This window comes from Pholis gunnellus (assembly GCF_910591455.1).
Source record: "Pholis gunnellus genome assembly, chromosome: 17".
Classification (NCBI taxonomy): Eukaryota; Metazoa; Chordata; class Actinopteri; order Perciformes; family Pholidae; genus Pholis; species Pholis gunnellus.
This window is the reverse complement of record NC_136544.1, coordinates 16,068,931-16,141,019: the sequence shown is the minus strand read 5'-3', so window position 1 is coordinate 16,141,019 and position 72,089 is coordinate 16,068,931. Positions and strand designations below refer to the sequence as shown.

The following is a 72,089-nucleotide window of genomic DNA, read 5'->3' as shown; positions in this document are numbered from 1 at the left end:
TGATTTTTAATTCCTGTCAAGATCCCAAATATATCAAATATATGTCAGACTGAATTACACTGAAATGCTGTATGTGCGTGTGACGCTCGTATCTAGAACTTCTCATTTGATGGAGTTATACAGCTTTAGAAATGCTCTTGCATTTTAATATTTTACAGAACAGAGAATATACTGTATGTATAATGCTGTCCAACAGTGTGGGAAACATGTTTAATTCAACTTTGAAGCTACTCTTTGAAGCTCAAGGGGAAATTTAAGTGGAATACCAGGAACATTCTGGGTCGACGATTAAAAGGGGGAAAGAAAATCCTGAATTATATTATTTTCTGTCATTACATCTAAAGGTCTATCCCAGTAGTTTTGCATGTTTTATCCAATCCACAAACGTGTATACTTTACATCCCTGCATCCCATTGTTCAAGCCATCTTACTGTTTTAGACATTTGATTGTTCCAAGAATCCGTTGGTGCCCATTTATGTCTGTTTAGACTCTCCTCCTTCCGCAGATGAATGTGTAAACAGGCTTCTAGTGTCAAACTCTGCACACGCATCCTTTTGCACAGTAAAGCTCAAATATCCAAGTGACTTACGTTAACTCACCCAACATTTCTTAAGTACTTATTTAAACCCAAACCATGATCATTCTCCAAGTGTTTTTTTGTGCCTGGATATAACCAAACATCAACCACAGTGTTGTCACATCATGCAACAGATTTAACAGTTTTGGAAGGCATAGACCAACAATGTTGTCCTGCCAACAAGATCAGAAAACACTTTCTATGTGTTGTTGTTTATTTTGCAGGACATAGACTGTCGGGGCCTTAAAGGAGCTACAACTTACAAACACACTGGCACTATGTTGTTAACTAGAATATCAGTTTACACCTTTTTATTGTGTCCCTGACTCATCTCTCATAGGAGAGATGACCCTGACCTTTGCACTGGTGATTTGTGGTCGCTTGTCATTCGTGGCGACACTCAGGTCAAATTAAAGTGTATTCACCTTCAGTGTAAATCAATCAGGAGCCCAGCAGCATCATCATGGTCAGAGCTAAACCTGTAATGCAGTCCCATGCTTCGCGGGGTGTTGATGTTATTCACACTCGTTTTTTTTGTCCGTGCCATTTGGTATATGAGTGTGTGTATAGGGTGCTAATGAGGGAAGGGGAGGCGGAGGAAAGGGGTGCATGTGGAATTGGTAGGATACAGCTGGACGGAGTGGGAGACTGTGGTGAATAGGTAACCATGGTAACTCTGTTGGCTAAGATTTAAATGCAGAGAGAGAGAGAGAGAGAGCAAAAGGGGGAAAGGAAGTGTGTGTTTGTGTGCAGTGGAAAGAGAATGAGGTGGGGTTAAGGGTTAATACGCATCATTGCAGCAGGTTAATCTTGCAACAAACTGCGAGGTCAATGCAGCGTTTACCCCCCACCACTGGACACTACGGAGCGCCGCGCAGGGCGGGGAATGAATGGAGGTCCAGGAAGTAAGTAGTAGTAAGGAGGAAGGAGGTGTAAGGCAGCTGGGGATGGGGAGGGGGAGGAGGAGGAGGAGGAGGAGGGGAGGTTAAATGAATTTGCAAAAGGAGTTCGCAAAGAGGAAGAGAGTGTTCCTACTTTTAGAGAAGGAGGTGTGAGATAGGGGGAGGAAGATATCAAGGGAGATGGAGAACGGAAGACGAGAGATAGGATAAGGGAGGGAGAGTTACGGGTAGAGAGACTGTTGTAACATGTGACAGCAGTGAGGGAGAATACAATCAACCAGCCTCTAACCAGCTGTCAGCTCCAACTAGTCTCAGTGTCCTCTGTGGACTCTCGCTCACCACATCACCCCAACATCTGAGCATCTGAGCTTCCATCTTAACCTCAGCCTCCACCGGCATCGCTTTTTTTTTTTTTTTTTGTTTTGCACCTTTCGACTCCGCTCAGACGGCGTCTACCTGAAATAGCTCTGGCACTTAGTTCTCGCTGGTGAGAAAAAAAAAAGAGAGAGGAAAAATAAAAAAAGGTGCTGGAAATTAAAATACACTAAAAGGTGAGAGTCGATCCAAAAATAACACTTGAGGGCCTCTTTATCCGTTGGCGCCTCTGCCTTCGTCGGGATACAGATGAGGAGCAGTTGCAGGGCAGCACCAGCTGCTGTCCCCGATCACTGTTGCAGCGTTGCCTGCATGGTGTTGCAGTTGCCGTCCCGCTCCACCGGTGTCCTGGTCTGTCTGATCACAGATGCAGCTGCCTATATGATTTATCATAGTGTCATTGAATTACTGCGTTCGCCTTATTGATCAATCTCGCCCACACCCCCCACCCCTCTCTCTCTCTCTCTCTCTCTCTCTCTCTCTCTCTCTCTCTCGTCTTCCTCTACATCTCCACCTGTTTCATATTCCTCCCTCTGTATTGTCTTTTGCCTCAGTCGCTCTCTGCTTTAAATGCATCTCTGTGTTGTCATTCCCCTCCCTCTATCTCTGTCTGTTTTAAATTCATCTCTCCATTGAGCCCCCCCCCTCCCTTCCTCATCTCATTCTCCCTCTCTCTCTCTCTCTCTCTCACTGAGCGAGAGATCATTAATATTAATGTGTCTCTTCTTCTCTCCCTCCATATTTCCCCTCTTCTACTTTTTTTTTTTTACTACTGTTCTCTTTTCTGCTCTTCCCCCTATTTATACCTCTCTCTGGGTCTTTATCCCTCATCATCCCTTTCACTCAACCTTCCCTCCATCTGTCTCCATCTCCATCTCTTTCTTTCTCCGGCCCGCTCTCTGCAGCTGTTCAGTATTCATCTATTACTGTAGTGTTGATAATTCCCTTCTCTGCCTGCAGCCATACAGTCATCTATCAGATTAATAATCCCGCTCCCCTTCTCATTCTCTGTCTCTCTTCCTCCCCCCCCCCTGTCTCCTTTCTTACTGTGCCAAGTGAGGAGGCTCAGCGTGTCAAATGGTTTTGCATGTCAACGTCCCATCATTACAACCATCATCATTAATAACCGTATCTAGATTGCTGGATGCCCTCATTAAGGTTATTCAGGTCTAAATAACCTGCAGAGGGAGAGAGAGGCTCTCTGCCTCTCAAGGCTGGTGGAGCCTGACTTGAGCTGGCCATCTATTAGTGTTAATGTAGACTGCACCATTCACTACCATTCTCCAGCCCCTAGAGCATGCAATGCTGTGCTCGCACAGGAAGGGAATCAGCTTTTTAGTCTATGTTACCGCTCACTGGAGTCAGTATCTTATTGTTGTCAGTGTTTGGGAGTTAATCTGATGAGTATGAGTTTGATATACATATATCATTGTCTTGTTAATTGTTATTCCTTGGTATAGTTATTAACAAACGAGACCGCTGCTGAGATGACTGGAAGCCTCTATGTTAGGCCATGGGTTGTATTAATGCTTCTCAAAATGAGAGATGTCCCATAAACCCTGTTGCTTCCTGTCACAGAGTAACTTCTTTTACTGATAAGGACGTTTTTTTTTCTTTCTTTTACAACGTCGTCTGCCATGGAAAGAAACAAAACCTATTAAATCCAACATTGTTTCACACTTTGAAAACAGGGAATTGTAGTTTCAAACCCAAACATATTTATACCATGGGTATGTTTTTGATTTATGAGGACAATAAGCTCTGGGGTTCATATTAGTAAATATTTTTCTACAGATCAAAACCATGACTTTTAACGATCATCTGTTTTTTGATATTAAGTGCGTTAAATCATTTGTTGAACAAAGTGTGTGCATCAGTCTACAAACGTTCTGCTTCCTTTATTGTTTTTAACTTAGTTAGAGGCTGAAATTATGAGTTGATCTTTTAGTATTATTAGTAGTAGGAGTAGTAGTGTTATTGTTATTTAAGTAATTTAAATAAAGGTATTAAATATGTTCTTGTCAAAGCTTCACAAATGTGGTGCTTATTCCTGTCATATCATGTAAATTAAATTTACGACTAAAGTACGATTATCTAAAGTTATGCTGGGCAAATGTTATTATTTTGAGACATTTTATTGAATCTTATAGTATATTTGTTGAATATCTAGAATAACGTTAGTGTGTATCTATTTAATAATGTTTCTGAGCTGAGTTTTTGTTACGTGAACTCCTGAATCAGTTATTCCCCTCTCTGCATGCAAGAGTAGCAACAGGAGAGCATTTGGTTGCCTATATGATAAACCGATTATTTTAGAAAAAATGATTTTCAGCCCTAAACCCCGTGCAAAGTTCCAATTGAAGCTCTGCCTTGGGAAACTAGCTAAATATGTGATAGAGCTCATTTGTTTCACCGCAGTGATACCAATGTTTCAAAAATTAATGCCTCTCTGATTTATTCATGTTTCTATGCTAAATGCAGCGCTGTAAAGAAAGAAATACCATGTTGCCCTACTTTTGATTGCATGTTTCCATATTTCTTCATATGTCCTTGAACCATTAATTACAGAAATCGGCTTCCACCTGCTCTGGGTGTAGGATTTGATTTCTGACAAAATGTCTGCTTGTGGATTATGTGGGATTTGATATGAGCAGTGACACAGAAGTTCTAATGCTTCTCAAAGATTTCTTTGACAATCCCTCCAATGATAAGCTACTGTAGATGTCTACCTATTATTTGTTCTATTCATTCTCTTTCGGTGGAAACACGAAGCACAGTCTGTGTTCTATCTTTAATATCTGCTCTCTCTCTCTCTCTCTCTCTTGTTCTTTCACAGTAACTCCTGGGTTCTTCTCACTTCACAAAAAGCCTCATTCAAATCCCCAGACAACACGAGAAAAATGGAATAACATCTGTTTATCTGCATATTTCTATGTTCAAAAAACAAGAGGAAAAAACACAGAGATCGACAGAGGACAAAAGACATCTCAGAGGATGTGGAATTAGAAAGAACAAATTGCGTCTGGAGGACCAAAGGGAAAATAAACCTTTTCTCTCAAATCCACCAGCGTGGAGTCACCTCACCTGTACCTTCGGATTAAAGAGCAGGGTCATGTCCCAGTTGCCATGCGCATCGCCACGCTGACCTGCCTTCCCGGCCCTTCCCCCTTCCTCTTTCTATTGGCCCAGCTGCTACTGCGGCTCCTCCTCCCTGGGCCGGAGTTGGTGGGAGCCGCCTCCGCCTGCCCCTCCCTCTGCACCTGCTCCAACCAGGCCAGCCGAGTCATCTGCACCAGGCAAAACCTGGAGGAGGTGCCCGAAAGCATATCAATCAACACACGATACCTCAACCTGCAGGAGAACTCGATACAGGTAAATATTGGCTTGAGGGAAGTTACTCATCGGGTCAAATCATGTCATTTCTAACTGCTGGTTGTTCCTCATATGGTTGGTGTAATGGTTCACTCTTGTTTTTTATTACAGCTATAATCACAGCATAAACCACACAAACAGAAACACATTCTCAGCACATCTGTTGACACATCTTAAGTTATTGATTTTCATCTTTTGCCATTTTTACAGTTACCGATAAAAGAGTTCACAGAGCACACACACACACACACAAAGACAGAGAGATCTACGTTACGTGTTGCTTGTGTATGCATATTTGGGCGTGTATGCATATTTGGGGGTCTTTATCAGAGGGTTCATTTGTTTTTGCAGCCAGTTGTGGAAAGACAGAAACGTAAACGGCGATAATGGTGGAAAAAGGCACTTAAGCCTCCGCTGAACTGAGGGAATATTTTATGAATTGAAAGCAAGGCATAGTTCCATGACACCATGCAGCCTTTTGTATGCATTACCAATTTATCTATAGTCCCAAGACAGCATTATGTGGCTTTACAGCTGCAAGGGAAAATCATTTAAACACAGACCATCGATACAAAGCACATGAATCTCTACATTTATAAACAGAGTGGGATGATTTTACTCTTTGCAGCAGCATTTGAAGTAATTGGACCCATCCTCATGTTGCTGACAGTGCTTTGTTCTTTTGTGATTTAACATTCATTTCCACCACATTTTATCTCCGCTAATGAAAAGCAACGCGTATCCTAAACATTGTTAGAATTGTGCAGTGCATCTCTCATCATGTCAAACTTTTCTGTTCATTGGACAGAGCAGTGTGATGTCCTCTATTCCTCAGAGAAAACGTCTTATTATTTGACGTTAACGGAGCATAAATGGGACATCGTGCCACATGATTTGGTATCTGAGGTTTTAAGACATGCTGTTCACATGAAAGACGAATCAAAGAAATAATAACAATATTCGTTGCATTTCGTTTTTAGCCTAGCAATTCCGATTCGGTTTGTTGTATCCTGCAGCCCCACTTGAAATGATTAAAAATCTAAAAATGTTTTAACACCTGAAGGCATCCTAGATTCTCTGGCTTATTTTTTCCTTCACTGAGTACCCTGAGAGTAAAGCCTTGACAGCTCCCACCCCCTCTTAACATATCCACCCCTCCCTCTTGCACCCCCTCTTTGCCTATCACCCCCCCCCCCCCGCTCCTGCTCTACATACAGAAGAGGCAGTGGCCTGACTCCAGGAGTCTCGGTGTGTCTCACAGAGGGCTTTGGCCACACATATCTCAAACAATCACAGATTTAAGGGGCTTTTAGTCACGCTCACTTGCTGTGTATCTTTGCCTTCTCGCCAACTGAGCTCCAGTTGGGCTGCACCAATGCTAGTGTGTGCTGTCCAGGGCCTGCGTTTCTCAGAATCATGTCCGCTGGCAGAAACATATCTTTATTGGTTGTTCATTTGTAAAGTCGATCCAAAAATGTGTCATGCAGAATGTTTTAAGAGTGCATTAATTTATTTATGGTTTTGTCTACCGTGTTGATTTGGAGTGACGCTTCCATGTGAATATCAGCTAATTTTCAAGGGATTATAATGTGTCAGTTAGAAAGTCCCCTGAGTCTAACTGAAACATCAGTGTGAAAAGCACTTAAGTGTCTCGAGCATGCACTGAAATGAGGTTAGGGTTAGCACTAGGACAGAGTTTGCAGTAGGTTTACCATAGTGCTCTTACACCTGCTTCTGTTTGTTGAATATAAGCATTGAACTTCGCAGAGATATCTACTGAAACAAGCACACTATCCAGCTAGCCCCATGCTGTCCTGTCTTGTAATACTACTTCTACCTCTAGAGGTGATAGTGAGTCACTGTAGTGTCTAGAACAGGGGTCCCTAATAGGTGGACCGCGGACCTAAAACCGATAGATAATTGAGAATTATTACATTTTGACGGAGCGCTTCTATTTTAACCGGCGCATCTTTTTTAACCTTTAAGGCACTTGTTCAGCGGTGCAGGAAACACGCCGACCAATGCGTTGCAAATCACATCACGTGATGCAGCTCAGCCAATCAAATATGGGTATTCTGACAAGTTACCTGACTCGAGTGAGATGTACACACACCGTGACACACGGTGGGGAGACGAGGAAAGAGAAGAAAGAGCAGGAGAATTGCGCGAGTCAGAGAAGTCATTTCACATGACGTTCTCCAAAAAGAGAAAAGTGGTCGGAGAGACCAGAGTCTGTAACCATTAATGAACAGACTCTTATCGGTGAATTCTTCCCACGGACAGTTTAAAACCAGTAGGTCTCACATCAGAGACTGTGACGATTATTAAATATGAAGCGTCACTACGAGACAAAGTATAACTCTTTTGAGCGAACGTACCCTCTCACATCTGAAATTAATTCACAGAAAATAAACCTGAGAGCCCAATATGATCAGAATCATAACACATTAATTCACTGTCCAATGATATTAACAGAGAGAATAGAGCTGAAACAAGTGGTTTAATAACCACAGATAAAGTCCATGCTCACAGATTTCTCTTGTTAGAAGATGAGGAAAATACAATATCGTGGCTTTTTTATCACTTCACCCTGAATGAACTGAATTTAAAGCTGCAGGACAATTCAGTGAAATTCATTTTTCTAAAATGAATTACTTTATTTTAAGATGCACACTTTTCAAAAGCTTTCTGTTATGTCAGTTATTCTTTAATCCTGCCATTGTTTTACTTGAAATGAGAATTTATTTATGTATTTCTATGTATTATTTATAATCCATCCAGTTAAATTTGAAAACTGAGAATAATAATTGTTAAAATATAATTGATGTGTACTTTCTTTATTTGATTTGACAGTTGTTGACTACACAGAGACGTTGTTACTACTGCTAGGCTTCTTGAATATATATATATATATATACAGCACTAAATAGCGCAAGTTAGATATTATTGTAATGTTCCGGACCTTTGCCCGAGGAGATTTTCTCAATCTGGACCTTTTGGAATTTTAGTTGAATACCCCTGGTCTAAAAGAGGTAGAGCTGCCCCGACTGCTGCCCGACTCCCACCTTGATCAGCAAACCTTCTGTTGCTGCAGTTACACAGCTTAGACCCAGTGCTCCCCCAGCCCGCTGTGACTTCAGGCACCGGGCTTTTCGCCGGCCGAATCTGAGCTGCCACAGCCGCTAACTGAAGCTTGATCCCTGGAGCCGCGTCACGCTCCTATCCGGTCCAAAGCAGCTAAGCAGCTAAGCAGTCCCCCGTTGTTGGGGAGAATGAAACAGAAACACAAGCTGTTTCCTTGACTCTGCCACTCCGGATTCATGCCAATATAACAACTATCAAAACGTAACGTTACACTGATCGTACATCCCTGGGGTAGTATGACAGTAAACACACAGATAGCTGACTTAAACTATAGGCTAATGCCACACATGAAGATTATACGATTACAGTGTTATTTTGACGGGCTCTTAGAGTTTTTATAGTTTACCCTGTTGTTCGATAGTTTTTCCATTTTTTGTTATATATAACTTATGAAAGTTAATTAAGATTAATTGTATGGACCCAGTAGTAGAGGTGAAATGCTGCCCCCTATTTCTTTGGAGCAGGTGACTCGGTTTACACGTTGCACCTTTAAATGTGTGCTGCAGAAATATACCATGGTTATACAGCAGGTTTTGGATGGAGCGAAGGAGTGATGCATATTGTTTTATCAATAAAATCCAATATGGAGGTCAGGGTGACCCTTGGAGTCAAAACAGAGGCTGGGAGACGCACATGTCTAACTGGCTGGTGTCGCTGTCAGCTGTCAGTGGGAGTCTGTCTGAAAAGCCCACCTCTCCCTGCAGACAGCAGCAGCAGTCACTGGGATGGAAAGATCAGCTGTTACCATTATGAGCAGAGAGATGAATAATTTATATTTGTATGGTTTGTTTATTTAAACATGCATTGAGTCATATTTGTGCCTGTGAATCATTCATTGACAATGTTTTGTAATATTTTGCTCATCTCTATATTTAGTAAATAATATGTTAGTATTAGAGCTTCATGTCTGTTACACATATACTCCAATAAGGTTATGAAGTAAAAAATCAACACAATAAATACAAATTGTATTTTTAGGAAATCTAAAAGAGGTATCAGTGTTTACCTGAGGGGTAAGCAGAGGGTGGGCGCTGCGCTTCTGTGGTTGTCACTGTCATTCAGGAGAGCAGTGGCCATGATCACATGCACTAACATGCAAACTAACAAAAATGGACGCCCCCCCCCCCAGCCTGGCTATGTCAATAAAGCACAGAGAAGTCCAGATTACAACACACACAGAGCGAGAGTGACTTCATTCTCTGCTCAGGTAGACATTACTCCACTACCTGACATTACCTGAAGGCCACCGTAGTTCTCCAACACACTTGTGAAAGTGCGGTAACGTGAGCCACTGAGTGCAAAACTGTGGTACACACTGTCCCTTTAAGTAATGACAGGTGAAATATTAATTCATATTTTGTATTGTATTTTGTTTGTCAATAAAACAGAAACCAGAGTCCACTTCAGATGTATATAGTTGGCTTACACGTATATGTGTAATCTACATGAATCATTCTAGATGTTGTACAGTAACTACATCATTATCTGTCCCTCCAGGTCATCAAGTCAGACACTTTCAAGCACTTGAGGCACCTTGAGATCCTCCAGCTCTCCAAGAATCAGATCCGTCAGATTGAAGTCGGAGCATTCAATGGCCTCCCCAACCTCAACACACTGGAGCTCTTCGACAACCGCCTCACACTGGTGCCATCACATGCCTTTGAGTACCTCAGCAAGCTGCGGGAGCTGTGGCTGCGCAACAACCCCATTGAGACTCTGCCAGGCTATGCCTTCCACCGGGTGCCCTCGCTACGTCGCCTGGACCTCGGTGAGCTCAAGAAGTTGGATTTCATCTCTGACGCAGCCTTTGTGGGCCTCGTTAATCTACGCTACCTGAACCTGGGAATGTGTGGGCTGAAGGACATTCCCAAACTGACAGCTCTTGTGCGTTTGGAGGAGCTGGAACTGTCAGGAAACAGACTGGAGATCATCCGACCCGGTTCCTTCCAGGGCCTGGTGTCCCTCCGCAAGCTGTGGCTAATGCACTCACAGGTGTCCGTCATTGAGCGCAACGCCTTCGATGACCTGAAAAGCCTGGAAGAGCTCAACCTGTCACATAACTCCCTGCACTCCTTGCCCCATGATCTCTTCACGCCCCTTCACCAGCTGGAGAGAGTACACCTTAATCATAACCCATGGATCTGCAACTGTGATGTGCTTTGGCTTAGTTGGTGGTTGAAAGAGACGGTGCCCAGCAACACCACCTGCTGTGCCCGCTGCCATGCTCCTCCATTCTTAAAGGGCAAGTACATTGGAGAGCTTGACCAGAGCCACTTCACCTGCTATGCGCCGGTCATTGTGGAGCCACCTACAGACCTTAATGTCACTGAGGGTATGGCTGCTGAGCTCAAGTGTCGCACAAGCACCTCCACAACATCTGTCAACTGGATCACCCCTAATGGCACACTAATGACCCACGGCTCTTACCGGGTGCGGATATCCGTCCTGCATGATGGCACACTCAACTTCACGAATGTCACTCTGCGAGATACGGGCCAGTATACCTGTATGGTCACCAATGCTGCTGGCAATACCACGGCAACTGCTGTCCTCAATGTCACCGCCGCTGACGCCAGTGTCAACTACACCTACTTCACAACAGTCACAGTGGAAACAGTGGAGACCCTAGGAGATGAAGATTCTGCATTGGTAGCCATCAATGAGACTTTCATCCGTGTTCACCCTGGGCCCACGCCCTCAGGTCACCTGTGGCCAGAAGGTGTTCCTACCACAGCCTCCTCTCTGTCAGCAGGCTGGTCCTCCTCCTCTCCTCGGGCCACCCGACCCACGTTCACTGTGCCCATCACTGAACCAGGCTTCTCGGGCCTGGATGATGTGATGAAGACCACCAAGATCATCATAGGCTGCTTTGTAGCCATTACCTTCATGGCAGCAGTGATGCTGGTGGTTTTCTACAAGCTGAGGAAGCAGCACCAGCTGCATAAACACCACGGCCCTGCTCGTGCCATCGAGATCATCAACGTGGAGGATGAGCTGGGGGCCGGGGCCAGTGGTCGGGGCAGCGGCATCTCAGGGGGCTCCACGGTGACGCAGGGCGGAAGCAGTGGAATAGGAGGGGGCCATAGCCTCAGGCTGCACCACCCAGAGATAGTCAACCTGCCGAACCTGGCCCGATCGGAGCACCTCAACCACTACTACAAAACCCATCACTTCAACAACAACATGATGGGCCTGGGCATGGGCACATGCTCTGGTGTGGGCCTCAACAACAACAACAACCCCTCGCCTTGCTCTCAGTCTCAGAACACGTCCATATCCTGTTCCCAGGTTCCAACCAGTGGAGGAATGGCCACAGGTGGCACCCTGCCCTCCTCTGTGCCCCTGCCCCAGTTGGGTCTCCACAGTTCTCTGAAAGGCCTCATGGGGAAAAGCCAGAAAGAGCCCCTGCTTTTTAAGAGCAGCTCCAAGGAAAATGTGCAAGAGACTCAAATTTGAGTAAAAGTGAGAGTGAAAGTAAGAGGTAAGAAAGAAGAGATGCTGGTAGAGAGAGTGAGACAGAAAGAGCCTGTGAGACCAGGTATAAGAGACTGATTGTAGCCTACTGTCTTCATGGACAGATTCCACAGAAGATTATATTTCACATAGACACTGCTTTATGTTGTCAATCTGTTGACTGAGATAAGCAGATACGAAGACTGAAGGAGGCAGAGTTTGATATCTGATCAGCGATAGTTCCACCAATAGCATCCGCACATAATTTTAAGCTTACTCAGACACAAACATACGATGTAAACCCACAAACATCAGAATCATTCAGTTTCCTGTGCAGCCTGCTATAGTCTTTGCCAAAGTCAAGATCAAGCCAACTCTTTTCATTTGCGTCCACAATCAAAGTGGAAAGCTATGAAATGAGCGATGAGCCTCTCTAGGTTTTCTACGGATTGCTTCGTATATTTCCAGACACATTCAGTGTATATATTTGGAGGGAGACATAATATTGTCCATTGAACATGTTGTCAGATTAGTGTTTGGCAGAGACGCTGAACAACAAACAATGGTTTGGGTGAGCTGTACGGTCCCAGGTTTCCAGGAAGCACTAAAACAAAACGGAGAAAGCTAAATTAGAGCAGTGCAGCGAATCTGTCCGGGACACACGTATCAGAATAATATTTTGCAGGGAGACAGAACAACAACTATTATTTTTTTTTCGAGCAGTTTCACTCTCACTTTCTCACCTTTTCTCCTCTTACACCTTACCGGCTGCTGTCTTCTTTGAAGGAGGAGAGAAACAGAGTGGTTATCATGGGAGAAGAAACATCCCATGGCATATAGAGGACAATGAGAGATATAAAAAGGACCGAAAGTACATATTATATATACCGTAAATATATTTTCATTCAAAGAAATAAATTATAAAGAATCTTTATCAGGCTTCTGACTGAAAACTACAACGTCTAAAGAATATGTAAAAAAAAAAAGTACACACCGCTGTTGTAGTGGCCCTCCCTAACAACTTTCCAAACTTGGAACAAGATGGCTGCTCTGTGCTGCATAAGGACACGAGTAGGACAGTGGCATCTGTTGAGAGGGAGCTAAAACAAAAACCTGGCAAAGTGTTTGAGTGAATTTCTTTTTTTTTTGTAGCCACACAAAGTGTTTCCCCTCTCCTGTCGCATTCACATGAACAGGGTCTTTGGAGGAGGGAGATCTCTACGCTCCACCGCAAAAATATGAAATGCGACTTCAGCTCTTCATCATTTGATATACAGTATAGCTATAGCATTAATAATAATGATCATAATGATAATAATGATAACAAGCTTCAGCTTTATTTGGCATAATGGTCATTTAGTGACGAACACATTAAGTGATCAACAATATGTTACAATATTTAACTGTACTTACTAAAAAGTCGAACATGCTAGTTTAGCATGCTCTCTAAAAAACACATTCGGTTTCAACTTATACAGTATCGCAATGATGATATGACACATTATTATTGTTATAATGTTATCATTATTATCATCCATATGACTATTGTTATTACTACTTGTGCCTACAAATAGCTGAGAAGTACTGTTTTTTCATTTGTAAATGACACTGAAGTAGTTTTGTGACTGATCTTGTTGGACTTTGGCTGATGAACGGCAGTGGGACGGACTCAGCGTGCCACTAAATGAACTCCACATGCATTAGCAGGAAATAACCTGGCCCTCAAAATGGCTTCCTCAGTCCAGCCCTCACTGACTCGTCTGCTCTGATGTCTCACGCAGACAGGACCTCTTATGTTATCACGCATTAAAGACAGGACATGGACCTTTGATGAAGACTGCTCCTTTGCAGGGGATTATTTCACAACTGTATCTCAGTGTTATCGTGTATGAGTGGATTTCATGGCAGCAGGGAGCTAAATGGACGACAGGCATTGCCAAGCATTTTTAAAGGTAAGCGAAGCTCGTTAGTGAAAGAGAAGGTGGCATACATTACAGTATATAGTGGTGGGTGGATTTTTTTCTAAAGAAAAAGGACAATTAAATGAAAAAAATATAGAACCTTATAGATCTCTTTTAAAAAAAAACAAAATTATTATGATAAGTGTTTTTCATTTTGGGTTTTTATCTAGTTTGAATATTTCATTTTTTTTTTAAATCAAGTGATATCTTTATTGTAATATTGTTATTGTTATTATAATTAGCTAATTACACTGGTTATAATTATGAGAGATGTTCTGTTAGCAGAGGTCACTTTGAAAATTAAAAAAACCTGGCACATAAAATGGCAGTTGAAGTCTGTGAAACATGATGGCTATTTTTCTTTTCTTCCCTTTCTGTTATAATCAACTCTAACTGTCGTGTCACTGTTTGTACCCCGTTGGCTCTGCTTCAGACGAGACGTAGCGAACGTGCAATGGTCAGCGCTGGCTCCTCTTTTTTTTTCTGCACAGGGGGACAGGAAAGGCCCTGCTCTGGTTTACAAGCTCAACCACACTCCCTCTGTGCTTTTCCTGAATGTCATCGCCATCGCAGTGCTCGGGAGTGCGATTGCGCTGTGTCAACACCTCGTTGCCATGGCTACACACTCAGACAAATGCGGCAAACGGCGTCACCACCGGCGCCTCTCAGGCACCCCGTTGGCCCCTGGGCTGTCACGTTCGTTTCAGGTCGCCATATCTCGACGAGCCGGCCAGTGTTCCTTCAATGGTAGCAAATCAATCAACCTGAGCATTGTACCCATGTCCTCACATACCCCCCCCCCCGTCCCCCCGTCCCCCGTCCCCCTCCTCCCCCAAACCTCCACATCCTGCCATCAGGTTTCCCTGGCAACTGTTGCCGCTGCGACAGCCCTTATCACAGCGTCTTGATTTGGGTTTCGAATGCTAAACAGACGGGAGCAGACGGTATGGAATTTCATCCATGTGTGCACGTACATCCACCTCAAAGATCCTTTCCTTGTTTCCTCGTTAATGTATTTAATTTGTTTACGCCAGCAACTATATTTCGAGTCGTGCAATTCACTTGCCACTATCCCCTATGCATTTGATTTGCAAAGGCCCCACACCATTGCTAAACGCATTTATGCACCCTACACTTGTGATGAACACTCATACCCTGCATCAGTCATTAACATATTCCTTTCCCAGCACAAGGGATCCATATTCCCCTCACAAGTTATTTACATATTCATCTGCCTCTGTGTGTGCAAATAACGGAGAAATTATCATGTGGGCATGCTGGTGGGTATGAGTGCTGTGTGTGAGTGTGTGCGTGCATGTGTACATCAGTGGCTGAAAGCAAGGACTGTTACAAAAAGCTATTTCCCCCTAATTCCTCAGATACTGTGTTCCCTGCCTATCGCCTGTAGTAGCTCATCACTTTGGAAAGCATTGTGTAGCCCCTATAGCACCTGTGAAGTGGCACAAACCAGAGGCCATGTGATTGAGGCTCGGTGGTAGAGAGAACAGCGGTTGAGCCGGAGACACGCAGTCACAGTGCTGCAGTGTCTGAGTCACAGAGCAATGAACACACTCCCAACACTCTAATGGAAATGCTGTGTTTACTGTGCAGGAAGGGACCCGCTCGTTCACCCATTCAGGGAATAGGTGAAAAACACCAGAATGTATGCGTGTGTGTGTGTGTGTGTGTGTGTGTGTGTGTGTGTGTGTGTGTGTGTGTGTGTGTGTGTGGGTGTAGAAGTGTAGGTGTGTCTTCTTGTTGGGTTTTGCGTGTACAGTTTTGGATTACAAAACGCCTGTTGTACTGTTGTATATGGCAAAGATATGGCAAAAGATGTTACACCATTGTTGATGCAATACTGCTCAGTGTGTGTGTGTGTGTGTGTGTGTGCATGTTCAGGTGGGCTCGCGCTAGCTAGGTTGTGTAAGGAGGGGAAGGGGGAGGAGGGGCGGTCAGACCTCCATTTTAAATCCCTAGTTTAAACCAGCTCTGTCTGTCTCCCTCTGCTCCAGGCTACTTTTATGATCCTCTCACTGACACTTTTTCTCTTCGCTTAAGCAGCCCCCCCCCCCCCCCTCTGCTTATTATTATATTATTATTACATATTATTACACCCAACTGATGAAAGGTCTATCTTGTCGATCTGCCACAACCAATCTAGGGTCAAGAGTCAAGTCTAGAGGCAGCTTCTGTCTACCGCTCAACCTCAGCTAGCTAACCAAGGTTAGCGTTCGCGTTTTGAACTGTGCCATTTGTTTTTATTGTTTTGCCCTGGCTCAGCTGTATACCAGAGTAACACCTGTTGGTGAAGCTTAAGTGATTCTTAATGTGAATTCAGTGGCTGTATTTATGGTTAATCGCCTTGACAGTGATGTGACTTTTAGTCATAATCATAACGATGCACATGAAATGATTTGCTGCTGCTCTCTGATGGCGCGTGAGGTTTTGCGTTAGCACAGATATACGGGCGATCCAGGTTCAGTCTTCTGCTGATTGCGGGCACACTTGTGCCGCCCCCTCAGGGTGGTGTCGCACACATGTTAACCTCGGCGCTACAAGGCTGTGTGAGCTTCACACGGCTTCATGTCTTTTCTGTCACCCCCTCCCTTCTTAAAAATAGCAGTGAAGCGACAGCAGAGCTCAATGCATTATTGATACTTATGGTGTCAATGATGCATGGCACTAGCGCTAATTTTTCTCCTGGTTGCAGAGGCCAAGAACATCAAACCGCTGTGAAAAGGTACGCATCGCTATTGCTATTATTTCTCACACGGCTGTCAAGACAGTGCGCGAGAGCGTAGTCGGACGTTGCAGCTTGTCTCCTCACATGATGGCTGCTGAGATTCTGTTAAAGTGCAGCAGTGTTTTGTGCGCCACTGTGTCACCGAGCCCCCCGTCCCCCCCCCACCCAGCAAGAGCAGCCATGTCTCACTATTCGCTGTGCTTCTGCTGTCAGGAGCTGGTTTCATCACCATCATGCTGGTCTGAAGGCCGATTTGATGGCACCAGTTTTAGATGCCCGGGTCATTCTGTTATGAGAAAAATAAGAGCTTTTTTTTTTATTTTTTTGTCACTGTAATGTTGCTTCTGCTGGGGCTTGAGTGGAGATGTGAACAGACATTTTTCTGTGTCATCACTGTGAAAACCCTGCCCTGAAGCCACTTATCAAAGCTTACCACACACACAACATGTGCACGTGTAAGAAGAACACACGGTCTCTCACTCACACACACACACACACACACTGACTGACTGAGTGATTTATTGATTGAGGTGGTGCTTTCTTAAACAATTTGCAGCTGAGTGCATTGGAGGTTAACACAAACCTCTCAACCGCTGCCGCCGTGCTTCAGTTTTAAGCGCGTGTGCTTTATATCCTGTGAAGGTGTCCTTAATTTGAGAATGGCCGTGACATTAGCACATGGCTTATTTCCTTGTTGCCTTGGTAACCATGTTGTTGGTCACAAGATGTCCGTTGTGGTCGTCCTGCGAGCTTTTAGCTACGTGGAGTCGGAGGGGGCCTCATAAGTGTGCGTGGGCTGTGACGTAGGACTGATGAGTGGTGTCTCATCCCAGATGACTATCTCCTCTGTGTCACTCAGTCGTGGGTCAGCGAGCCTGCGAGCCGCCGCTCTGAAGAAAACTGTGAAAAATCCACACAGTCATTGAAATAGTAAAATGGGACACGCTCACAGTCCATGTAATTGTAAAGTACCGATTAATGGGAATAGTAAAGCCGGAGCGCTGCTAAACATAGAGCTTCTTATGAATGCTTTATAAAGGAGGATATCAGCGTCGTCATGTAACTGATTACATTTCACATTTGGGCTGAGAAGCTCTACAAACCCTTTCAGAGCTCGGTGGGGTAAACTGAATAAAATGGCGCGGAAGGTTCAAAAGAAGGCTGTTTTTTTTCTGAGGTCCCTGAAAAGCTGACATTTGGAGACGATGCAAGGTTTTCACCCGACATCGACCATATTGCACTTTCAAATACAGATTTGTGTTTTGAGAACAATCTGGGATGTCGCGGCTCGTGTTGGGAGTTGGAGATACTCTTCTGGAGCAACTTCATGCCCTGAAGCGCTTTGGAAAACTCCCCTTCAGTTCTGTGATGTGTGCGGACTCAGGGACTTGTATCGAAATGTCCTGAACCATTCGTAACTATTAAAGGATGTGCTGACCCAGCAGCTGTGCTCCTCTCAGAGGACAGGCTGCAGTTAACTTTCCAAACGCACATTCCACCCTATCCACAGAGGCCCGGCTCCCAGATTTACTGTTTATGGGCACCTTGGCTCGGCATCATAATCACACTCTGCTGTGTCTGATGTTTGTTTGAAGCTGGGTGGGGGCCATGGAGTACATTTCAGCGCTTTGAAGTGTAAATTCAGGTCTGGTTGGAGCACCGTATGGAGGGCAGCGGGGAGATAGCGACAGCCATATGGATATAAGCTGGTGGTTTGATAATAGAGCAGTCTAACCCTTATCTGTCTGCTGAGGTGGCAGAGGCCCGGGAGGACGGGAGGTCGAACCCAGACCGGACGTCAACAGCGAGGGTCAGAAATTGTCTGGGCTCAGAGAGGTGAAGCCAGAGCAGAAATCAGCCCTGACCTAGATATGCCTCCTCAGCTGAGCTGTGAATAAGACCTGCAAAATCCTCCCAGTGAAAGAAGTTTAAAAAAAGCAGGAAACAGTTGTAAATAGTCATCAATATGAAATAAACTTTTACTGGAAGATATTGATTTTTCCTTACCCTTTTTTGTCTCCACCCCCACATGTCAGCAAGTGAGGCATGCTGCTTTTCTCATCTGTGCTGATTTATTTATCCGGTCTGGCCCTTAGTACCCTCATTTCATGTCTGCTCTCATTTCTGCTCCCGGTCTTTGTGACACCAACCTTACAAGTTATATTTTTACCCCCGATGCTCCTGAACGGCTGCGAACGACGTTCAGCAGGCGTGACAGCGGCCTCCATTGTACTCGAGCTGCAGCGTTTCTGTTCGTCCCCATCGCAGGCGGCGCCGCGTTCACCGGGCTCAGTCGGCAGTAGAAGCCCGCTTACCACGCAACGGCTTCAGTTGCCTCAGGCCTCCCCACCCTCTGAGCCCAGAGGAAATAGAGTGACAGGGGAGGACAGGGTGGACAGAAATAGAGAAGGAAAAAGGAGAGATAGATTGAAAAGAGACAAGGATGACAGGAGGAATGAAAGATGACACATCCTGTCACACCATATCTATGTAGGTTTTAGACCGAGTGTATTTGCATGTGTGTGCATGAATGCAACATGGCGTACACACACAGAGGCCCCAGCTCTGCGTGCTCAGCGCGTGTTTGTGTGACATCTGCATGAGCGGTATGTAAGTATGCATATTCATGCATACGTCCGAGTGGGTTGCGTGCGTACTCGTGTGCACTCGAGTGCGCACGGTATCCGTGTTTGTGTATCTGTGTGCGGCAGAGATAAAGACATGAAGGAGGAAGGGCCGCCGTGGTGCTTATATGTCACCCAGCGCCGGAGGGGAAATGACTCCTCTCTGTCCCCGACCCAGGGGAGGCAGAGGAGGAGCACAGCTGACTTCTCCTGCTTCTCTGCCTTTTTCTCACCCTCTCCTTCAGAAATGTAGCTAAAGCTTCTCCCTCTCTCTCTGACTCTCACACACACACACACACACACTCAAATGCGCGCTCGCTCACAGGAGTACGTCTCCCATTATCCCCCTTTCCTCCTCTTGTGCTTCTCATCCCGTTAAACCTCCTGTTCCCCTCCTCCGCTCTTCTCTATCTACCTCATGCTTCCCACCTCCTTTTTCTGCCGTTTTTCACCCCCCTGCAGCTAGATGTCAACTTGTGATTCTGTATTAACCCCTTGATCCCTTCTAACACACACGCACACACACACACACACACACACACTCTCCCACGCTCCTGTTAGCCTCTTGCACCACTCCGATCCCCTCTCAGGAAAATGAAAAATAAACCCAACAACAAACCAAGGCTTCTGATATTTCCTTCCCTCTGTTCAATTAAACATGGCCTCCATCTGCTTCCTTGTTTCACGTCAGCTTTTCTTCTGCAATATTGACTATGGTTGTTCTTGTGATTGTTTCTTAAGACTGTGTTTTAACCTGTTATAACCACAGATGTACGTGTTAACACTGGAGGAACATGTCACGAGTGTGTGTGTGTCTGTGTGTGTGTGTGTGTGTGTATGCGTGGAGTAGGGTGGATTTGTTCTGCTTCAAGGTTCTGTGCCAAAACTTTTTCAGAACATTCAATCTTTGTTCATGTGCCATACTGAGAAATTTATGAAATAAAAATAACGTTTTTTCACAAAATTCAAAGTGCAATTGGGGTGCTTATTTGTTACTGTAGGTCTATTAACTTAAAACAGTGTGTGCCAAAACAGCAGCAAACCTGCAGGTCATTGTGTCTGCATGTGTGTGTGAATTAATTTACGTGAATTCTTAACGTGCGCGTTCTACTACGATCAAGTTCTTTTCCTAGAGATCCTCCCCTCCTTTAGTCAGCGTCAGTTTATTCCTCAATGTGCCGCAGTAGTGTTGCAGTGTGTATGTGTGTGTGAAGGCATTGTGTCAGTGTGTTAAAGCTGATTTGACACTGAGGCTGTGGACCGGCTGGCTGCAGGGTGTGTATTGCGACCCAAGCTGCTGACCTACGCCTGCGCCCCACGTCTGTCCGCATGCGTGTGTGTCTTTGTGTTCATGTGGGTGCATGTCTGTGTGTGTGTCCGTGTGTGCGTGTTGTTCGTGGGATGCTGTTTAGCCTGCGGTGAACACTTAGCTTGTGCTGGCTGGGGGTTTGCCAAGAGGTCAGCTTCTGAATGCTACTGAGTCAGGGTTACAATTATTGGCTTATGTGTGTGTGTGTGTGTGTGTGTGTGTGTGTGTGTGTGAGTAGGGATAGGTCTGCAGGTTGGGGTCGGTGGGGTTAACATAGATTCATTTTGCCTTAACAGTGATTCTTCTGTAACATTTGGGGAACAAATTGTTTCATTTAACTATTTCAATATCTCAGCTCTGCAACAAAGGCATCACGCTCTGAAAGTGTTTGATGTTATTTCAGGGAAACTATTCCAAACCTATCACTAAACTTTGCTGCAAACCTGCTGACAGACAACTAATGATAAAAAGATTGAACGTGTGTGTGTGTGTGTGTGTGTGTGTGTGTGTGTGTGTGTGTGTGTGTGCGCCCTCACAAGCAGAGCTCAGTGTCCTTATTGAGACAATGCATAATATAAAAAATGCCCGGGTTTAAACTGTTCAATAATGTAATCTGGAATGAAACATAATCAATGACTCAGCAGGAGCTGCAGACACATAGTAAGACTTGAATGCCGTGAGACTCGACTTACTTAATTAAGAGTTGACTGACTTGACAAACGCTCAAGTCTTGTATTAATGGATTGTTAGATCTACACAGTGAGGGTATAACCAACCCTGTCGACTCCAAAATGACCTTCCCATATAGCTAAATGGAATTCTCACTTATGTTCCGAGTATTAAACACATGGTTTGCCACCTTTTAAATGGACTTACAGGGCTGATGGTAAATGTAGTCCACTGAAGAAATAGAATTCTCCCATTGTGAGCTATATTGGCCAAGAAAGCTGATCTTTCCGGCACCAGTGGCGATTTTGCTGCGTCTGACAAATAAACAAAATCAACTCACAAAACATCAATGAAGGAAATATTCAGCTACTCTGGCTTTGGTCGAAGAAAATCTTGAATTAACCGAGTAAAAGGTGAAAATATGCCGGCTCTATGCGCTGTTTTCCTTTTTTGTCTCTGTGCTGTGCTAAGCTGCCCCGCTGCAGCGGCTCGATGGCGGCTCTCACTCTTCACTTCTTCAGAGAAGACCATTATATAAAAAATAAAAAAAGACAAAATCGCCCTGCCGGTCTTGGTTGTCTCTTCCAGTTTATCTTCAGGATCCTGAAGAAACTTTCATGTAATGCACACACGGCTCTCTCTCTCTGGCCCGCTTGTCGTCGGTGACAGCATCCAAGAAAAACTGCGCATGCTGACATTCATTACAGCAGAATGTTTCCGTTTCTGTTGGCATCGGAGGGTGAGTCGTGTTTGCTCTCAGCAGCTCAGATTCTGGAGGGTCCCTGCCGACTATATCTTTCCAGCTGCAGCCTTGAGTGGCCTCTCTCCGCCTGAATACGGCTGAATCTCAGCCAAAACATCCTCAAATCTACAGTGGAAAAAAAAAATCACTGTTGAGGTTAGAAATGTAACACAAGCGATGACAACTGGGATGAGGAAGAACACATCAATAACAACTGCGGGAATTTTTTCACACTATACAATAGACTGGTATAGAGATACGGTTGGAAATCATTGAATTATACTTTACTGAAACAAAACAAAAACGCAAAAAAAAAAAAAAATACACTATTTAATTAACAATGTTGGGGGCCGGGGGGCACTGTGCAGTATCTCAGTCCGTGGGGACTTGGTTTGGGAACTGAAGGGTCGCTGGAACAAGTCCCTGCACGGACAAAATATGGAGTGTGGACTGGTAGCTGGAGAGGTGACACTGCTGGTGTCCCTTGAGCAAGTCACTGAACTCCAAGAAACGGCTCCGCGGTCAGTTGTACAGTAGCCGCAGTCGCTGCCCACAGCTCATAATAACAGTGCTGGTTAAGTGAAGACGCCTAGATGTCACTGTGTGCTGTGGTTTGTACAATGTGTGAAAATACGTTGATTTAGTTATAGACGTAAATCCAAATAAGTCACCGTTTACTTTTGGTTTCACGCGGGACACGAACAACAGTCATCTGGGTGAAAGTCTTTGTTTGACTTACACAACCTTCTTCTTCCTGTTGTAGGTCAAAAACAAAAAACGAGTTTCCCTAATAACGTTTCGTTGTATGGGCACGTAATTTGTAGGAAACCGGGCTGGTTCAACAAGACTCAAGGATCCGAACCCAAATGGGTTGCATTAAAACCTGAGAATCTTGACTTCTTGAGGATTTGACACTAAGACTTAAAAAAAACAGCTCTGCTCTTACTTTACATTTTTGATAGTTAGTCCGTATGGGCAAAAAAAACAAATCCAATGCATGTGGATGTTTCATCCTTACAAACTAGTTACCCTACATTTATAGACTGTACATTTGAACTATTTTAAAACATGCATACAATACAAAATCTACTGCATAAACTAAAAAGCTCTGACAGTTTTTACATGTAAACCAGGACGCATTTATTCTTTTTTTCCCCAAAGCTGGTAATCTAGCAATTTAGTTTTTCTTTTTTTTCTCTCTCTCTCTCTCTCCAAAAAATTCTGTAAATTCTGTAATCAGATCATTGTAATCCAGTTACACATTATGTATTACTCCTCCAGCCTTCGTGTGGGTGTGCGCATGAGAAGCAGCAGCAAAAAAAGATGCCAACAAACACTGTCCTGTTTTGCATGATGTCTGCGCACAATCCATGTTAAAGCAAACAGGTTTGAATTGCATTAGCATCATATAATTTGCATTACCATATTTAAAAAAAAAGAAAGTCTTACATGTTCTCTGCATGGCTGCGTGAGCTTCAGTGCACGGTGGAAGGTTAGTGCTCTTTCTACAGGAGTCATCTGTTGGAACTTTAAAATGCTGATGCGACAGCACCTCCATTCGCACACATGCTATCCAGCTGAATAGATTATGCAAAACCACCGAACAATTCTCACTTTCACCTTACCGACACTAGTATCTACATGACTCAAGGGTAGAGCAGCGAGCACGTACTTAAGATTGGAACAGACTGCATGAAATCCAGGGCAATTTATATGTGACAAAACAGTGAGGCTAAAGCATGCAGCTCAATCACAAGGCTCTATTTCTCTCTCAGCTCTAGTTAGGTCAAAATAGTTGTGATGGAAGGTGGTGGTGGGGGGGGGGGGGCTGTCAGGGAAGAAACACAAGCTGATGGAAGGACAAGGGGATCTGAGAAGGAGAAAGAGGAGGAGGAAGGGAGTCCTAATGATGAGCGGCAAGCAGGTTTCCGTTTTCTGCCCCCCCCCCCTTCTCATGAAAAGGCCAATTCTTTCAGTTGGCTGAAATCTAAGTGATTTTTCCCTCTCCTCTCCCCTTCTGGGGCTTGTCGCATGTCACTCTCCCCCTCGCTGCCATTTGTCTCTGGTTTTCTGCTCTGGTGCTCATGCGGCGTCGGCGTCGTGGTTACTCTGGGAGGTGAGCTTCGTCTGGAGGTCAAGGCTGGCATTAGTCCTGGATGTGAAGGTCAGAGGCAGAAAAAGGAGCCTCCGTCTTCTTTAATTCAGCCTTGTGTGATGAACGGTCCATGTCACCCCTTCCACAGCCCCCACGCGCTCTTCTCCTCGCCACTCTCCCGTTCTGCAGTGATACAGTTGTAAAGTGTAACCTTGGAGACAGGGGCTAATCATCCATCCCATAGCTACCCTTTCAATCCTTCTCCCTCCACCTCAGTGTCTCTTTACACCTCTCCTCATCACTTTTGCCTCCCACCTCCTCTCCACCTTTCCCCTCCTCTTCACCGCAACAGGCTATTTAGGTATTTCATTGGGTTTACAGTATTTTGTCAATTATCTGCCTACCTCTTTACCTCTCCTCCCTCCTTCTCCCCCCTCATCCTCCCCTCTCTTTGTTTGTCCTGTGGAAGGACGTTTGTTTTCCTGTGGGGGTAGAGGGGAATCGACATCGAGAGATGAGTTATTGATTAGAAAGCAGGTTGCAGCGGAGAGGTAATGCGGCTCAAAGAGAGAGAGAGAGAGAGAGAGAGAGAGAGAGAGAGTGAAGACAGGATGACACGTACAACCTATGACAAATCCTGCATACTGTAGCAAGGCAACATACCCACGCATGCCGATGTAACTTACAGTATATATATATAACATATGTGCGATGTGGTGTATGCACGCTGTTCCATGCACACATGATTAAAGGTGACACAAATTGTCCCTGTTTTGTGAAAATCTTTGTAATTCATTAATGTTTAACAAATTAGGAGATACATGGGTATCTGTGGGTGGAAATCAACATCCCATCAGGCTCTTAAAACTACTTGTTACTGCTTCACCTATATAATAATCGCAAATCCTTAAGTTTGATTAGCTTGTTTATTTCGATTAGTGTGTCATCATCAGTGCGAGCTGACCAAAGTGACTTTGCAGGTATTCGGATCACCTTTCAAACGAACCAACTGGTGATTGACATTAGTTGAGACTAAATGAACCAACACATTCTCACTCCCAACTAGTCAAATTCAAGACTCAACACACTCAGAGGAGAGTTAAAGTATTTCTTGAAGGCAGGGTGCGGTACACAGATAGCGGTCCAAAAACGTTAGGCAAGATCTGAGCAGAGCTGCTAGCTGTGGGGTTGGCCGACCCTTTCTTACGATGTCCAGTTTATCTGGAAATGTTCTTCTTGAGAAATCCGTTTCTCCTCCTTCAGCCATTGAGTGTTAAAAAAACAAAGCTAGGTAAAAAAAGAAATAATCTACACCAAGCAAAATGCCAAAAATGTCATGTCAATGTCATAACTTCTTACATATCTTTCAACTTGAACTATAAGCCCGGTGTATCTCATACAGACGCCGATATCATGCCTACGTGCACCGATATCAGACACCAAGGTCCTCTGTCCAAAAGTTGTATTTGACGAGTCGGGAGTGAGAACAAGATGTATGAACACGCCACTCATTGGCTTATCCTTAATTTATTTTTATCGAATTTGAAAACTGGAAATCGTGACAGCTAATCAGGAAACTATTTCATCCAAATCATTTTTTAATGGATTTGAGTCGACAAACAGGATGAACAGAAGGTAAATCCTGCTTTATTTTAGATCTGCAATGCTCAGGACTTAAGATGCAGTGAGTTGGCGCTCAGTTTAAATTGCTGCTGGTTTGTTGTCATAAACCACTTTCCATAATTTGCTGATTTGTCTGACTCTCAGCTACCAGAAATGGTTTCTCAGTGGATGTTTTTCGGACTAGTATCACAAGATTCAGGGTAGCTTTGCAAGGCGATGCATGTTGGTCAAGCTCAAAACAAGCCCGTTTATCTCAATTCCTGAACGGCAACACACAGGGGATATAATTTTCCACCTGACTGACGCATTTTAACTGCACCGTTAAGCTCGCCATCACATAATGAAAAACCTACACACTTTGGGCCACGTGTGGCTCACATACAAGGGCAGGTATGACACCAGCAGATTTGCAGTTAGGCAGCGCAGAGAATATGTCATCCCAGGAGAAGGTCGAAAAAATCCAGCAAACAACAGAAGATGTAATTTATAACAAGGATTTACCCAGGGACACTATTTCATGCACAGTTATCCATGAAGAGATGTCTTTTTTTTTTTCCTAAGAGCAAGCATATGTTCTGTCAGACACCGGTGGAGGCATCAACATAACACCAGTCCATCAGCCAACGTGTGTGTGTGTGTGTGTGCGTGCAGTAGAAACAGCTCTTTAAAGAAGGTGCCAGAGCCGTCTCTGTGGTGCTGCACAGTGTTTGCAGCATGTTGACTTGTGATTTGACGCTATCACAGGCTCCAGTCTGGACCCTGCGATGGGCTCGCGCCCACGCATCCGTTTTCCATCGAGTTCCTCAAATCCTGACATCCGACAGGACTCTCACAGAGGAGATGAGAGCGGCCCGATTGCAGCCTGCTATCTCGGATAATTATCTCTGATATTCAGCATTCCTGACTACAGCACAACAACGAGGAGAGTAACTGTACAAACAAACACGATGCGATTATGAATGCATTACCATCCAGCCGACAGGCAATCAACGCGCAAATGTCTTGTCGCGCAACCCCGCAGATTCCTGAGTCCTCTCAGGTTTCTAACACACTAGAGATGATTGACGTGCAAACAGAAGCCGCTCGCATAGAATAGAATCGGTTTGCCTCACCCCTCCCACCATCACCCCTCTACCTGCTTTTACTCTTACTCTCTGTGTCTCTTGCTAACATAAAGGTGCTGTGTATGTTTCCCAAGGTGAATTGGCTGGCTTGATGGCGCACGCCGAGACGTGATTGTGCACTTGTAGTACATTTTAAGATCCATGTACTGTGCAGCGTGCAACCTTCGCTCGTGCACATGGTCACTGCTGCCACCACTCCCTTCCATCCCTGTGCTGCAGCGCTAAACGATTCAAGTAGTTGCGGTAATGACTTGAGGCAAAGGAGGCAATGGTTGAGGTGAATCTCTCTCTCTCTCTCTCCCCCTCTCTCCCCCCCCCCCCCCCCCCCCCCCCCCCTCTCTCTCTCTCTCTCTCAGCGTCTTAAATCCATCGATTAGCTACAGAGGAGTACTGACAGGCAGCAGCCACTGCGGTCCTGCAGGGTTGCTTGTGTGTGTGTGCGCGTCGGCCCGCGAGTGTGAACAACAGATAGGGATACAGACAGCAGACACGGGGGCAGAGCCTGCAGTTGTGCACACCTATGCGAGGGAGTGCGAGAGCCTTATTTACTCCACTACTTGGTTTATTGAGTCAACCCCCTCAGTCAGGCTCTGATGCAGCTGCCTGCCAGCCTGCCACCCCGGCTGCGTGCTAAGTCACCAGGCTTTAGCTGCGTCCGTGCCCCCCCCTGCAGTTGAAGGCAGCCACAAAAGCACTTTCTTGTGCACATGCAAGCGTCGTTGACCATGCAGGGGCACGCCACCTCTGCGCCCGCACACACGCTGGACCCGCTTAAGCTTGGGACCTGTGACGGCAGCGATGGTGCCTAATGAGACGACATTATTTATAGTCCGGCGTGACAGAAGCGGCCTCGCCATTAGACTGATAATGAGTCACTGGGATATTGATGGATGCTTGTCTATATTGGTATTCACCAAGGAACCGGTGCCACTTCTCCGGGTTGCCGTGGATACCAATGTTGCCTGCTAAATGACCCAATAATAATAATGATAACAATGACTGCACTATGTGGAGATTGAGCTTTAAAACCACAGGGAGAGGGACGCCGGCCGGAGCGCGAGAGTAATGAGGATGGAAGGAGAGTGATGCAAATGAAAAAGAGGATATGAATGTGGGAAGAGGGGGGGGGGGGGGGGCAGACAGGGGGGGGGTCAGACAGGGGGGGGGGGCACACACACACAATCGATGATCAGTGAAGTAGCATTAGCATTGTTCACACATCCCTGAGCCTCCCCCCCCCCCCCCCCCCCCCCCACACACACACACACCAACCCCTTCCTCTTGCGGCCTCTCTGTCTTTCTTGCTGCAGTAGCGTTGCCATGGCGACCGAGAAATGTGGGAATACCTCTGTCCTTCAGAGAGAGAGAGAGAGAGAGAGAGAGAGAGAGAGAGAGAGAGAGAGAGAGAGAGAGAAGGAAGAGATGGAATGAGACAAAGGTAGCGAGGAAGTGAGGAAGGCAGAAAAGAAGGAAGATGCTGGGGCGCTCGTGGGTGGGGGAGCAGACGTTGCTCACTGGCCGCTGAGCGCACATTAAAAGCCTTGTTTGGCCCTTGAAGGAGCAGCTAAAGTATGAAACATTGGGATCTTAAACACTCGCGTACACACACAAACAATTGTGCGTCAGAGTCGGCGCCCCGCTAATGCATTCAGCTCCCATCGCTGGCTCCGGTTCCATGAAAGAGAGTTAGTGGAAAGTGTTTTTGAGTGAGTTTTTGTGTGCGCAGGCGCACACGTGTGTGTGTGTGTGTGTGTTCACCTGGCCTCTGTGTTGTGAAGCCATGGTTACTATGACAACTCATTTAGACTGAAATAGTCTCGGTGCCTTTTGCTTTCCGCTGCGTGGCATGTTTCCCTCTCCTTGTTTACCCTAAATTATTCCCCTCGTTGTCGTCTGTTCGTGCAGGTGACCGGTGCATTAGCCAGCTATAGTGAGGTGCCCCCCCCCCCCCCCCCCCCCCTCCCCCTCCTGTTGTTCCCTTTTGCAGCATCGCTCTCACCTTACTGCCAACCTGCTGCAAAGATCCTCCTCCAATTCATTTTATTGGCAGCTAGCATTTCCATGGAAACATCTCGAAACCATGGCAACTATTTGAATGGAGCCAAACGCTTTCAAAGCTGCTGCACTCGTCCCCTCGCTCTCCCTCTTTTCTCCCTCTCCCTCATGCTATCTTTACTCGCTCCTTTTTCTCCTCTTCGGTGTGGACAATGTTGCTGTCGCAGTCCACCTGCACGAGTGTATAAATACACATATGTATGTGTGTGTGTGTGTGATAAAGTACATATGCAACACAGCATGCGATTACTGAATCTGTGTGCTTCATTGTACTCGTGCATGGATTTGAGCTTTGATGGGTTTTGGCCGTGTGACTGTGTGAGCCGATTGTCTTTAACACACACGTGTAGGTGTCCATGCATGTTGCATCCTCTGCTTGTGCACTCTCTGCAGGAAGCAAACGTGATTATGGCCGAGTGCCTAATGCCTAAGCCTCCTCTCCTCCTCCACTACTTACCTTGAGCTTGTCCTTCCAAGTGTTTCAGTAGCATGCCTGTCTGTCAAACTTCTGACTCCTCCCCCGGGATGCAGCCTGATGATGTGAACCGGAGTAAGACTGAACTGACTGGCTGCCTGGGAGTCAAGTCACAGCAGGACTCTCCTGACTCGGCCTGGCATTACTGCAGCTACTGTGGTGGTGGAGTCCACAAGCATCCAGCCAGACGAAGGTTTGATTTGAATGCAGCAGTAGGTCACGTTAGTGCAAATCAAGTGAGACGCCACAGATTTGCCATATTTGAAGAGAAGTGTTTTCATTGCGTTTTTAATTCTTTTACAAAATATCTATATATTATGTACACCTAGCAAAAACGAATGTGACAGACCTGCAATAAATGCTCCCTTCATGAAGGTTGTGATGTTTGGTTGTTGTTAAAACTGTTGCGAATGGTGTCGATTTAACCATATGATGATTTTAAAGGATGTAGCGTATAGACCTGTTAAACTGTATTGCATTCAGACCAGTGTTTCTGGTATTTAGCCCACCCTCACTCATATAGATGGGGTGGACAAAATAATATGGTAATAATTTATAACCAAACATACTTTTACTGCAGGACTGTTGTATTTAACTCCATTAGTCTTAACAAGGAGTACCTAATATACTGTCACTATACATCAGAAAGTTGAGGAAATATGTGAATGTAATTAAGCAAATATATTTAATTTAAAGAAAGACCGCATAAGACCTATTTTTATCTTTTTTAAAGTTGGATGTCAGTGCCATGGATGAATTACTGTATGGACCCAGACTCAGGGGCCCCTCTGGCCTTCACCTTGAAAATGTCACTCAAAGAGACAAGTATACCAAACAGGGAGATACTCAAAATGACCACTGAAATACACAAAGAGATGCAAAACCGCTGCAAAGAGACACAAATAGACTCACTACGACTATGAAAATGGGCAAAAACAACCACGAAGAGTAACAAAATGACAACAAACAGATACAAAGCAAATACAAACAGACTCAAAATGACTACAAAGCAACATAAAACGACTACAGAGAGACACAAAAAGACTACAAAGAGACAGAAAGCTAATGCAAAGAGACACAAAATTACTACTAAGAGACAGAAAACAACTGAATAATAATAAAATAATAAATATATAATCAGAAACTAAGTCTATGTGTCTTGCCCCTGTGTAGGAGAGTGACGTGGGGTCCCATACTCACCTGGTAAATGCTCCTGTGCATCAGCATGTTGGTCTGCATATGTTGCCCAGAGAGTGGACCACTTAGGTAAACCCGACGGGTGCTCGGTGCACTTAGAGACATTGCGCTGCAGGATTCCTAGGTAGTTGAAACGGATCAAAACCTATACCATTCGTTTCCATTTGGATCTGTGAATGCGCCAATATGTATCTTAAAAGCCAAAGGTGCACCAGTTAGCATGAGAACCAGAATATGTTGTTCTAGTGGAAGGCAATGCTCACTTTAAGACACATAAAGCAGAGACATTCTGCTTGAAATGGCTTTCACTTCTTGTCAAACATATTTATTCCGATAGCCAACTCTGATGGATCCTCTTCAGATGAGACAGGGATGTTTAGTAGGATGTCCAACAGCATAATGATTTAAGTAGCTTGAGATTGTATGTGATAATGTACTGGAGCGTTTCCAAAAGAAGTTTAACAATAGAAGTCACAGCTTGACTGGACTGCATGGCTACAGTGAGCTGGATCTGACTTATCATCTAAGAGCTGTTTGAAAGTTGTTTATTTTTATTTTTTTTGAGGTACATATCAGAGTAGTTCCATTAACACAGGGGGCTTTGGATGTGACAGTGCTGACTGAGACAAGAGATGTGAGGAAGACATTTACACAGGACTGCAACCAACAATGCTTTGTGTGACTGCTGTTGTGTGCCAAAAAAGGGAAGGGGAAAAAGAAGGGCCATAACTGTGAAATTTAATCTGTCCTATTTTAGATCCGTCTGTAATAATTGATATCTCACCACAGCTCTGATGCAACAGAAGGCTTTGATTTTATCTGAAGGATCTAATTGTAAGGCTGTGGTCATACAAGTACAGGGGAACTAATAACATCACTCTCAACACGAAACTTGCAGATACAATTATTTCCATCCTTAATGATAATGGAGGGAGTGCAGATGTGTGGAGAGCAATCTCTCTGCATCCCTTTAATGTCGAGCTGCCCTTATTGTCTTTATTGAAGCGAGCCATGAAACATGTATGAAGCAGTAATATCACTATTATGCTTGAATCATGACAATCTAAGAGTTGTGCTCAGCTTGTCTTCTTTCTCACCTCTTTCTTTTTCATGTACTTTTTTCTGTGCTTGCAATTTTCCGACCCCGGATTCCTTAAAATAAAACATTTCATTTTTTTTTCCTTTAGCAAGTAAAGTGAAATTAGCGTAATTGTTTTAATGAAAAGACCTCAAGGCATTTTTTCTCCACCCTGTGATAGCAGATGAGTCCCTCTCACCTAAAGCGCAATGCTGTCCCCAAAATCCGAGAAAGAAGCACAAAACACAAACCACCGTAACAGCAGAAAAATATAACAAATACTGCAAAAAAAGAAATTACCAAAAACAATACCCTAAAATAATAATACTATTACTAAACATAATGCAGATGAAAGCACAGCTATATACACACGTCTATTCCCCAAAGACCTGCTCAGGATTTGCTCAGTGGGGGGAAAAAAACAATTACAGTGGCATGAAATGAATAAAAGGTATATTCAGTTATCTGAGTCCTTTGAAGATGGGTGAGGACGAGTAAGCAAATCTAATTCAACAGCGAGAGTTTTCCGTTGCAGAGAAGCATGAGGAGGGAAAAAAAACCTCCCAAAATGCAGAGATTAGTTGGTACCAGTTTTTTTCTTCTCTGGGGAGTCTGGGTTCGAGGGGGGGGGGGGTCTGTGACACACTGAGGAGGCAAACTACAACAGTTGCAGGATTCCTGTGAGTTAATGATGAGGAGCCAGCAGAGGTGAGGACATTATGATCAAACACATGCAGAGAGAACACAAATGAACACATTTGGGGGGGGTTGACGAAATAACAGAGGCACCCCGACAATATGTGAATATCAAGCAGCTAATAAGGAGGACGGCCACCCTTTGCTGCCTTTCAGAACAGCTCCAGTCCTCGCTGGGAAGCTTTCATGCTGGCTTCCTGGACTGCGTGTGGCGGCATCTTGGAGCTTCTTTCAAGGGGGAAAGTAAGGGACGAGGGAACGGGGGAATCCTCTGATAACAGTTCAGTGATGTTTCTGGTTGAGGCAACGCTGCTGTTTGAGAGTTTTTGTTCAAAACATGCTGTTTCCCATAACAAAAGTGTTTATGAGTCATTTAGTTTTCTAGGAAAGTGTCCTGCAGTGTTTTGCTCTCTGTCTGGCCTCCAACGGGGAATCAGGCCTTCTAAGTTTTTACAGTGGGACAAAGTACCATGAACTATTTCTGGGACTTTTCTTTTAATTTTTTTTATTGCAATCGGTATACAGCAGCAGTTCCCAACCATCTTTGTCTGATGTACTCACAGCCTTGTCAAAGGATCAAGTACCCTTCGGTCGACACCACCATGTGTTCCAAACGTGTTCATTTGAATTGATTTTACACTGCTGTCGCTTAAAACCATTCATTATATTGAATTAGACCTGATCCCCTGTAGATTTGCAGGGCTCATTCTTAGCAAACAAAAACACAAAAATACTTCTTATACACATAATATTTTCCATTTGTTCAAATTAGTTGAGCTCTACCACAACCTCTCAGAGTAGGTTAACCCCTGCTGGTAACAGTAGAACCTGGTTGGGAATCACTGGTGTACAGCATCACATCATCGCATTGTCTTCCAATGCGAGACAATTACCGCATTGGAAGAACACAAACACTATGATATGTGATCACAGGTTGGGTCACTGTAAATGTAATGTGACCCAACCTGTCAAGATGTATGATCACAGATTGGTTCAGAGTATATAAACAAAGTTTGTGAGTGAGGCATTTGCCTCGTGCTGCTGCGTGTGTGGAGCGTGGAGACATCATGATGGAGCAGTGTTTGTACCCGAGGCTGCATCTGCCATTTGAAATGGCCTCGTAGTCCTTGTCTGTTACATGACCATGCAGATCAATCATTAGACATTTATAATGCCAGTGCATGACTGAACATAGTTGCTACAGATCCACCGTCATGTCCCACAGTGTTCAACTGAGACTGGGCTGAAGGCCTTCTTAGAAAAAGAGAAATTACAACTAATTACACTATTTGGTATATTGGTTCTGTTGTTAGCCATCTTTCTTTTTCATTCTGGAGTTTTGTAAAGCTCAATGTATCGCTTCATTGAGACTGCTGTTATTGAGGAGTTAAATGTTTGGTCATTTTTGTAGTTTTGCATCATCTAGCAACCTTTCTTTTAAGTGTCTGGCTTCACCACTTTTTTTGTCTCCATCAGTGCAGTTTGTCAGTGTTTTGCATATGTTTTCAAGATTCTCCAGACCGTTTCCTTTCACACTTTGCAGATGGATTTACATACACAATATGTGGCTCATTTGTGTGTGCCAACATATTAAACACCTACACATGCATGTGTGTGTGTGTGTGTGTGTGTGTGTGAGTGTGCACCCACACACGTTGCTAATGAGAACCTTCTGTCGGCTATATTTATTCCCTAAAACGGCATTCTCACCGCTATGTGGCAACTTAAAACTACAAAGGGTTAACTTACTTTAATTCCTGAATCCAGTCCTAACTCTAACATTCCTCCCTGCCCTTTTCTATCATATTAATCAATTCTGAACACAATTTCCAATTCAGCAGACATGTTCATTACAGTGAGAGCAATCAATAAACTGGATGAGACATTTTTCAGAGCAGCCTGTGAAGACTAAGGAGCAGTGAGGAACGAGGAGCTCTATCTCAAATCTGCTGGTGAGACTTTGGTAAAAATAGTCTGACATCTTACCAGTGTATTACTGTGAGGATTGTGACATGTCGCCATTCTCTCTCACTTTGCATGAAGTGTCCAGTTTGGTTCATTCTTGTAAGGTAAGATGACGGTAGATTTTGTCTCCCCATCACTTATTTTTGTAGGAATCTCTATACGGCCATTATGGAAAGGAGGAATTATTACAGCACCCAGTAACAATTCACGAATCAATATGTTGTTGATGTTTTGAGACAGACTTGAACAAATGTGAAGCTGTCCTTTAAGATGAGCACCCTGACCTCCAAGTCTAATGGAAATGGTCTAAAAAATATATTTTTTCCAGTATCGGCTGAGACAAAATAAAATAGAAAAACGATGGATTGCTTTCTTCTGGTGAAGGAGATTTAGTGTGTCAGGGTTTTGTTAATAAACGAACAAATCGAAAGACTGGTGTGGGATCAGCGTGGATGGCATTGTACTGGACTGTCATTACGAAGAGGGAACTGATACAGAAGGCAAAGTCGTGGATTTACAAGTCAAACTCTCACTGCTTGAATTTACTGTAGCCTATATTGAATTTCATAAATTTGCAAAACAGTTGAAAAAGTTTAATTTCTTGTTTAATTTGACTACAACTTCTATTTGTGTTGTATACCAAAAAGTCTATGTCAATAGTATATATGGAATCTACAAAATCTTCACAAATCCACACAAAATGAATGATTTACGACTATATTTACTGTGATTTGGAACTTTGCTGACTTGCAAAACATACTTCGTGCCTCTTACTTGCACCGTAACTCTAAACCCTACGACCCTAACCAGCCCTCTATGAAGAAAATGAGACCCAGCCCAAATGTCCTCACTCTGGAGGATTCTCATATAGACATGAGCTCAGTGTAGACAAAGCTGTCTGTTTCCGTCAGCCACATGCGGTCATGAAGTTGTCATTATTCTTGTGAAATGTGAGGGCAGCGCTCTCCTTTACACCTCCACCCCCCAGATACATTGTGCTCATTATATGGGTCGTGAGCTCAGGGAGCGTTTGGGCTCTTTAATCATTGAACACGATGACACGGGGCATAAGTCACACTGGTATTCAATAGAGCATAGCATGGGCAACAGAAGAGAAAGACAAAAAGCCCATGTGCTTACAGTCCGGTGGTCAGGAGGTGGATGGACACTGTGTGCGGTGCAGAAAAACAGGTGGACGGTCCTATATGATATACGTGTGTTCTCCCTCTCTTTCGTTTAGTTCTTATACAGTAATTACATGGATGAGACTCACTGCAAGGCTCTTTCGCTCCAGTGCTCTTCCTCTCTCTCTCTCTCCAAGTCTGTGATTTCATGTATAATTACTTGCATAATTATAGTTCCCTCAATCCTACTGTTTCAGGAGGTCTGTTTCTGTCTCTCTGGTATCTCTTGTCTTTCTTTTTCCTTCGACACACAGCCATAACAGTGCTCACACCCTACCGATACCGCCTCCCTCTTGCCTGGTGGTAAGGCTTGTCTTGTCACTCTCTTTTGTTTCGTCTTCGTCGTCTGAGGCAGGCCTGTTCTAATATTGGAAAGACAGCAAAGCAGATACAGTGTGCAGGAAGAAGTCGACGGTTTACTCCTGGGCTGCCATGCTTCCTCATGAATTATTCATTCAGACATCACAAATTTAAAGAGCCTTAAGGTGTGTCATAGGGAATGAGGGGAAAACAAAATGCTCTATTTTTTTTTCTTGCTTACTACTTAAAGCTTTCTGTGTGAGAAGGCGGAGGCAGTAGCATTGTACACCTGCACCTTCTCATGTTTTTGAAAGTTTCATAAGGCTCGCGGATGATGCCAGTAGATACAATTAGTTTGATTGCTTAGCAACTGAATATCACTTTTTTTGAGAGCGGGAACAGACGGTTAAACCTCAGGTGCAGTATCGAGGTTACACGCTGTTTTTTCAGAAGAATCTGTTTTTCCCAAAACTTCCACGCAAAGTAGCATGCGGTGTATCTTCAGCGCCGCTTTCATGTGTCAATCAGCGGAGTAACGCACCACACTGTGTCTCAGGTTAACTGACAATACAATCATATCAACACCACACATAATCCACACACACACACACACACGCGCGCTCGCAGAGTCATTTACTGCTCGACAGGGTTCAAAATGTAAGCTTTGCGCTGCACTGCAGGTCTACTGTGCAACCAATCGTGGCCTACTTTCAGGTATCTGGAGGATTTTCCCTGCTTCATCTGGGCTTTTATGCCCTCACCCTGTTTCAACTCATCTCTTAACAACATGCTGCAACGTAAAGGAGGAAATGCAATCGGTTGTGCTCAGAAGTGCTGATTGTTTTAAAGTGAGTGCCAAGAGTCAGGATTAGGCTGGCATGTTTTGGAAGGCGTCGGGTTTGCAGCGTCTGTCAGAGACGCATCGGTGATGTAATAGTTGTCAATAACCTGCCACTCACGATTACCCCTGAGACCCTGATGATGGTCATCGTGGTCGTTGTCACTGTGCTCTAACCCCCTCTGCTGGACAGACGGGAGACCAGGACCTTATGCAGTCAGTGGTGGGACAGGCCTGGAGAGTAAAGTACCCTCACATCTCCAGAGGAGGGTGATGTATTTATTCTGCAGTGAGCAACTCCACAAACTATTTTGTTTTTTGTTGCCATGTTGATCTTTCTCCCTCTCTGTCAGAAGGTGGAATCAGGGGTGTGTATGTACGGGAGGGCGGAGTCACTTGGGACGGTGGTCTGGGTTGCAGCACATCGGCGAGGCTTTAATTTGGTGTGCGAGGCGAGCCGCGGCGGACTCTCCCAGCAGAGCCGGTGCCGTGTTTGTTTTGCGGGTGTGTAAATTAGCGGTAATTCGTTTGCTCAATAATGACGTGGGAGAGCTAATTAGGGCAGTGTTGATGGGTGCATTAATTAGTCTCTAGTGTGCGATGCTAATGAGACCCTGATTCGGAGTTTGTGTTTGCATGTGCATGAGTGTAAGCCATGTATCTGTAGAGGCCTACCACTATAGGTCATGCCATGAAGAATGGAGTAAGACAGGGAATGGGTGAAGAGTGCCTTTCTCATTTATTCTCAAACTCATGGTGTCCTGCTTCTCACTCTTCCGGCTTGTTCCCCGGAAATTGTTCTCAGCGCTCCATCTTGAAGGACGTCCCAAATCCTAAAATGCATCTTGGGGAGCCAGGTGGCTTGCCGGAGCAGTTGCAAGCAAGGAAACACCGGTGAATCTCATCTATCTATCTATCTATCTATCTATATAAATGAAAATAGTAAATATTCAAGTTGTAATGATCACTGTTATGCTCGTCTGACAGAGATCATTATGTACAGCAGTATAACCAAACAATGGACAGATGATGCAGCTGTGCCACACTTCATATTTAATTGACCGATCATTAGAATGATGAGGCTCTGTGGCAACGATGTCTCATTTGATGAATGCATGTTGCCTCGACTCCTCTCCTCGTGTCTCTTCCTTGCCTCCTCCGTTTGCATCTCCCATGGGCCGGACAAGCAAGCCAAAAAAGCCACCGGCGTGGCCGGCTACCTTGTATGCGAGTCGGCGTTGAAGTGCTGGTCATTTGCTCTTTGACTCTTTATGTCGTTAAATAGCACTAGGCACGACATTGATTTGAGACCGCATGGAAAAATATATTATTGTTTGACACTTCCCTTCAATGGAGCACTGAAAAAACAGCTTAACTGTCTGTGTCAGTTTGTTGCTTCATGTCACCAGCTTTGATTGAACAGGACTGTCGCCTGGTGCTCTTTTGCTCGTAGTGTGAACACAGCATAAGACACGAGGTGACGAATCAAGGATATTTAAAACTGGGACGTGAGAAAGGTCCTGTGTCTCTGACTCAACGTGTGTGTGTGCGTGTGTGTGTGTGTGTGTGTGTGTGTCTAAGCATGAAGGACGCTGCAGGTCTATATCTATATCTGTGTATAAGAACCCCTTTAATCCTGGTGGCTCCATGATGTCGGCCATGCCTTGCTATATAGTGATCCCTCCACTCAACCGTCACAGGGCTGCTCCCACACCGAGCACCAGGAGGTGTGCAGCCGGTCGGTCACACTGCAGAGGTTTCAGTGCTACAGCTGCATCACAATCATAAATTCATCCCACCCTATAAAAACATCCCGGACACACAACAGACAACACAGGGAGCCGTAATGGATGGAAGGCTGTTTTATAAGTGCGTTCAGTGACAGGTCCACTTCACAGATAAGAAGGATCCATCTGTGTGTGGTCACAGCGGGGCAGTGCTACTACACTATACTCTCAGTCAGGACGTGACGAGGTGGCAGCTTGCTGTAAGAATTTATGGCATATTACTGATGTGGCATTCGTCACAGCAGCGGTGAGAGGCAAGCGTATAGGAAGAAGGGGGGGTTGATCTATTCTAATCATATTTATTCATGACTATCCCATTATACATAATCCATTACTATTCCTGTTCGACTGTATCCTCTGCTGTTTCGCGCTGTCGCTCATTTCTTCGCCTCCACTCCTTTCTCTTGTACAACTGGGGAGCAAAAAGAGAAATTTAAATCAGCATGAGAGGCCAGTAGATCATCCTGTTTAAAGAAACTACAGCACTCAGAGTCATCTGTGGCTCCGAAACTTTAACTGACAAATACAATAAGGTGATTTATTTTTAGCGCAAGCGGCTACAATTTCAACTGAAGTTTGAGAAGAAGAGATCAGTCAAAGGACTGAGGAGATGGAGATTTGTCACGCTGAGCTTTAGCAAAGAGTCGCTGCTTTGAAAACGGGTGTTATGGAAGTGACGATCAGCATACCTCGAACCTCCAGCTTGCACTCCACCTCGTCTTCCCCGAGATCATTGATGGCCCTGCAGGAGTATTTGCCCCCATCGAACGTGCTTGGCTTGCGGATATTCAGAGTCAACACGCCCTGGTTGTTCTGCATCAGGAACTTGGGGTCTTCACCGATGATCATTTTGTTCTTCATCCAAATGATCTTTGGCTGAAGCACAGCGTGTTGGAGGAGGAGGAGGAGGCACATTTGGCGGGATAGAGGAGAGGAGAGGAGGAGGGAGCGCACAAACAGAGCGAGGCATGTTGGGAGGGTAGGAGAGCAGAGGGAGAGGTGAAATTAGGTCAACATTTCGGCTTGACAAATCTTTGCCGATTCCGAGGGATAAAAAAAATCAAAAGTGTGAAAGATCTTTTTGCTCCAGCTTCTGTTCTTGCGTCAGACATAAAAATACATTCCTGCTGCAAAGGCATCAAAATCTTTCTGACTGTTCTACACTGGCTGCTTGACACTCAAGACTTGTATGCTCCCTCTAGAAACGCAAAGCATGAGATCTATCAGCAGCCAGCACAGCTAGGATGGTGGTGCTGCAGCGCTGCAACGTATAGTTTACTCATTTGCAAGTTACAGTAGGGACATTGCATATATTCCACAGATTTCTATGCTAAATGACAGTCAATGGTGATAAAAGAGTAGGTTTTAGCTATGGCTGAAGTATTTTCTGCCTAAGTAAAATTGTTGTGATGGGGGTGGCGGGAGTATACTAGGGTTGTCCGAGGAACCTGGCATGTATTATGCCAGTGACAGAGACGGAAGGAAGCTGTCAAGATGAGGGACAAAAGTAAAATGTGTAACTTGCAATCAGTATCGCTGATGAAACAGCAGCTTGGTGAACTCAGTGGATGGGATGACATGGTCAGCTAAAGGAGGTGAGGTCATGGACTGTATATAACAAGTGGATGTAGTCACAGTGACGTCACCCATCAGTTTGTTGGCTGCTGTTAAGAAGCTTCAAGTTCACCATCTTGGCTTTTTTGTAACCAAGTGACACGAGAGGGTAGAGCTAAGCACAACCGAACGCTGAATAAGACATTTTCAAAACATTCATGACACGAAAACACACTGTGAAAGGGTTTAAAGACCTGTCAATCACAAGTTAGTCTCGCCCTGATTGCCATTAGAAAGAGTGCAAGTTGAAGGAACTTCAGCATTGGCTTCACTTTTCAGACCGCTAAAGTCTCTATGAATTTCAGCTCTAGTTGTTAGTGGTAGCTTGAGTTTGTTGCAGAAACAACGCTGGGAGCGAATTAGAAGAGTAGTCTCTGATGTGTAGTCCTGCTGCTGAACCTCAGCTTTGACAATCTCCAACTGAATAATATATAACTTTAAAATGTTTTGCAGTGACACACACTTGTTAATGTAAAGTAGTAAATACCTTGGGGTAGCCACGGACAGAGCAGCTGATGGCTGCAGCATAACCTGCAACCACACATCTGTCCACCAGGGGCTTTGTGAACTTGGGAGAATGGTTCACATCCATCTCTATGAAAGGTGGGCGGTTTCGGGACAAACCTGGGCAGGTGGAGAAGTGTAACATGCCTCAATTTATTTCTTACTTTGATTTCGCAAACACAGCGAGGTGCAGACCAGTGTGAGCTTCAGGTCCATTTTCATTAAAACTCTCTCCAGGACAGAATGCATTATTCACCAAACACTTAGTCACCCTGCCTTCATTAAGGTGGCGTCGGAGGACGTTTCTAGTTTCCTTACATGAGGTAAATTAGTTCCATGGTATTAAAAATGGATATCCAACCCTTTAACCCATTGATGGGTTGTGATGAAAGCTTGTATTTGCTCAAGAATATTCTGAAAATAAGGTTCTCATTTCCCAATTTTGTGCATCCTTGATACTTTTCCTCGTCTTGTGTCTTAACCCCGCCCATCGGGCAAATCTGTTGAAGGATTTGTGCAAAAACATCCACCGAGATGCTTCATCAGTCACCAACTGTTGTGTCTTTCCACTGCTTTGGGATTGTTTTGCCTTTTAATACCACATGCTGACACACTAGCAACAATTTCAATTTGCGGATTACTGACTAGTGTTTCATTATGAAGTCAGGTGGGTACTATAATCAACGATCCTCACACTTTTTATAGGCCAGACTAGTGCCTGGAACACAAAAGAGTTGTGTCTGGTTGGCTGCCACATTTTCTGGTGGAGTAAGCAAAGACAACAACAGCATTTGGCTGGTGGCAGGTGTTAATTTCCCAGCCTAGTTGCTTTCATAATCCGCGGCCAGTATTAAATGTTATGTAACACTCTGTCAAAGAATATTTCTGTTAAATATAATCAGCGTGAATTAATCTTCCTAAAAATGATGTCCAAGTAATTAATCACAGCCAAACACTGTTCTAAAGTTATTACTGTGCTCTATAGTTGAAAATCGTATAAGTTTGTGCTTTTATTAGTATTTGCTTGTGTAATCTCGACCACAATACCTTTCTCTTTTCTGCATTGTGCGCTTTACATAATATAATGGTTGTTTTTATGTTTGAACTGAAGCCCACGTCAGAAGCAGTGCTATCACGTCACAGCGTGCGTTGCCCTGTGGGGATTTCCTTACCTTCTTTGGTAACGATGGCGGTGTTCTTGCTGATGCCAGGCTCGACGCTGAGGCCACAGACGTTTTCGCTGAACACTCGAAAGGAATACTCGTTCCCCATGACCAGTTCAGACACAGTGCAGCCGGGCCTGCGGTTGTGCTCCAGGACCGTGAACCAATCCTGATGTGAGAGAGAGAGAGAGAGAGAGAGAGAGACAGACAGACAGACAGACAGACAGACAGACAGGGGAGAAGCAGAGGTTGAAAGAGGCTTATAGCTGAGGTTGAGAACTATATAAGCTGAAAAATGTCCTATCCCCAGCATCCTTGTTCTTCTGGTCCAACTTCCTGTCCGTTCATACAACATAATGACCATGACGGTAGAGTGAGGCTTTGCAGTTTGTGACTAATCTTCTAGCAGCCGTGACTCGGACCAATCATGAAGGTACACTGGACGCTTTCTGCCCCAAAACACGACACCAATCTGTGCCACAAAAACATGGTCCACTCTCACTCGTGTCTTCACTGAAGATTGCAGTTTTAAAGGGGAACCTGGACCCTCTTTACCCATGTTTTTGTCTCTACCTGACTAATAACAGTAACGACTTGCCCCAGTAATGAGGGAGAACGCTGTAGCCACTTAAGGGCTGCAATGTAATTCCCGTCATTCACGTCCACTAGAAGTTCTTCTTTTTGCCATGACAGGCTCCGATTGCTTTCAAAAGTGTGCGACTCAAGGAGAAATCTCATTCTGAAATCTCAAGTTTGTTGGAGTAAAAAAAGCATAACTGAATATTTAGACGATTTCAACACTGTGGATGAGGTCTTAGATGGCCGTCCGTCACCTATTTATATGAGCCACAGTATTCAGATATTGACATTTCACAATTAGACTTCTCCTTGAGCGGATCTTGGCCACCTTATCAAACAGACCGTCTTATTTCTCTGTAGGTTCCTTTACGTAATGTCAGACATTTATAATACAAATCTGAGCCTGCCAGTGTCAAAAACAAGCACTTTTAGTGAGAGTAAAGTTACACTGACGACCTTTAACACCCTTTAACATAAACGTGTCTGTTTTATTACCTGGATTATTGTATTATTCTTGTTAATGCAAAATGTAGTAAACTAGCATGTCATGCTGAGCAGATACTCGTGACAACAAACCATCTGAAAAGTAATGTGAGAAAGCCTTTTGGATTTGACACCAAAGACAGAAACTTTGTGGCTGAAGGTGAAGCTGTAAAGGAACTGCCTTACTGTAATCTTGTACAGACAATGTCTAGTTAAGGATTAGGCTTTGAGGAACAACTCGATTTTTTTTTCTGTGACAGCCCTCGCGTACCTTAGTCTTCATGTCAGCCTTCTGAATAGTGTAGCCGATAATCTCGCAGTTGCCGTCGTCTTTGGGCGGCTTCCACTCCAGCGCAGCATTGAAACCCCAGACATCCACGACACGCACAGCAACGGGAGGACCGGGCTTTTCTGGTGGGTTTGTGAGATGAGACAGATACAGAGTAGGAGGATTTTGTTACAGAGCTGGTTGAGATAACTAACTGTCTTCCCTTCCTGTGTAGATGTAGGCAAGCTTTTAGATGGAGAGATTCACAAACTGGAGCAGGAAAGACCCACAGAGAGAAAGAAATCAACATTCGCAGGGGTAGAGACTTGGCAAAGATTGACAGATTAGCAGAGCACAAGACAACGGTTCAAGGAAAGGTGGGGATGCATACATTACGAGAAAAAACTGTGTTGGTATAGAACTGCCAAACAGAGAAATAGTACAGAGCAGAAGAATCAGTGTGTTTATCATCGATCTTTCTGTGTGGCCTGCGTTGTACAGAACTACTGTAGAACATCGTAATGTACTTGTCATTAATCTTGCTCTGCGCGCTCTCCTCTGTGGAGTACAGTACAGAAATTGAGCGGCGCTGCTGTTTCTGCCCGTTAATCCTTCCCGTTCCGTGTTCGGTGACAGATCAGCTGAGAGGGTTGCTGATCAGAAGAGCTGCAGCCTCTCATTAGCTCAACCTTCTCAGCAGAGGAAGTGACAGAGTAGCCCTCAAAATCCAAGCCTAATCCCAGTCTACACGCACATAATCCCAGCGGAGCCCCGGCAAATAATCCGCCCGACACCCTGACCCGGGGAGACGAGCCCTAAAATGAGGAATGAGCTGGCGGCCGCGGTGGCAGTGCAGGAGCCAGGATTAAACCGGAGAGAGGAATCAGCGCTTTGATGATTTGCTACTTTGAGCCACAGATCCCTGGGAGTATGAAATGAGGAATTATCATCAAATTTAAAAAAAAATAAACTCTTGACATGTCACAGATTTAGGCTCAAGCCATCATCCCCCTTCCAAACAGGTTATTAATCGTGTAACTTGTGAAGTATGAACCGCACACGCACGGCGTTCTGATCTAAATGAGGGAACAGGCAGCACGAGTGTGCGTCCACAGGTGCAGCCGAGGTTGGTGCCGAGACGGGACTGACCTACAACCTGGATGTGCACGTCGGCGCTGGCCGACATGTCCTCAATCTGAACGGACAGCGTGTACTTCCCGGAGTGGGCTCTCTCCGCCGAGCGGATGAAGAGGATGGTGTCCACTTCGCTGGTGCGAGTTCCCACTGTGTTGTCCTCCAGGAGGACGCCATCTTTGGACCAGGTCACGACAGGGCGAGGCTTACCCTGCGGTCAGAGTTATCAAAAGGAATCAAAATAAAGCACTGGAGGAAATATTTAGAGCGGAACAAAACTTTTGAAATAACAGAATAACATGGTGCAATAGGTTTGTCAGTTGGGCTTCTAGTTATGGAGGTAACAATGATATGATATATGACTGGTGTATATAAAGGAAGAAACTACTACCCCATGTATTGATCCATGGTGCCCCCTTACTACTGCTATTTTTTAGTTTGTTTACTTCTTTATTGTATTCATAGCTAATTCTTTGTGCCCCGATTTATTTAGTTTTTTTACATATTTTTCATTGATCTATTAGAGAAACTTATTCTGAAGTTTTGAACAGTATAACACACGATCCAATCTCAAGAGAACTTTTCCAAACGCGTCTGCCTTTTTTAGTCATTTGCGACGATGTCTTTCATGTTCTGGCAGTGAAATAGTTTGGGGCGTCCTTTTCCAGGTAAACATGTCTCAGCTTTAGTTACACCACATATCGCCTCAGTGTGAAAACAGCAGTTGGAACATTCTTCGTCCAGCTCTTGGATAAGATGACAGAGCCGTGGCTGCTCCTTTCTCCCAGGAGAGCATCGCGTAGCCACGTCCTCCGTCTCAGAACAGGCTTTTCATCTGCTTCTTCAAAAGCAAGCAGAGCAATGGCTCCCTTTTTCTTGTCTGTTTTTATGTGTAACAATGCTTTCCCCTTTGCTACTTATGGTTAGCTTCTTTTCACCAATGTCATGTTGCAGGTTCTTTTTAAAGAAGCTGTAACGCTCCCTGTGGCCTCTCTTTTACTGCAAAGTTCAATGATCTGATTTGCATTTCACAAGAAGAACAAAACCATCACATTGGAGCCATATGGGAATCTTAAGCATTTGGTTATTTCACCTATCCAAAAGTGCATTTGATATACAGAAATGAGCAACCATATATCAAAGCAGGTTGTCTGCTGCTGATATCTCTTGCCTGTGCCTTTGGTCCATTTTACTTTTTATACTTCAAATAACCCATTTTGTGTGGATTATGGTGTGGCTTTTTAAGGTTTATGTCCAAACTCTACTGTCTTTTTTTAGAGTTAGGCTGATTAGTTCTAATCAGAGCAAAAGGTTTAAAATGAGTAGATACAGATTCATAATCAAGCAGAACTGTTGCACAAACAAAAACAAATCTCTGTTTAGTAAATCCAAGTTTAAACCTAAACTAAATAGAATTCCTTCAATATGGAGATGATTGCTTACCCAAATCAAAATAAAAACATTTGCATGCCATGTCATGCATGTCACTTCCTGTTTTGCTGTTTTGGGATCAGCCTGTTTTGGCTGTTGGGTTTAATTTAGATCTTTCTTGATTTTAAGATAGTTTCAAAGTTTGGTGCAATGCGATTTAAAGTTAAACCGTGATCAGGTTTAAAAAAGGATCTTTGTCGGTGCAACCAGGACTTTGTTATAAATGCTTCAGAGTCTGAAATAGCCATTTAGTAAAAGTTTGATGTGGAGGCAGAGTTAGTAAATTGTCACTCTTGGCGTAACAAGTTTTTCTCTGCTTTTGCAAAAATCTAATCTCCTAAAACAAGAAAAGCCGGAGTTTGGCTAGACTCAGACTAACCTGAAAGGGGATGACCAAGTTCACCTTCTCGCCCACAAGCTTGACGAGTTTGGTCCTCAGATGGCGAGGCAAGCGGATCTTTGGATTCTCTGGGGTGGTGGTAACGTGAGAGACGGAGAAGGAAAAGATAAGTAGAATTTGAGTGGGTGGTGTGGAGGACTGTACATATGTAAGAAGCATGTGCAGCTTTTACGTGTGAATTACTGAGATATGAAAACACAATTATTCCTTCTTGGATGCAAGATGTGGTTAATAAATAATCCATGTATAACAGCTAAGACCCACTGCTAAGCTTATTAATTAGATGTTGTTTTTTGTACTTGAACAGTGGCTGAACATCGTAACTGACTGGTACCAAAGCTGGAAGATGTTAGAGCTTTAACGCAGAGCAGTGTGGTCCGTTTCAAACTACGAACGTTCAGTTGAATTTCTGTAAAACACGACAGCTTCTTCTCTTACCCACGAGCTCTTTGATAGTGACGGCCTGGGAGAGAGTGGCGGGGGGGCTGCGCCCAGCGATGTTGACCGCCACAACTCTAAACAGCATCTTCTCCCCCGTTGGGAGACCCTTCACCCTGTAGTGGTTATCCTCCACTGGTACTTCGTTGACTTGCACCCACTGATCACCTGAGGAATGAGCGGTCAAGGAACAGTTTAGAAAACCAAAAGCAATCCAGAGATCTCTGGATAATGTTGAGAAACTGATCAGGAATCAGGTGTGTCTAACTGACCATACTTGTGCTGCACATTATGCTGTTAGCATTGAAAACCGCGGGGGATTTAAGGCTCACAATTCAAAGTGATTTGTGAAATAGCGGGTCCTTGCATTCAGATGGAAGTAGACAAAAGTAGACTCATTTCTCACAGATTTTACCAGCTTTGGTTGAAAACACTGCCTTGAGCAAACTCTTCAATTCCAGCCGGCTGGTTATAAAATGGGAATCTTGAAAAAGGGGTCTTGAATATGCAAATGGCGACTACCAAAAGACTGAGGCTCTTGCTAAGACTGAGAAATACTACTCTGTAGATATGTAGTCAAGAATGTTGCTTTTTATATAACCTGTAACCTCACAAACTAATTTGTTAATGCTGTGCTCTTTGGTCTTGAAAGTACTGCCTGGTTGCTTTTGTACACTTTTGCTGTTGTTTTTTTGGTTTTGGTAAAAAAAAAAAAAAAAAAAGACACCACCCTGCAAACTATTGCTCTCTTTTGGAGGTCCTTGACAGACCCGCCTTTACGTCGTGTGATTTGGGAGTCCCTAGTTGAGGGAGCAGTTGCCAGGTTTATTTGGGCTGGTGTTTCCTCCGTGAGCACGGCTTTGTCTTGTTAGCGAGCAAAAGGGACCAAGACAGTTACGCTGGAGGAGAAGGAACATCAACCAAATGCATTCTTCACAACCTTGAAACCCAAAAGCTGTCCTTAATAATACAGGTCTAATTATCATTAATAACCAATTTCTTTTAACTTTTACATTAGTTACAGTGTATAAACTCTCTAAAAGGCCTTTAAGGCCTTTACACACCGGGTGTGGGACAAAAATGCAAAATACTACGCTGCCAATATTTCACATCAAATCTAGTCACTCCAGCAGCGAAGTGAATTTGCAGCAGATGCAGCACTTTTTAATAAAAGATTCAAAGTGATTTGGGCAGGCAGAGGAACAACTACCCAGAGCAGCTTCTGGCAGTCCGTCTGAGGTAAACTGTTGTATAGCCTATAAGTTATTTTAATAAACTATCTAACTGTGCATTTTTGCTGCGTAATATTCCCTTATGACAAAAACAACAGTTTTAAAACAACATATTAATGTAATCGCACAAATTAAACTTCCGCTGTGTGTAAAGGTCTTTAGAATGAAGTTCCAAACAATTGGCGTATATTTACTTTCTTCTTTGCAGTACTCAATGATGTAACCGTCGATGCCGCCTGCTCCGATTTTCTCTGGAGGATGCCACTTGAGTGCACAGGTAGTGTCTGTCACATCATCCACCACGAGACGAGTGGGCTCGCCGGTGGGGGCTGAGAGAGACAGGAGATAATTAATACGTTAATACCCAGTGTAAATGGGATGGGAGGTAGGTTAAGCTGCCTCAAAATGAGCATTGTGTGAAAAGCCTCTGTTAATTAACCATTCTACTAATGATAAATGGCAACGCACCAATGGGCATGAAGGGCTTTGAGGTTGCGCTGGGCTGAGAGATGCCAATGCTGTTGACCGAAAACACTCTCATCTCATAAAGTACACCTTCAATCATCCTCTTAGCCTCATATGTGGTGGACTCATGAACATCAAAGTTGAGCTTGGTCCATCTGGGTGAGCTGACCTTCTTCCTCTCCATCAGGTACCCTGGAGGAACAACATACGGGAGTCATTCAAAAACATCTGTGTTCTTTAGAAAGGAGTTCACAGGTGTTACACAGACTGGATACTGAACTGCTGTTTTCTCCGGGGGAGGGAGAAATAAGATGTGAACATTAGCCGCTGTGTAAGTTTCAGGGCTACCTTTAATGGGAACTCCGCCATCAAATGCGGGAGGGTCCCATGTGATCGTGCCAGAGTACTCGCCAACTGATGTGCATATGACATTCTCAGGAGGGTTGGGCACATCTGGAGAGGCAGGTTGCAGTTGTAAATGGAAAGAGGTGAAAGATAAAACAGAGGGAGAAGAAAGAGAAGGCATGAGTATGACAGAAGTGAGATTTTACCATTGCTTACCGTTGCTTACCGTAGAGAACGGCAACGTTTTTTGAAGCATGATCTAGTGTTGTAGATATTTTAGTTTTGTGTTTACAACATTCCAGCCATTAGTTATCAGACGGCGACCTCCAGGTCTGAAAGGTGAAGCCAATGCACAAGTACCTTAAACCTGCTTTCTCTCTAATGGCCATCAGGGGGCGACTCCTCTGATTGCAAAAAGAAGTCTGATTGTCTGAGGTCTGATTGTATAGAAGTCTATGAGAACATGACTCTACTTCTCCCTTGATTTGTTATCTCAGTAAACATTGTGAACATTGTTTCAGTCGCTAGTTCCAAGGCTTTTTTCAATACGATGCGATGTCAGTCAATTCTTACTTTTAACTGCTTAAATGCACCATGATAACCTTTACAGAAATATAGGCAGATCATCGAGCTCAAGCTTGAAATTTTGTTCAAATTTGAATATTCAATACACATTCAACACTTTTGGATTCGCACATTGTAGTAAGCTGGCATTGGGATGGACCTAAAGTTCAGATGATTTATGGGTTTAAAAGATGCCACCAATGGTAACAATCTTTCACTAATTTAATTTCTGATCATTTCCCAATCTCCGTTCAAGAGCAGAGCCCGAGGAGCAGGGGAAGTAGAATAGGAACAACAAAAGAGAGGTGAAAAAGGTAAAAGTGAGCAAAAGCCACTGACCCACAATCTTGACCATGAGTTCAACCTTGTCCTCTCCGACGGAGTTAGTTACGATGATGGAGTAGCAGCCCTCATCGTCTTTCACCGTCTCCTCAATTACAAAGCTGCTCGAGGTCGTCGTCGACTCCATGCGGACCCTTCCCTCGGCCTCGGACACCACCTACCGCACAGGGCGGGACAGACGAGAGACACGGACAGAACAAAACAGACTGCTGAAGAGAGAAGGGTCGCATGACGCCACAGCTGCCACAGGTCACAGCTGACTCTTCATGTTTCATTCTCCTTTTATGCTGCTCAGTGACTAACGTCTGGATGCTCTGATTGACGCATAAAGGTAGAGAGTGTCTGACGCGTGTGTGAGTGTGTATGAGGTGAACGGTGAGAATCCTCTCTATTCTTCCTCACTTCGTTTCCTTTCATCCAGCACACAGTGGGCACCGGCTCTCCTGTGATCTCGACGTTGAGGCAAAGTTTGTTTCCAGCCACTACGGTGATGGTGTTCGTGTTGCCGTTGCTGCTGGTGCTGCCGGTGCCGCCGGTGCTGCTGGTGTCCAGGTGTATTTTGGGAGGGTCTTTCATTGTGAGCGTTAGAGGAGAAGACAGGGAGAGGCAGGTCATTCAGGTGGGAAGCACAACATACTGTACAACCTGTTCTCACTTTCAACTCATCTGATACTGCCACTTGGTCAGTGTCCCTCTGCGCCACCGGGCTTTTAAACTAACTCCAATGTAAACCCACCTGCGTCATTATTAGACAGTATAAAGATACAGACAGTCCGAGTTGAGTATGGATGGGCCAAACAAACACAGGAGACCGCTGTTAATGTTTTGTGTAAAACCAAGTCAATGTTGATTTATTTTACCGTAATTTTGTTACAGAACTATAAGGTACTTAACTAACGTAATTTACGTAACAAACATACTTATTTTCAACCCCAACCCAGTCTTTGGTTAGTTGATTGGTTGGTTTCCATATATTCAACTAGTTCCTGTGTTTCTGTGAGCAGCAGTATTGTTTCCTGCACATTTCTACTTTTTTTTTCTACTCATAGTGCAAATATGCTTTTACTTTGAAAACTGCAACATTCCTATTTAAAACGCATTTTTAACACGTACTTTCTCCAGGCCTGGTTAGCAGGGCATCGCAGTTTTCATACAGGATTAGCATTAAAGCTAGGAAGTACATAAATAAAGAAAAGTGACCTCAATCACATTGGCACTAGGTGTCCTGCTTATATCCAACTTCAGATGAATATCGGACCGATACTACATCAGCACCCTCACATAGACCCTAGCATACACTGTAAATATGATGAATGCGATTAAAAAAATATAAAAACAACACTTACCTTCTTTGGGAACATATTCAATCTTGATTTCTGAGGGGTAAAATATATGAATTAGTCTTATTCACACATTGCCAGCTCATCAAATGCTTCATGTTTTGGTTTAGCGTGGCGCTCTCACCCAGGAAGTTGAGTTTTGCGGAGAGAGAAATCGCGTAGCCATCAGGGACAAACGAATAATCTCCAGCGTCCGAAGACTCCACGTCGTCAATCATCAGCTTGTGGGTCCTGGGGGGGGGGGGGGGGGGGGCATGTTACCAGATGTTACCAGATGTTACCAGATGTTACCAAGGAGACAACACTTGTTGTGACCAGCAATTATGCATTAGACTGTTGCCGTAGCAACATACTCCATGAGGCAATATCGCAGAGTGAGAAACATACTAAATGGCTTTCACCTTGTGTGACCGCTGTTGTCTTGGCGTATCTCCTGCTCTGATGGAGGGATTACTGAGAGAAACCCCAGACCCCAGGGGTGTGTACGATGTGCAGATGAGTGTGTGTGTGTGTGTGAGTGTGTGTGTGTGTGTGTGTGTGTGTAAAGAGTGCAGCCTATTCCTTAAAAAATAGGTCAAATAACTCTGAAAAACCCTTTGGTAATAGTTTGCCAAGCCATGTGGCAGACAGTGCTTCTTGTGATAGCTATATGATTATGAGTCTGTGTGTGTGTGTGTGTGTGCACATGATGGCTCAGACAGTGAGCTCTAAACAACAGCCTTTTTGACATTCAGACATTGATTTAATACCTTCCAATGTGTGAAATTTTGATGCGATCGCTGGGCTGGACTTCCACGCCGTCCTTGAACCATTTCCCCGTCACGTTTTCATCAGAAACTTCACATTTGAACATGGCCTGTTCAGCAGCCTTCACCGTCAGGTCAGCGATGCTCTGCAGAATCTCCAGCTCCTTATCTGTGGCAAAGATATCAACATCGATCAGTAACATGCAGATATTTGTTCATGCAGACAATTCATCCTATACCAGTGTTAGGTGGAAATGTGGATCTATAGGTTATAAATGCATTGCAGTCATGTTATTACATGACGAAATTCAGCAAGGTTTTATTTCCTCTTTATCAATAAAAAGGAATAGTTTGAGGAATTAGCATTATATCTCTTGTGTTTAAAGTAATAATCTTCGAGATTGTGACTTTAATCCATACAAACAAAAGTGTTAAAATGACATATTGCTGGTAGATAACTTGGCGGGGGGGCAGTAACTTCCTGAAATCTAGCTGTTCCCACTGTTCAGTCTTCATGCTAAGCTAACCAGTAGCTGGTTATTGCTTCATATTTAACAAAAAAAATTACTTGTATGTTACATTTAATATAATGAAATGAATACATTGTGGGACATGATAATAATGAGGCGTTCCTCCATCATCTTGGTGTGCACCTTATTCAGGGATGTCTCTGTGGCGATCTATGGTGTAACGCTACAGTATATGTTTATATTGATCACCTGGAGTGTCCGCTGACGACGGACATTTTCTCACGCTCTAATCAATTTGAGAGACTCGTCTGGCTCTGACTGTAACGACTGAGACAGCCTGATGTCTGAGGGGTAAGACAGGACCCAACCACCAATTTGGGAGGTGTAGAAGAAAATTAGCATGACGAATAATGTGATGAACTACTGATAACAGGGGATTAATGAAGTAATATCAATCATGACATGCGTAATGGCTAATTTATTGCGTCCCATGCCTGTCAGGATGGAAAACATCAACATGTGCTGATGTGTAAATTTTCTTAGAGCCGTGTCTGAAATACTTGTAAACAAACTTTATAAAGCAGCTGATGACTCGCAGGTTGCTGCTGCTGCTGTTATGTATTCTGACTGTAACAGAGGAACCAGTACCTTCAACCTGAAGTTCTGCCTTCGACTCTCCGCCATTGGTGAACGCATGATACATTCCAATATCCTCCTTTGTAGCTTCATTTATGATCAAAATGTGTCTCGTCCCATCCTTTTTAAACCTGTACTTTGAACCTGCCGTTTCTTTGTTCAGCTCAACTCCATCCTTCATCCTGAAGACACACACACACACACACACACACACACACACACACACGCGCGCTTCAGTGACACTTAAACACACAGAGGGAGGAAGAGCTGATTGACATGTCTGCAATGTTCTACATGGCTAGAGCCTTCAGGGATCACAAGGCTTTGGCACATTTTTAAAATGGTGCAGAAGGGGAACATTTTCGCAGATATACTTTTGGGTTTTAGGTGCCGAGTATTACAATAAAAAGGTTATAAGAAATGTACAAGTAATTTAATTTGTGAATAGAATCATTAAGTCCTGCTGAGAACAAACGCGTATTCAGTGAAGACTGCATACTAGCTCTTTTGTTTCTCGATTTTTTCATGTTATGTAAAAGTTTACACAGTTAGAAACTAGATTCTCATGGGCCTGTCAAATGTAGAAGACTCTAACACTCCAACATCAATGTAATAAGCTACTGGGCAGGAGAAAACAGCTAAAACATATATTACCTCAACTGAAAATACTACTATATACGATTTGCCAACATTTTTTGAATTGACTATGTTTACTCGTACAGGATTTTCGTAATAGCTTTTTCCTAACGAACTATTTTACTGGCTCACCATAGGACGCTGGCTCCCTCCTCGGACACCTCCACCTCAAACTCCACCTTCTCTCCCACCACGGTCTGAACATCCTCCAGCAGCTTGGTGATGGTGATTGGAGGCTCTAAAGACAAACACAAACATTCGAGTCAAACTGTGAAACAGCAGAGTGACACTGAGTCATAAACAAAGTAGATCGAGAGGAAATCACCAGAGTAATACCGAGCAGCAACATCAGAGGAGGATGAAACAAGTGTGGAGGATGAGTAGTAGCTGGTGTTCGAGTAGAGTGAGTAAGGCTTTTATTTTGTACAGTGCATGAGAACATCAATGATCGCTGGAGCCCGGCTAAATTCTAGCACATGCAAAGTCTTGATTTCCAAGATCCACATCAAGCATAACACAGAAGATCTTTACATTACTAATATGGGATGTGAATCCACATCTTTGTTTATCATGACAATATTAGTTATGTTCAGTTATGGTTGTAGATCATTGTGTTAAATGTATGACTCAGAGCAATCTGCAATCAAAAACTAACAAAATGAGACATTAATCAGAACCTCTAGTTGATTATTTCATCAGAAAAACACGTTTTCATTCAGAGTTATTGATTTCAAACAAAATCCAGATCTAGACACTACAGCTACAGTTTTACTTGATAGTATTTCTTGATTTAAACATCAGCTGTAATTTGGGTATGTTTGTATCTTCCCTCCTCTGTGGATGGGTGGTAGGTGGCATATAGTGTTCTCCATAAGTAGGACAGACTAACACACAGAGCACGATGTACTCCTGAAATCTTTATCAATGCCACCGAACACAGCCGTCTTGCAGAGGTGGAAGGTACCCTCGAGTCTCCTGAGGTGGTGGGAGTCACATTGTGTAACCACATGGTGTGATGCTTGATGCTCTGCTAGCCTCGGCTATTTGTCATCGTCAGCATCCGCTCCCCCACTCCTCCGGGCATCTTAATTCTCTTCAACCCTTAGCTCATTCTTTGAACCACAGAAACATGTACAATGTGACTGCGGGCCTCGCAAAACGTTCATCAAAAGGAGCTTGATGTCTTCAGCGTAATTTGCGGTTTATCTGTGTAAAAAAACGGAGAGGAATACTTTTCCCTTTGTTAATATGTGGAGGAGACACGACTAGAAAAACGATGAAGAAACGCAGACTTCACAAATGACTTATAGCAAAGCAAATAGTGTATGAATAACACCCCAATGTCTTAAATCACATTATCGCAGCAGGAAGTGCTCTGAAAGTCAGTTGACATGGTAGAAAGAGCGCGTAGGGAGGTCGGGATGGATGGATAGATGGGTCAAACAAACACAGGACTTGTACCCAGGAAGCCGCTGTTCGTGTGAAACCAAAAGTCAACAGTTTAATTATTTACATTGACCGCTTGGCTGGCGTACGATGTTTAATTTATGTCAAACGATTGATCTTGTCCGAAACATAAGCAAGTAGTTTTCTTTAAACCTGCAACGGTGCATCCGTATACGTGAGGAGTTGGGAATGAGAACGGGGTGTTAAATGCATAGGTATGACACATGACTGTCCTCAGAAATAGTACGCTATTCATGCGCCTTCCCTTGAGATCACATTGCTAAAAACACCTTCAGGAGTCACTTTCAGTAAAGACTTACTAACTACTTACCGTTTAGGAAAAGTGAAGCAAAGCGACAAAATTAAGTAACTTAGTGTAAGAATATTGACATGACTCTACATCATGTTGCATCTAGATATTTGTGAGAGTTGAATTTGATGGCATTCACTTCACACACACGTCACACACACACAGCAAAAGCCAGAGTACTCGTTCTCTTTTAGTGCGGTGACTGCTAGTTCATCTACTGAACTCCCCACTGCCTTTAGTAATGAAGATGAATCAACAGCAAGGTGCTGATGTAGTTGATGTAGATGTTTGCAAACAGCGACGTGAATGATGTTTTTCACCGACACAAACGTTCTTTGTGTCGGTGAAAAAAGTGAACGCACACAAGCGCACAAACAGACACGCACTACTGTAGCTGCGTGTCTGTGGGGAAGAGCTTACCCTTTGGTTTGGCCTCTGATAATGTAAAAGCAGGATGGGCAGCAGCGAGCACACAAATAAAGCACGGGATTAATGTAGAAGCAGTTGACCCAATTACATCTATTAAAACCTCTCATACTCACACACACAAAGGACAGAGACTGAGATATACAGTAAGCACCAGAGTAGACGAAGACAAATAATATAATATAATGCGTGTCTATTTAAACCAAGAGAAGTGATAGTGGTGCATTAGTATTATCATTATCAACAACACAAGAAACATTGAATAATTGTACTTGAATATTTTGGTATGAAACATAAAATATACCTTTTATCACCACGTGATGTTAATATTTAAATTGAACATCAATCAAAGCGACCTTCAAAAGCTCACATATCAGTCAACCTCTGATAAATACGCCAGCGCAATAATATGTACAGCACAACAGCAGCGATACGTGACAATAACAAAAGAAGAATTTCACTCATTAAGGATGAGTGAGCGGACAACAGGGTGCAGCATGCTACTGTGTGGAAATAAAAGCTTTGCAATAAACAGATGACAAACAGACACACGAAGGGAACAGAGCTGTCAAGCCTCTCTACACTCAAATGACAGCATTTGCTACACCGAGCAGAGATAAACCCTCTTCCTGCTGAAAGAAGGATTCCTCCAAAGACAGTGACTCATATACCTTTGACTAAAACCTCCGTGAAGCACTTCTCCTCCCCGACCACGCACTCGTACGCTGCGTCATCAGACAGGTTGAACTTGTTGATAGTGAGTGTCCGCTTGTTGCCCACGCTCTCAAACACATACCTGGATGACGGGGGAAGATTATACGAGGAGGATCAAGAACAGATGAGGTGGAGAGAGACAAAGAGAAAAGAGTGAAAAATAATGAATAAGTGCTTTCAGCAAAAATCACATGCCGAGAGGCCTGAAGACGAGGAGAGTGACTCAGAGACACACAGACCGAAACAAAGAGTCCACACATTCTTGTGCAGACCTTCAGTATATGCTCACACACACACACACACACACACGCACGTATCAACGTCTGTATGTAGTCAACAACTGATTGTCAAATCAAATAAAGAAAGCTAAATTGAATAATATCTCAACTATATTTATTGTCAGTTTTCATATTGAACTGGATGAATGATAAATAATACACACTCTAATGATAAATCAATGTTCTTCTCTCGTTTCAAGTGAAATACAACATTATATAACAGAAAGCTTTTGAAAAATGTGACTCTTAAAATAAAGCACTTCATTCTAGAAAAATGAATTTAACTGAATTGTCCTGCAGCTTTAGATTCAGTTCATTCAGCTGTGAAGTGATGTCAACCAAGACATCTTGGTTGACATCATCATCACCTTCTAAAAAGAGAAATTTGTGTGCTGGGACTCTGTCTGTGGTCATTGAAACCACTTGTTTCAGCTCTATTCCTCGCTGTCAACATCATTCTTGGACAGTGAATGTATGTGTTGGGATTCAGATTATATTGGGCTCTTAGATTGTGCCTTCATTTCGGATTTTTGAGTGCGTACGTTTGCTAAAAAGAGTTGTGCTTTGTCTCGTAGTGGCGCTTCACATTACCGCTTTTAATAATCGCCACGGTCTCTGAACAAGTGAGACATGTAAGACACACTAAGTAACACGTGATTTGTATGTGAACAGACAACTCTACTGTTTTATCTCATCAAAGTACTCCATGAATGAGATGGCACATTGAATAAATCTACTTTTCTACTTCTGACATCCTGTCTAATCTCAACATTGAGTAGTAAATTACCAGAGCTTAACTGGACACATAACGATCTTTTCTTTTTAGATAAATGATATAATCTCTCACCATATTCACGTACATCCTTTTACGTGAGCAGTCTCAACTCTGCAAAACCTAAACCATTTCATTCCTCAGCTCTTGATGGTCACAGCGCACAGCCTGGGTGAAGCTCCTGGGAGGCTCCGTTCAGGACTACTCTCATAGTAACTGTTTAATCAAACAGGAAGAGGAGTGCCTTACTTTCAATGAACAGCATTAAGCGACTCAAAATGGCAGATGGTGGAGCCATTGAAAAAGATACCACTCACAACAGCTGTACCCTCTTGAATAAAACAGCAAAAGAAGCCTTTGAAGGAGAGGAAAGAGCAAAGTGGAGGGCGAGAGACGCTGAGGAGAGCTCAGCCGGCTAAAGAGGCTCAAAACTAACATTTATATGTGATGTGAATCACAAAGTTTGTTCCTAAAGATTTTTAATAAAAACAATTGTGACTCATCTCAGTGGGTTTCCAGGCCATGTGCAACGCCGATGAGGAATGAGTTTCCTGAACAGCTAAGCTGTGTGTTGCTTTGGAAACTCGCGGTAACATTGCTATCAACCCAACACTCTAGTGAACATGTGCATACAGCAACATATTGTCACTGATACAGCTTTACATGAAACGCACATGAAATGTGAACTGCACCAGCATAACTTGACTGTGAAACAACTTTTAACTTGGATAAAGTGCATTTTTTGTCCACAGATAAGCAACAACCAAGTGCAGTTCCAACGATCTCCAGAGTGTTTTACTGTCTCCTAGTTTCTGTCATTTATAGTCCCAATCCCAGTGTCCTCCCTAAAGCCTTAACCCCTGAACCCTCAGGGACTCAGCTGACGTCACCTGTTTAATGGTTGAGTGTGAGAGGCTGCAAAGGCTTGAAACGTTGTAAATACTAATGAGACAGCACTGCGACATATCTCGTTACCCTGTCAAGATCCTAAAATGTCATGTGCAATTGTGGTTTATTTGTTTTATACTTTTTACTCCCTGATTTGAACGTCGTCCAGGCTTGCCTTCACGGGGCGAGAAGGAATTGTCAAACGAGCGTTTCCGCGCTTCCACTGGTAACGTCATATTGCTGAACATGATGAATGTCACCTGTGTGTAAATGAGTGTGTGTTCATATGTGTGTAAGCTCCAACCAGTCTCACTGCTATTTGCCTAATTTTGTTTTTTGTTTTTCTGGCTGCAGCAACTACAACAATGTCAGTGTTCATAGAACATTAAAGTTTTTTGTAGAATTTCTAGTATAGCGAACACTTTTTAGGGCTTCATGGAGCGGCAAGGGTCTCAATTTGCTGTCAAAGTCCTCAGAATTTAAATGTTACAGTTTCACCGCAATTTTGGTCACTTGGTGTGCTAGTATACTCCTTCAACATACGCATACTGTTCGGTGCGCATAGTGGTAATTTGCTTACTTGGCCGACGGTTTGATTTCCTGTCCGTTTTTGAACCACTTGATTGGAGCGTTGGGGTCAGTCAGTTCCACTGTGAGATGGATCTTCTTGCCCTTGTCCACCGAGTAGGCTGGTTCCAGCTTCTTCAGGAAAGCTGAAAAAGAATCCAGTTAGTAGAGTTCATCCACTGCTTTAACAGCCAAATAATCCATAAGTGCCAACCAGCAGTAAGCATAACACACGTTCCACCTGTTGTCCCCCCCCCCCCCCTCCCCCGAGGCCTTTAAACAACGCTGGTATTTACAGCATGCTGCATTAAACAGCTCTTGTTTCCTGCCTGCCGCCTCACTCTTAGCGCACAGTCTTTATTTGCCTCGTAACACCCCTCCTGTTTCTTCGCTCCTCACCATCACTTGTCTTGGGCTCCACCTTTTTCATCTTCTTCAGCATCTTTAACAAGCCCCTCAGGTCTGTGATGCCATACTCAAAGGCGATCTTCTCGTAGTCACAGGGCTTTGCCGCCTTGAGGATATCCCACACATCCACACTCACTTCCTCTACGACCTTTTTCTTCCTCTCCCTGAGAAAAAGAACCACGTTTTAGAGATCCAAATGTAAGTTATTGTGTATGTCTGTGGCCCGAAGTAGATGGTCGTACCTTTTCTTGAGCAGGGCACTGAAGTCTAGATCACCAGCATCCTCACCTGCATCGCCGCTGGAATTAAAAGAATAGAGAACTGAGGTGATAATCTCTGTGTGATAATAAACCTGAGCTATCTAAAACACTGCTGAATTGGGTAGCAAAAAAAGAGCATTAGGAAACTATACATTCATTATAATACATCCCCTTTTATCCCACATTACACAGAGCTATAAATACACATGAATTACAAGATGTTATAAAGCAAACAAAGAAAGCGTGAGCAAATACAACAGCACATGGTGGCGTTCTAATGAATTGAATTAGTGGCTGTCGTTAAAGCTTACCGTTTTTTCGTCCTGTGTTCAGATAGTTGCAAAAATAGGAGGAGTGAGAACATAGAGCAGAGCGTTTGATGTGGACTACAAGCTACCATCATGCCCTGAATTCAAGTGACAGACAGAAATCACAATAGACGAGCACATGTAAGCAGGAGACACGATACAAACAAAGCTGTAAGCAAAATACTCACGTTCAAACAAACATTTCATAGTCTATATCAGCACAAGTGAGCCAATGATGTGAAGCGTGGATAAAGTTGTTGCTGCTATGTGGAAGTCTGAGAAATATCCATCAGTGAAGAACACACTCGAGACTCAACACAAAACCTTTCATGCAGAATCATGATGCTGAGAACTTTACAGAGGGGTGTAAACCCTTCCCATGCACCTCTCCAAGTAATGAGAAGAATTCACAAGGTCTCGTGTCATCAGTCACCCTCTAGCGCTCAACAAGGTAACAAGTAAGTTGTGTCTACAGGCTCGAGTGCTTGTTTTTTTTTGTCCACTGCAGTTTTTCCGGCTTTGTTGAGGCTCAACGAACCCATCGGAGAGCAAGCTGAATGCCAATAAATTCTAAGCAATTCCGAGTGATCATGTTTGTCGTATGGATGAACGGTTCATCCAAGGATAACATCCATCCATGTTGTCCTTGCCAATCCTGTAAGCAAGTACATTCTCCCAGGGGAATAATGCCCTCGTTCTCAGGGAACACGCGATCACCAGTTGGTCGGGTGAGCATGAAAATGATGCTGGCCGTCTACTGCGGCTAGAAGTTAACCTACTTTTTGAGAGATTCTTGAGTGCTGCATCAGACAACACAAGATGACTTATACACTAAATTTGTTTAACTGCAATATTTTTCTGAATCCACACTGATAGTTCACATTTTCCAAAGCTGTTGTGTTGGAGTTCACATAAAAATGGGGATCAGGGGATTACTATAATGAGCTCTCTTTCATGGCGCGAGCATGTGCAGTGAGAGCAAAGCACAACGCGCTCATCTCTCTCGCTCATACATATTATTAGAAACACTTCATCGAAGCTGCCGCTGCAGGAACTCGATGCTCACCATGAAAACAAAAACTGAAATGCAAACATTGTTTTCCTCCAAGTGTCAGTGATGCAAACTGATGCCGATGCAGAGTGATAAACAAACCCACCGTGATTTAGATATGCATTGATGCAAAGCTTAAAGGAGCAATATTTGATACCCGGAACATTAATATAGCAGCAAACAACTATTGTCTATGTAAAGATAGTGTGGAGTAATGTCTACCTGAGCAGAGAATCACTGTCCCTCTGTGTGTCTTGTAATCCAAGTGTCTGTGTTGTTTTTCTTGGTGGTCAAGCCGGTCGTAGGGTGCATGTGACTCCCTCCCTTTAAAACTGTTTTCGCTGTTTTCTCACTGCCCTCCCTTCCTATTCTTGTCGCCCTGGCTAGCTTTACACTGTGTACTACTCCGGGGCGAGAGAGCGGTGCTTTTACAGCGGCGACCTCTAATAATGTTGTTCACAACCCACAGAGCCAGGACGCTCCGATGAGAATAAGCTAACCCTGATTAACACTGTTAGCTCTGTCAGCACTGTTGTCATTGTCAGCGCTGTTAGCACTGTTAGCGCAGCTAGCACTGCTACCCCAAACCGTCCTGGTATGTCCGGGATTGTCCCAGTTTCAACTTGGGTGTCCCGAGTCCCGACGAATACTGTTGAACGTAAAACGTCCCTGTTTTCAGTGTACAGTATCTATTGCACTGAATCTTTTCTGTCTCCCTGTGAAGGCTTTTTAGCTGGCCAACCAGTCAGCGAAGCGACAATACGATGACGAAGAGAAAAAAGCCGGATATTTCAGATATGAAAGACACAATGAAAAACACAAGGAGTGAATAGGAGTGAGCATCCTAAAGAATGGAGGCAGACCACATGTATTTGCTGGTATAATACATGTTTAGAGGAACACACAGATGAGGATCCCTTACTTACCTTTTTGGAGGTTGAGCTGCATGACCTCCACACAACAAGGTGTTACAAAACATTCATTACCTTCCCAGCAACATACTTAAGTTTTAACAAACTTTTCGCTTTTCATTTATCACACCAACATCCCCGCTTCGCCCTCTCTCTCCTTCATATCAGCATTCTGCAAATAAGCACACCAACATCCTGTCTAAACTAAATATGATGCTGCCTTTTTGCCTGTTTGTGTCTCTCATCTTACCTGTGCCTTTCTGCTCGTGCTCTAACGAGGGAAGGTAATTATATATTTAAACACAGATTACAAATATATGGAGACTCAAGATCTCGCTGTGAATGCGTTGGCTGATTTACGATCACACAGGACGCATACAGTAAACAACCTGAGCCTGAACAGCTGAAATAAATAATTAAAAAAAACATTAAAAAAAGCTACACAGTCACAGAATACACAGATACACTTCACACAAGCAGAGGCAGAGACAGAGACAGAAATAGACAGTGAGGGAAAGAGGAGATACATAAAAAATAAAAAAAACCTCCCTTGAGAAACTGTCACCGAGACATGTGACGAAATACATGAGACGCTGAACCATGAGGGACTCCAGGTGAACCAAAACACCAAGGCAGCAGACGCATTGAGACGTGACAGAACGAGAGAGAAAGCAGACAGACGGACTTGTACAAAGCCGGCTACAACTGAGGGATAGGCAGACACACAGGCGGAGACACTCGTTGAGACTGACAGATGCCCACAGGCAGCGATCTACAGAGGAGCATATGGGAGACAGTGTGACGGCGGGTGACATGTTGAGTAGACCCTCGCCGACACTGACACTCACGATCGCTTAAACGACTCCAAGATGTTGTCCTGCTGCTCTTCTTGTGCAGCTGAAAGCAGACAGAAGGAGAGAGACTGGTGAGAGCCCTGCTAGGTTAATTCATTACACAGCGGGCTTGAGCGGCAAAGGAATAATGGACTGATGACCTCGCTAGGCCACTAAATGATAGGCCCTAATGTGTATCACACTCACTGAGTTATTGGCTGACAAAGCCGGTTACATGGTACTGGTGGATACGCCGAATGGAAGATGACAATAATGAGATTTTCTGTCTCCAGACCTACCCTGCACGGAGACTTCGAATGTGCAGCTGTCGCACTTGTCTTTGGAGGTGACCTCGCAGCGGTAGCCACCTGCGTCTCCATCCACTACTTTGATGATGCTCATCTCGTAAGTGTAGATCTGACAGAGAGAGAGAGGGATGATGTGCTAACTAAATGAGCACACACACACACACACACACACACACCTACACACACACACACACGTACATGCACAGATCTGCAGTACACGTGCTTAGAATATACAGATAACACAGTTTTACCAATATAGGTTTGCCATCTGGATGATTTTATCTTTAATTAAGCCACATTTCCACCCAGAACTTCCTGGTAATTCTAGTCCCGGGACTACTTTTCAAGGATCTAAAAGGTTCCTTCAGCCCGTTGCGTTCTGTGTCCAAACACCTGCGATGATGAAGCAAATATGTATGTATGAAAAGGCAACATGACATGTAAACACACTCTGCAGCAACCTTAGATTTTGTCTCACTGCGACGACATTTACTGCTGCAGAGTATTCGCTGATGCATGTTGTAATTAATGAAATGTAGGGAGAAAACGGGAACTAAATCTGTCTCCACAGTAAATCATCTGTTGAGTGTTTGATGGTTATTTATTTGTGCTTTAGAAAGTAACTGCGTAACTGTGTGAAACAATCACAATTTCTCTCATTCACAGCTCCACCACGCTGTCCAGCTCTCTTTCTAGAGCGAACAGCAAAGCCTAATTTTACTTTTCATGTAATGAAACAAAGACAAATGCTCTGCACTCGTCCTAAAATGGCTCTAAATCAATAAGCGAGCACTTTCTTGTTTTAAGTATGAAGCGGTACACTAGTTGAAGCCGCGGTGTGTCCGTGTTCGATCCATCATGGTCATCCCGAGAGTTCCTGTACTTTATGGAAGTACAACACTGTTATTGGGAGGTACAATGTCTCCAGAACTTAATTTAGACCCCGGTCTCTGCAGTCGAAACACATTAGTTCCACATCGGGAGAAAAGTTCCTGTGGTCAAAAAGGAGCTTTAGTCAGCTGGTTGATCATTTATTTGATAAAACACTCATCATTCCCTCCAGATTGTTAGTGTACTTCTTTTTGCAAGTCAGAATGATTTAAAATTATAAAATGTTGGCCTTTAGTGGAATACTAAATGTGTCCATCTTGTGCATAACTTGCACAACAAGTGTATCTGTGTCATAGAAGTGGGAAATTCAACGGATGGGGAAGTTGTTTTGTCAAATAAGTGATTAGTCTTAGGTTAGTAACAGTCCTTCACTCTCACAAATGAATTTAAAAGTTGAGAGTAACCGTGAGACACAGGCTCCCTGAGGCTGTACCGAGGCACAGCGCTGCTTTAAGTACAGTATGAGGCTGATGAGACTTTCATTAGTTTGAACGTATTTGGTAATAGACCAAAGTATTTGGTAAGTTAAATCTGATTGTAGTACTAGATGTAAAGTTAAGAGGATCACCAAAGTGAGGAAGCGTCAACCTCTGGGGACCATGAATATCTCTAGCACACAACACTTCATGGAAATCTCTCCACAAGCTGTTGAGATATTTGAGTCTGGACCAAAGTGGTCGGCGAACTAACATCGCCATCCTCAGGGCAGCACTGTTAGCTTGGCTGATAATCTCTCTGACAATGAATGTACAAAGGTTATATTATTAACACATACACACCTTGGTGTTCCTGTCGTAGACCTCTTTGAACTGCACGTGCTTCCCAGCTTTGCTGCCCAGGTCCAGCCACTTCCCCTTCAGCCATTTCATGGTTGGCTTCCTCGTCAGGCTTGAGGAGTCAACTTTAGCCACAAATGTAACGTTCTTGCCTGCAAGGAACAAGAATGAGACACCGTGATTAATTAAAATAGATTAGCTGACTTTATTCCAACAGGAATTTGGCACTAAGTGGGCGACTCCTTTCATTTTGGATATAATTCAGGACTTTTATGGAGAATCCTCTCGCCTGACCTTTCGTTACTGTGACACTCTCCGGCCTCTCCACGAATATGCCGCTCGGCTCGGACTGCTGATGCTCCTCCCCTGGTACAGTCTCTGTGAAGGGTGGTTAGTGGATGAATCACAGAGGGCAGATTAAAGCTGGAAATCAAGATTTGGACACAACAAACTACAACAGAAGACCAAGCAAACCACCAAATCAGCAGTCTTCTTAATGGTAATTCTCAAGTCTCAAACCACTAAATTCCACCCGCTGAGCTCAGGGATCTATTCTGTCTCTCTACGGTTAATAAGTACTAAAACTAAGCAACAGTCTTTCCGTGAGTCAAAACCATTCAGCGAGTAATTCCTTTGCTGTTACACTGCATAAACCATTTGGGACCCTCTGATAAATGACAGGCGACCAAGGAGCCCCCTGTAACAGACCGGCCCCAGGGAATAAAGAAACTCCTCAGATCACCTCTGAAGACATCACATTAAGTTTGGCTCTCTGCAATCTTCTGCCACCCTGACAGAACATAAGCTGCGGCTGTACCACTCTTATCTTAACGATAAAATACGAGAGGCTCTTTTATCCGTTCACTTGTTTCTTTTGCAAGTAAATTGATGTAACCTCTGTGAGGTGTTTGCTTGTCAGTTGTTACGCTTGCAGAGACGCCAACGTATTCATTTCTCTTACCATCAGGAGGCAACTCTGCGCCAGAGGGGGGGGAAAAAAAGAAAGAGAGAGAGAGAGAGAGAGAGAGAGAGAGAGAGAGAGAGAGAGAGAGAGCGGGGAACACGTCAGTCTGTGCAGTATCTATGCTGTGCTGTTGAACACAAGTGTTAATTGGCCCAATGATGCTCTTGACTTCAGGTGAGGAACACTCACACGCTAAATCAACGTGCTCTCACACTCCAAAAAACACATCTTTCTTTCTCCGAACCTAATTAATAAATCCCACACACAACTGTTAATGAGTTAAGTCTTCAGCAATCAAGTGCAAAAATCACTTTAATTGTGCTGAAGTCGGGAGGATGTTAACTGGTACATGATCTGCATTGTTTCTCTCACGTCCTGGGTCGGACATACTCTCTTTGTTACAAGAAGAGGTGGTTAGATGGAGAAGCAGCAGGTACAGAGAGAAGCACATCGGACCACCAATCAAGTAGAGTGAGTAGGGCCCCGGGTGGACATCCATTGGACGAGAGCTGTTGCTGAGAGAATGGATCCAGGGTCACGTGTCAAGTAAGGTCATGCGCCTCCATAAATTCAGAGAGCCATAGAGTCGGCACCTCTCTCTCTCTCTCGCTCTCTTTCTCTCTCTCTCTCTCTCTCTCTCTCTCTCTCTCTCTCTCTCTCTCTCTCTCTCTCTCTCTCTCTCTCTCTCTCTGCTTTTATGGGCTCAGTTAATTTGATCTTTTAATCAAAAGTGCCCCTGAGGACAGATCCAAGTTCAGATGTTCAGGATGATTTAAAAGGTTTTGGTTAGAATGCTAAGTGGGTGAAGCTGATCCTGGAATGGCACCCAGGGGACACTTTGAATGTTTACAGTCTTACACTGTTACATTGGACAGTTGCTGTGTTTGGCATGAGGGTTACATAGTGAACTAACTCCGGACACAATCCTGGACCCTGGGAAGGGAAGTTTGGGATTTAAACAATAGCTTACAGGGATTACTTGACTAGAAAGAAACCCTTCTAAAGTATTCAGTAACGCTTTATTTTATGGGCCCGGTATTCCCTCATAACTTCATTATCATTTCTAGCAACTACTTTAGTTTCAGACTGTCTTCTCTAGAAGAACAACATATGTTCCAGTTCGAGAAAACCCCTGAGTGAGTCTCGAAAATCAGATTAAATTATTACAGTCGGCAAAGGAAGCGTTTGGGGTGGATAGACGGCTCAACAAATTAGTGGACTTTAATGCGGGAGACTGCTGTTTGTTTCCTGTTTCAGCGTTGGTTTCTTTAAACCCAGCTGCGCAGCCACGGGTGTGTGGCTGTGCCATGTAAATTTCAAGCTGGTACACCCACCATAATCATAAAAAATGTATGAAAAGCAGTGCTTTCCATAAGCGCCAGCTGCCAGCCAAACAGTCGACTAATCACATTATGTCCAGCCGGCTACTTTATTACATCATTTTTTCGTTCTAATAAAAATGTTTTGATTAACAAGTTGTGATTCACTGAGTGTGTGTACATATAATGATCACTCGCCTCCACTTCAAAACAAGGCTGCTAAAGAAACCTACGTCAATCTGTCTTTATCTGTCCACACACACTCTATAGGAATGTGTGCGTGTGTGTGTGTGTGTGTGTGTGGGACATCTTCAGTGAAGGAAAAAATAAATTATTATAAATAAGGTGAAATTATTTCTAATTACAAAAGTTCTCATCATCAGTAAGAGGCGTGATTTGAAATATTAACGATTTGTGCGCTAAAATGCACAAGATGCCTAATTCTCCTTTACAATAATTCACTAAATATTTAGGCAGGAAAACTCATTAAAAATAAGCAATAATTAAGATCAGTGTAGAAGATGGAATAGTGGCGTTCAAACATTAAAGCCCACAGGCCAACCTAAGTTATCATTTGTAGCTCTGTGGCTGTTTTAACCTAATCTCAACCGAGTGGTTATTGTTGTAACCGTGACAATCCTTCATATGTCGAATTATTACACACTCAGATGTGAGCTTTACTGACTCAAATTATTACATTGGAATTGATTACTTAGTTGTTTACCTTTTCAGAGAATTATTAGGAAATGATTAGGAATTTATGGACCCCTAGAATAAAAGGTTATCAAATATTCTATCCCAGACTAAAGTAGTAACATATCAATCCATCCCATTGATTAGAATGTGTCTACTATACACAGAATAAATAGCACATTGTTACTTATTCTGCATATCATCCATTTATCAGCATCTCAAACTCACTCTCATGTTACACATTCAGCATATAAAGAAATGAACAACTGCATTACCGGTGTGGTTACCATTGCACCTCAAATCAGCATACTGTAGTATGTCCACATATCACACACACACACACACACACACACACACACACACACACACACACACACATGATATATACCCAGAACAAATACAGGCAGGATATATCACTTTTTAGAAACCAGACCTCAATAGTTCATTTCACATCGAAAACACTCTCAAAACGTTCTCTCGGATGCTTTGGTGGAAGCAATCTTTTAATCACTTTGTTTTTATTGCTGTCATGGACTTCTCTGTTTATATTTGTATTTGTATTTTATTGTTTCATCTGACAGTTGATCTGATGTGACTTGAGCTGCTTTAAAGTTGTGTCTTTGCATAGTTGTCATCCTATTCTAGTACGTCCCTTTATTTGCTGTGATGCACGTTTGTTTGCCACATAAATAAAGATATATTTTGTGATTATTATTACATATTACATGTCCAGAAATCTTCGAGGCTGCGTCTCTGCAAACGGCAAGACAATCATGAGCTATAATGAATCCATCTGCTGTGTGAAAACATTTGATCTTGAACACATCTGATGGCCGTCACCAGAGCAGTCCCAGGCTTCTGGGAGGAACGTTGTCAGTCTGTCACACTCGCTAACAGATACGCGTGTCCACTAAGTGGTCAATGCAAAACAAGCACATCAACAGAAAACACAAGCAGGCTGGGCAATAGTGAGTTGTGTCTTTTCTTTACCATCCCTGGGCTCATTGTTTGCTGAATGAAAAGAAACAGTTGGTACATGGAAATTAGTCGTGTGGACAACAAAAAAGGTTAAAACACTTCCCACAGTACTGCTGTGTGTGTGTGTGTGTGTGTGTGTGTGTGTGTGTGTGTGTGTGTGTGTGTGTGTGTGTGTGTGTGTGTGTGTGTCAAATTACTGTATGAATGAAAGAGCTGTTCTTCAAAGATTGGATTAAAGACAGATGGTGCGAGGAATGAGTATTAAAACCTTCCCGTTCCTTGTCTAATAGTCAATGTTGTTGTTTTTATGAGTTTTTGGTTAGATGCCTGAAATAAGATAGTGGTTAACACCGGCTGAAGTGATTTGATCTTTTTGTTCAACGATGTAAAAAACCGTCAGTAAAAAAAACCCTTCTTGTGAATTTTCCAGCTTTTACAAAATGGCAAAATGAGACGACTAAACGTCAACACCAGTCCACCTACGCAGCCGCGTTGTGTATACTCGCACTCATGGGGCCGCGGTGTAGTTCGTTTCTAGGCCAACATTAGCTTTTTACTTCTGCTGAATGCGTTTACGCTTCAAAAACAACAATGACATAAAGTGTTAGTATCATAAACTTGGGTTTGCAACGCAGCTTATTTTCTGCAATAATCAGGAATCCAACGGTAAAATTCCATCGGCTTTTTGAGGGAATCAGTGCGTTGAAATGTGAATATGTCATCCGTGCAGCACTCTATTGCAGTCTCAATTCAGATACTTCCGTTAGTACACTTCCATGTAGCACACAATGTACACTTTGTACTTACTTGCTTAGTGCATACATTTGGACAAGGTAGTTCCGTCTCAAATCGAAAATCACGATTGTGAGCTCGAAATGAGGAGTGCTGCTATAGCCGGCTCTCTACAGCAGGCTGGACATTTGTTAATGAGGAATGCACAGGTTCAGCAAAATGAACAGGACCAACTGAGTGCAGCAGATATAATGCAAACTGTACATACTAAAGACACACAAGTATGAGCCATGTCTCTGTGTGTGATATTGGTCATTTTAGAGATGAATCATCGTGTTTAATTTAACAGATGAGTGAAGCCACAGAGAACACACAAACACACTTATTTTATCCAGGACAGAGCACACTCTCTACAGCAGGCTGCTTCTCCGCCGCTGAACATGACATAACACCAGGATGCATTGCATAATAATGTAAAAGGAAACAGCAGCCATTTTGACCAATAATTCAGGCAAAACAACATAACGAGCCCTTGAAAATCACTACAAATGAAGTTGTTTTCCTGTTACAAGTGGCTGTTTAAAATGTAACAATATCTCTAAAAGTTGCACCTTTTGTTACGGTTTTATTCATCCAAACAAAGTCACTGTTCTCTTGAGCTATGAGCAGCCTTATGACCCTTAACCGTGTTCATATTTTGGATTTTGAGAATGTTGGATATATGTTTATTGATACTTTTATACTTGCACCTTTATTAATCATTTATATTTTTACCCTTTCCTACTTTGAACTGCAAATGCTGCACAACCATTTCCATCCAGATGAATACAATTCCATCTTCTCGTATTTTATCTTTAGACAGTTGGCTATTATCCAATACTTAATGTAGGATCCAGAGAGAGACTGGATCCAAAATGATATAAAGGTAATTGGGTCAGGTGGGGTCCCATTGTGCTGCCACAGTTTCATTCTGTTAATCGTCTGGCCTCAATACCGTCTATGTGGGTGCTGGCATTGTTGTGCTGTCCAATGTCCTAGAAGTGTAGAACATCATTTGTAAAGAGTCGTGGATTTTATGAACACCCAGTTTCAGGTAAGTTTCTTTAGGATTTAGGGTACAAGCTAGCTGTTTAGGGATTGATTAAAATACAGCATGAGCTGTGAATAAGCTTTGTCAGTTTAAACAAAGTCAAATTGCCGGCGTTCCCTTCCAAGGCGGTGAGACGACTGAGTCAAAATGAGCAGCAATATTAGTACAACTCACTGCTCTACCTCGTCATTGCTCTTTAAAGTTTGTACAATAATTCATCTCGAATGATAGCGTCTGCCACACAACACACACACAAACACGTGTACAACTGTCTTGCTCTGTTGCAGTTACTCCATAATATGAATTGACATTTTATCCAACGAGGTGAACTGAAACATAAATAGACTCTACACATAAATGTACAACAAAGTATGTTTTACTCTCTCAGGGGACTCATTACGTATTAGTGAATGCGTGCCACTGGCAGAGGAAATCTCCATAAACATGTATTATACACTCTGTAGCCTATAAAATGTGCAGTGTTGCAGCTGCCGCAGAGTACATGATTCTACCTGATCTATACATACAGTACACATCCCTCACATGTCATGTAGCTGCTCTGCTGTGGGCTGCTACGCCCACACACAATTAGTTCACGCGTTTGGCTGAATGCATTACCCTCAACTATGGATTGGATTTGAAAGGTCAGGATTTTCAGGCGCACAGGGAAGCGAAATGAGAGGAGCAATCTGCCATTCTGAATATATATCGCAGGATTCTTTCTCACACATATAAAACAGTTTCATCTCGCGACCCGCGGCAGGTTGAGAAACACTCGGTGACTAACTGATCATGAAGTGACCGCAGAGAGAAACACACAACAACACAACTCTCGGGCAAATGTCACACACAGCTATCCGGTATTTCCATTCACAGCAGGATCACCTGTAACTGCCGTGTGATCCCACGTTTCACTGTCAAATAAATGTTTGTGGTCTGTCATTTTTTTTTGATACGGCAATTTCCAGGGAAAGATTATAAAAATAATGAGAAAAGGCTCTTTTGTTTTAGTTCAATTTGTTGACTTTGAGATAAATTAAATTATTGCTGTTGTTGCAATAAAAGTCAGATATTTAAGCAATGATTAAAATATATTACAGGAGATTCATCCTCCAACAGAGTATTTCATGCATCACTTTGATGCAAACATTCATTTTGGTTGCAAAGCAAATTGAATATGTGGTAAATAAACAATGTGTTTTTACCTCCAGTGCATAGAATAATGTCTCAACGTAATGACCACTTTTTTATTGCACTTTGTTGTAACCAAGAATTGGACAAAGCCCATAAGGTTTAAATAAGGAATGCTAACAATGCTAACAAGACACATTTACAATGGTAGCTGTAGGACAAATGTGAAAGATTAATTAGCATGTACTGTATGTGAGTGAAGATTTAAGCATACCCAAGCTAAAATAGGAAAGTCAAATACACACACACACACACACACACACCGATACACATACGTGATGCTTATCCATGAATTAAACACCTTCTATTTCGCTCCCAACACCAAATTTAATTAGCATCTCTGGTGCTCAAAATAAACTCATGTCCTAAGCCCTAATAAAAGAATATCGTCGAAACTCTGAGCAGTGTGTGCGTGTGTGTGTGTGTGTGTGTGTGTGTGTGTGTGTGTGTGTGTGTGTGTGTGTGTGTGTGTGTGTGTGTGTAGCATCATGCATATCCCCACACTCAGTCCCATCACCACAGAAGTTCACTGCTTCTGTGTTTGTTTCATCTGCTTACCCTCCTCCTCCTCCTCCACTGTCATCTCTGAATGAGGGGAAACACACATAATCTTGTGGATGAGGATGATGATGATGATGATGATGATGATGATGATGATAGGAGTGATGATGAAAGTGAATGAAGACAGTTACATCTATGACAGACAGACACACACTGGATGCCATGAGTGTTGTTCTTACCCTTCGTGTCTGAAAAAGAGAGAAAGAAGAAGAATTTATTAGAAAATTAAACAATCTTTACCAGAAGCTTTTATTAAAATATCAGTTTTCAGTGGTTATTGTAGTTTAACTGTATAATAGCTGATTACTGTATGCCTGACTCAGAAATAAATTGGA

At 43.5% G+C, this 72,089-nt stretch overlaps 2 protein-coding genes across 2 annotated transcripts; one reads left to right on the top strand and one right to left on the bottom strand.

Moving 5' to 3' along the window:
- Positions 1–4,981: 4,981 nt before the first annotated feature.
- Positions 4,982–11,827, top strand: lrrc4ba (leucine rich repeat containing 4Ba; the record flags this gene model as incomplete). The annotated part of the gene is made up of 2 exons (XM_079177070.1): positions 4,982–5,227; positions 9,869–11,827. 2 exons carry the CDS (start codon positions 4,982–4,984, stop codon positions 11,825–11,827), a joined length of 2,205 nt encoding a protein of 734 aa, XP_079033196.1.
- Positions 11,828–38,414: 26,587 nt separating this feature from the next.
- mybpc2a (myosin binding protein Ca) lies at positions 38,415–65,689 on the bottom strand (the record flags this gene model as incomplete). The annotated part of the gene is made up of 27 exons (XM_079177321.1): positions 38,415–38,701; positions 38,979–39,165; positions 40,391–40,527; positions 41,580–41,739; positions 42,904–43,043; positions 44,050–44,245; positions 45,845–45,933; positions 46,304–46,471; positions 47,730–47,864; positions 48,004–48,192; positions 48,349–48,453; positions 49,249–49,408; positions 49,654–49,820; positions 50,598–50,627; positions 50,716–50,822; positions 51,341–51,506; positions 52,456–52,625; positions 53,212–53,317; positions 55,933–56,057; positions 58,494–58,626; positions 58,880–59,052; positions 59,131–59,187; positions 62,267–62,315; positions 62,551–62,668; positions 64,230–64,378; positions 64,521–64,604; positions 65,563–65,689. The coding sequence occupies 27 exons, from the start codon at positions 65,687–65,689 to the stop codon at positions 38,667–38,669; spliced, it is 3,462 nt and encodes a 1,153-aa protein (XP_079033447.1). The 3' UTR covers positions 38,415–38,666.
- Positions 65,690–72,089: the final 6,400 nt, after the last annotated feature.